Source organism: Toxotes jaculatrix, chromosome 12 (assembly GCF_017976425.1).
Source record: "Toxotes jaculatrix isolate fToxJac2 chromosome 12, fToxJac2.pri, whole genome shotgun sequence".
NCBI classification, from domain to species: Eukaryota; Metazoa; Chordata; class Actinopteri; family Toxotidae; genus Toxotes; species Toxotes jaculatrix.
Window position 1 is genome coordinate 4,825,133 of NC_054405.1, and position 60,948 is coordinate 4,886,080.

Here is a 60,948-nt window from a genome sequence, read left to right on the forward strand (position 1 = left end):
AGTGAAAGCTCAGACTACCTTGAAGCATTGTCTAACCAGTTCAGTTCGCAAAGGGAACAAAGCACTACTAAAGCATTTTGATAAGAAAAGCTGTATGAACCAATATCTGTGAACAAAGAAACTATTGCCTTTACATTAAGGGTACCAAATAGTCAAGAGACATACACTAATGAAAGGGAAGTAGACTGACACTTGAAAAGAAGGTTTGGACTCACTTTTTCTGTGAGCCATCCTTCCCAATTTGCATCATGACAAAAAAACAAAAAAGAAAAAAAAAAAAAGATTCTGTAATTCATCCAGGCAGCCTCTTATTGTTCCCAAAACATGTTAACGCTCACTAACTTCAAGTGGAGCATGTTATAAAACATAAAGAAATGTTTGGGCATCATTGTCTTTTATGGGCAATTGTTTGTCTAATGCAAGGAGGCTAATTGTCTAGAGCATTTACAAGCACTCGAAGATTACCTTGGCTTCCTTCTGTGCTGCTATCCATGGTGTTCATCCTGAGTACACTGGGTCTCTGAAGACTGCACTGTGAGACATTAAGAACACAATGTAAAGTGTGTCTGTCCCTACTTGGGATGTGAGTATATTTTAATGTGCACATCTATGTCACATACACAAGACCGATACAGACAATAGGGATATCTCCACAAGAGCATTTATACTCCAGCGTCTTGTGATGTTTCTGTTTACCAGTACCAGTGCACTGCACTTAAATTAGCGGACGTTTTCCGATCGGCGATCCACAAATTATTCCCACCACATTTCCCTGCATTGTATTCTCCAATCCTATTACGTCCACTTCCCCACTCTAAAGACATCTTTCAATTGTCCCCATCAACCCAAGCTCTATGATCAGCTTCCTGAATACAACGGCTGTGAGGGTTGGTGCTGAGTAGTGTCCAAGAAAATCAGAACCACTCCCATTTTTTGTTTTTGGAAAAAATTTAATGAATAGCCTTTTTTTCAATTTTCATTTTCATACTTCATGTTTGAAAGTAAATGGATTTGAAAGTGTTTGAAACAACTCTTTGTGTCTGAACATTATGCGTGGCAATTGCAACAGTGAGCCTTTCTTCCTAACTGAAATCTTTCCTTTCACTACGTGTCTGGAAGGCTTCACAGTCATCCATAACTACAATCTGGCCACTAGTGAAATCATAGCGTAAGATAACCTTTTACTGCCCAAGATTTTAGCATATAATAAGATACAAGCACAAAACAAGGGGATGTTTTATCAATGCAACTGGACTGCTTGCCTGCAGAGAGCTCTCCCTCAAAGCTCTCTGATCAATACATTGTGCCAAATACTATTTCTCTCTGCCCCTCATTAACTTTCCTCTTTCTCTCAACATTTTATTCCCCTGCATGTTGCCGTTTCTCACCGTTCGTTCTGAAGATTCCTCCTGTGTCCTAATCCCCTGTCTGTGCTTCTTCCTACACTGTGCTCTCCCCCTCTTTCTCCTTCCTCCTGTCTTGTCTTCTCATGGGCGGTGTGTCAGGTGTGCTGCTGGTGGGAGTTATGCACTATAGGTCATAAGGGTATGAAAATATTTTCCCAGGCCGTAGAGTTCACAAGGCTAAAATGCACAGAAAACACCTGCCTCCAAAACTGTGACACCCACAAGACCAACCAGCAACATTAGCTCAAAGTATCAAATTCCCTCTATAAGAAGAACAAGTAGGATTTAGAAAGGTTTAGACTGTGAACTATGGCCTTTTAAGGGAAGAGAAAGTGTTGTTTTTTTTTTCCAAAAGAAGGCAAATCTTGGTTGAATAAATATTCATATGTCAGCTGAACAAACTGAGCTCAAGTTTCAGCCTCTAAACAAAGCATAGTAAGGACAGAATGCAAAAGAGAGTGAGAGTAAGGTGGGAACTTGTTTGTGACCTCAAGCCGAAACAATGACATCCTTTATGCATATCCTCTTATCTGAAAATGACTAGAATTCATTTCTGTGGAATACAATATGTCATGTCATATGATCTATATGTACTTTATTGTAGCTATTCTAGTTTGTAGTCCAAATGCAGTCCAGCGTTGTCGATACAATGTGAACTATGTTATATTTGTGTGGATGATGAGAGTGCCAACTAAGCCTGATTAAGATTAGCTTCGCGATTTGTTTGTGCATTATGATGACTCATCATCAACCGGTGGTGTCCATATTTCTGTCATTGATGATTTAGTTTGACAGTAAGAAAATGTAAAGAATATTGGAAGCAATATAGTAGCATGTTGTCCTGTTTTGTGTTTTATGTCTGTTGTATGAACCTTTGAAATTACTAAGATTTTGAATGAATAGGTTTACATGTACTTTTTGTAAGTTATGAAAATGCTGCTATTTGATAAGTAAACTATACAAAATATTTTAGTTGAAAAGATGTCTGGTCTGTTGATTAGAAACATGCTCTAAAAGGCTGGAGCATAAAACGAGGTGTATAGAATACTATACAGTATTGGTAAGATAGTAAAAGTAATAATAGACTCCATAGTACAACCTGTGCCAAACTAGACCTCTGCAGCTTCTGAAATTGTAGATGTGCGATCAAATGTTAGATATCAATAATTTGTTTAGAAGTGCTGATCAAGTGCCAATCAAACACTGTCTTTTAAGTTAAGAAAAGATAATCAAATACATTACTTAAGAAAACAAAGGACAAAGAACTTTTTGTGCATTGTTTTATCCCATAGGTACATAGAATAAGAGTTAAAGATTGTGATTTTTATGGATCCATGTTGTTTTACACTCCATGCATCCCTTGTGTGTTTGTTTGACCTGTGGCTTAAGTACTGCTGTTTTCTCACAAATGTCTCTATAGGCCAGCATGGACTAAGCATAACATGTTATAAGCATTCATAACATAGCCATTAACAATCAAAAATGTGTTTGTGGAGTTAGGTGTTATCTTTTTGCACGTCTTCTATTGCATGGTATCAAAGTAAATTATGGAGGAAAAAAAAATTACAAAAATTTGCGAGGTGTCTCGCAACATTCAAAGACATAACACTGCATGCAGTCAAATGTAAAGCACTTAAGTTTACTCGCCTCATGTTAAAAAAGTTGTTTTGTTTTTTTTTTTTATGTTGTGAGTTGGGAGGGAGCTCATTATTGTCATGTTGGCCCGAAAAAAAAAAAAAGACACACATATACACACACACACACACAGACACACACACATCCCAGATCAAATTCTCATCAGTCAGATTCATCTCTCTACACATCATCAGAGAAGATATTTTGATTTTTAGGTACAGTGAGGAGTATTAAAAATGTGAAACAAGCAAACGTGAAAATGTTATTCAGTGCATTGGCTCCTTGTGTTTTGCTTTTTTAAAATTTTTATTCTTTAATTAAAAAAAAAAGATTTTTTTTTTAGGATATCAGGCATGCAATTCTTTTACAAACAAGTTAAACCTCATATAACCTGTCCCATAATGTTTTTAGATTTTTTTTATGTCACAGCTTGAAAGCCCAGATCTAATCTATGAATGTACCCATTTACTCTCTCTTTTTTTTTTTTTTTTTTTTTTAATTTCTGTCGAATGTTATTGGTCTTTAATGTAAATTCAGGGCAGGAATGTCAAATACATGTAGAGTTAATATCTATGTCAATAACAGATTTCAGCTATAGTCAGGTAGGCCTCACACGGCCATAGTCATGAACCAGATATGTTTTAACACAACTTCCGATTCGCTGTCAACATTATCTTGTTTGTTTGGTGTTGCATAAATGCACTTTACTGATCAGTGGTCATGTTGGGTGTGAAATGAAGCAAACCATGTTGGCTTTCAACAGTTGATTTTATTATTATTACTCTTTCTTCTTTTTTTTTTTTTTTTTTTGGCCATTTGTCACTGTTACACTGATGTTACTTTAATTTATTTATTCCCTGATCCTGTTGGGTCTCATGAATGATGGAAAGGGCTGGAGTCTCAGACAAAATAGAAAAGTAGCACCTGTTTCCCCACTTGAAGGCTTTTCCTTCACATTCCCTTCAGCAGAGCTTTGTGCCAATCACTGAGTGCTTTGTTTTTAACTAACGTGTGAAACCAGGAGGGATCTCTACACCTTGGTCCTTTTTTTTTTTTCTAACAACATTGTTTGCTTTAAATTACAAATTAGAAAACGGTTTTCATTTCTCCCGTAAATTGGGATTGAAGCACTGGAGTGACGGTACTGAGGGATGCAAGCTCAAGGTCTGGCTGAAATTAACAGTCAGATGTGAGAGACATAATCGGCACCAGCAAAATGAAGATTGCCTCTGCCACCTCAACGTAGTGAAAATCACAGAGGAAACCTATCAGACTTTGAAAGGCCTAGTAACATTAATGATATTTCTGTCTCATTATTTTTTGTTCTAAACCCCTGTCGTTGCATTTACTGCTTCACATCTGAATGCCAAACGAACTACAAAATCATTCCAAAAGTTGTCATGTTTGTTTTTATTTTCACTCCAAAATGTATTCTGGACGTTCATCCGCCCCCACGGAGCCCTTTCACAAGAAGGCTAGGACTGGTTTTAATCACTACAAACTGGCTAAGGCTGCTTGCTCCTCTCTTAAAACCTCTTCTACCTGAGTCTCATTCTCTCAGCCTACACAATATCACAATTTGTGTTTCATTACACTGAGCACCTGCTACTGTGTCCGCCCTTTAAACGGATTAAGGTATTTCAGAGCCCTTTCGTCTGAGAAAATACAGGATTCTTGCCAACCAGACATGAGGCCATTTTTGTCTTTGACCCTCTGAACCTCCCATGAACATAGCTGACCTTCTCCATCCCTGAGAACTCATGTATGTGTTGGATTTTACTCCACTTTTACTGTTAAAGTCTGTGAGACTGTTCTTTTGTTTTCTGGTTATCTGGACAATTCTGCAGGGCTGAACGCTTGCTGAAGTGTAAACTGAGGAAAGCTTGTCAGTACCTTGCAAACATTTTCATGTCATTGTAAATTTTCTTTCGGGATTCGATTTTACTTTGTTGAACCTCTGTTCTTTCCATCTCAGAAAAAAAAATGGACTGACAGCATAAGATCATATATTCCAACCTAAGCAAAGTGATGTTTTGTTGATTGGGTACATCTCTCTTGGATATTAATGACAGTGGTTCTGTCTTTTGTTTGTTTCGAGGAGAATCTGTGAAAGTCCACAGTGTTAACTACCTAAAGGGCTTTCTCGGACAGCATTTATATGTCTTTTAAAATGAAAAAGTCCTCTGAATATGTTCAGAAATTAGAGGAAAATGCCTTCTTGTGACATTTTAGAAAAAGTGTGAAAGCTTTTAATGGCAAATATTTGTCAGCAAGAGTGCCAAATAATTCCATACTGAGCCAAAAGGCAGCCAGCCTACATAACTAAATGTTAGCTCATGGGAATGGTTACGTCCCATTTCCACTCCCCTTGAAAAACATCACCCTAATCGTACGACGTTTGAGCTCATGCACCATCATTGTTATGCTGCCAGTCTGTTTTCTGCTTTTGTCAGAGAAACATCTCAGAAGCAGTATATTTTCTAAATGATACACTGTTGATAAAAAGACAACAGCTACTACGGTGAGGGAATGAGAGGATTTTAAAAGTGTCATTGTTTTTATTATTAGTTGATTTGAACATTATTCATTAATAGATTTAACAGTAATGACTATTTAATGTAACTGTAGTACTGTGTTTGTAAAAGAAATTCAGTGAGTTGTGTTTTATGACTCGTGGACTACCAGTGAAGTCAGCATTTCAGTGTTAATAATTGAATTGTTTTTTAAAGATTATTTTTGCGACGGCAACAAAGAGTCATTATAAATGTTCATTTTAACATCACTTGTCTTCTGTTCCTTTTATTCCTCACCTCGTCCCTCTACTCTGTGAGCGAAAGATCGAGAGTTTATATAATTGCAACCAACACGTTCTATGAATAGATGGATTTCTGGAGTGCTGAATCTGAGCACGGATTAAGTGGGAACAGTATCTATGTTTACATGGACACAATCCTCATATAACGAGGAATCTGACAGAGTTGGAACAATTATGAGGTGAAAAGCAGCATAAAATTCGCAGCTGGTTTACTTGGATTTATTTGGTAGTTGGGTTTGTTTACTGAGGGAGGGGTGTTAGACAGCGGATACTACATTTAGTACCTCATTATGCTGCTCGGCTTAAACACCCTGTTTCGTTGCCTTAGAGTGGCAGCGACTTTGGTCAGAACCCATCTACAAACATGAATATTTTGTTTCATTTCACAAAGCATCCAAGGGTTAGCTTCAAATGTTTGTCCTCTCTGTGGTCACATTATGAACGTAGACGGTTTACAGCAAAATAAACTGTAAGATTATGGGATTTTACAGGCCGTGGCCAACCCACTGTTTTAGGCTATGCAGCTGCAGCTCTGCAAGGAGTTACCTGATCAAACTAAGACTGATAAAGGTGTTGTTTCACCCAGCAAGCCTATAAAAAAAACTAACTAGAGGACGTGTATGTCCACACGCATACACATCCTGAGAGGAGGTAGCATAAATTAAAACAGAAGAACAGAGAAAAAAGGCTTTTGGACTATATACACACGTGCTGTGATCTTAAGGCTAACATACTCACAATGTTCAATATGTACTATGTTCACCAGATAGTTTTAAGTTGTTAGTATGCAAACATTTGATCATTAGCACTAAATAGAAAGTACATTTGAGGCTGTGTGTGGTGTGAATGCCACTGTGAATGTTTTATTGGTATTTGGTCATGAAGTATTGGGTGAGCTGAAAATTTGACCTGATGTTGGCACCAGATGAGAAGTTGATGAGAACATCTGTGCTAAATTTCATGCTAATCCATCTAATAGTTGTTGACATTTTAAACAAAACCCCAAATGTCAGCCTCATAGAAGCAGTGGTAGAAAAATCAGGAGATCACCAAAGTCATTGTCTGGGAACCATGAATGTCTTTTATGAATGTCTCTTACAAAATTTTGTAACAGTTCATCCGGTAGATTTTTTCACTGGATAACAGAAAACTTTGACCTGCTTGTAGCATTAGTTGAAAAGTCGGGGATCATCAAAGCTGGTAGGATTCATCCACTGGGGAGCATGGATATGTTTACTAAATTAAATGGAAACCAATTTCGTAGTCTGGAGAGATAGAATTACACTGCCATCCATGGAGCCAAGCCACTAGCAGGGTTTAAACAAAAAAAACAAAAACAGAACTTCAGTTTGCCCCAACATTTTCTTTGGAGTGAGCATTTAGACCAGGGGTGTCAAACCTGTCCACAAAGGGCCGGTGTGGCTGCAGGTTTTTGTTCCAACCAAGCAGCAGCACACCAGACTTGACTCATTTAATCAACTGATCTCAGTCTTCAGACAGTTGATTGGTCAAACTGTGTGCTCTTCATTGGTTGGAACAAAAACCTGCAGCCACACCGGCCCTTTGTGGACAGGTTTGACACCCCTGATTTAGACCATCACAGCACATTCAGACTCTCCACGGAAGCACTGCAGGGTAGTGAAAACCTTTCAGTGTTAAAACCCCTTAAAGCAGGGTGACGCACCACACTATTCAAAGCACAGCAGCTCTGGGAATGATTGTACTTTTATTGTTTAATTAAGTTGAATAAATTAGATTTAATTTGAGAATTCTCTGCAGCTGTGGTCAGAGAGGGATGAACCTCTGCTGTATCAGAGGTGGATATTATGACTGACCAACATGTGATATTCAATGGGAGCCTGTGTGGATTTATATATATATATATATATATATATATATATATATATATATATATATATATATATATATATATATATATATATGGGTTATATTTATGTGTATATATATATATATATATATATATATATATATATATGGGTTATATTTATGTGTATATATATATATATATATATATATATATATATATATATATATATATATATATACACATAAATATAACCCATGTATAGCTGAGCTGTACATAGTAATTGTCAGTTTAATGTGACTGAGATAATCAAGACAAGCCTTCATCTCAGATGAAATACAACTTGAGCCAAGCTGCCACTGGATCATGTGCGCACGTAAACGTATCCATTGAAAAAGCACTCCTAAATCATACTATATTTGACATCATTGAATGCAAACTCTATATATAAGCTCTGAGCACAGACACAGTCATCTCTATGTAGAACTACAGTTAAGCTACCATCTAAAAATAGAAATAAAAAAAGAATCTTAAGTTAGTGGGTACAATTCAAAGTACTGCAACATGTCAGACTGACAGGACTTGTGTGTAATGACTTCCATGAGCCATCCAGCACGGAGCCGTTCCTTCCACGCTGATTGACCTTGTTCATTATCCAGCAAATACATTTCTTATCTCCTGCAGCTACTCAAGCAAGGAGGGTGGCATCACATATACAGGGCTGTAGCTATACTGAGATCATGTCTGTGGTATTTTTTTTCTGGGTATTTTTGCTTTACTTTAACAACCTGAGATGTGGTTTGTGTTCTGCAATTGAAACAATATGCACTGGTGGGTTCTTTTATTTTATTTTAGGCTTAGTATTTTCAAATTTGACCTATTTAAACCAAGAGGAAAAGATAAACTAAAGGTATTCAGTACTTCCCTAACAAGAATGTATCTCTGGCAGTTTGGCAGCGTGAATAAGGTTCTTGGAAGATGTTGTTTAGACCATCAATCCATGTAGGGAACTGATGCCTTCAAATCACGAAAAAAAAAAAAAAGAAAAAGAACAATAAACATTTATAATTCAACAGCTTGACAAACAGATGTAAAAAGAAATCAAATCAATATACTGTTTTATAGTGTATGGTGAAAATGGACTGGGGGGCGGGGGTTTCAAAGAAAAAGCTTTGACATTTTGCAAGTGCTTACAATCACAGTCTCTGTATTTCTAAAATTCTGGATACCACCCTGTGTTTCTATACGAACATTCAGCCACATCTGAGTATCCACTTCTGAGAATAGAACAGTTACAGTATTTTCCCTCCTTCTCTAACTGCTCTGTTTCCAGGACTCAGAGATAACAGTTCATTGCTAATTTGATTTAGATACCTTAGGAAAATCATCGAATTCCTTCCTGGATGCTTGTGGAATTCAGAGAAAGAGACAGCAGCAGATGGGCTTGCCTTGCGGAAAGCTTGCATGTCGCTTGCATAACAATGATCAGAATGACTAACTAACTTGCAAATATGCCCTGACAATTAGGCATATAACTGCATGAGTAAGTCATTGGAAATAGTAACCACCCTAAGGTCACTGGTATTTGGGGAATTACTTGTTGCCAATCTGAATTAATGAACTCTTCTTTCTAATCCTCTGCAGTTTATCCCCCCTAATGCCACGCCGTAACAAAAATATTTGGAATGCTTCAAATATCTGCCGTATAGTTTGGTGTACCTATGAAAAACAACAGCATTTTCAGTCTCACTGATCTTTTCTTAAAACCATATCTCCCAGTATCTGCCTTAATCACACTGTCCAGTGTGTTTTTTGTCAATCACCTTAGACCAAAAGCACCTTCCTAACATTGTAAAGGCAAAAGAAAAAATGTTCTTACATTGTCCACTGTGCAGCGACAGAGTGAAATCATAACTCAAAATGTTCTGCACATCTCAGCCCATCCCATGTCTCATTTCTACCTTGAATTGAGGTGTAAAACCCTGCAGCAGTATACATTTAAGGCACATTTGATTCCTGCTGTGAGAGAAGGTAGCAATGGGCTTGAATGATAAAATTGCGTTGTCAAGGTAACAGGTTGTTCTGAAGACTGCAAATATGTCGTATTGGGGATGCTGCTATACAATATTTCACCCTGCAGCCTCTGCAACCTCCATGAGCTCTGCGTTTCACTGCCTCAAAGTCGGGCAGGTAACTGCAGATGTAATATGGACTGCATTCATAATTCAGTGATAGTTAATAGCCAGTTTATCTTCATCAATATTATTGAAATCATTCACTGCAAATCTCATTTGCAAAACCAAATCATAGCTGTCGGATACCTTGTGGTGGCACAGTGATTTCTTTCAAATGATGAATGAGGAAAAAGGTGGGGACTGCTACAGAATAGAGATACACTGTGGCACCCTTTAACATGGCTCCTGATGTAACCATGGATACCTCTATTTCATGGATGGAGTAATTTTAGCTGGAGTGGGATCTGAAGGATAGATATCACTGTTTCTGCAGTGCACATCATATATTATCACATCTTAGACATCGGGTTACAGATATATTGAAACATTTACATTCAAAAAGTTTCACTGTTAATGTCATTTTCACATAATGCAGTATGTGCCATGTGATCACAATAAGACATCCCTGACTATAATGCCCTGCACAGTGAACCACTGACATTTTGGATGTTTTATTTTCAGGAACAGTGGTGCATTCACAGAATCCAGGCAGGGGTCAGTGATGCAACACATGACCAGGCGGTATATATAATTTAGCAAACTAGTAAACAGCAGTTATGACTGTCTAGTTTTCAAGATTATATGCCCAGAAATGAAGAACATTCAGTTTGAAGACAATTGCAGAGCTGATTTCAGGGAAAAAAATCCTAATCATAATCGTGACCACTGTCATAAGTTGTAACTTTCCTGAGAAACACTCACATGTAGCAGCAGCCCTGAATTGATATGCTGTTCACTGACATGTTGCCATTGTACTTATGAATCCAATTTCTGTGCAGAGGGTAGTAGTACTGAGACTTTCCTGCTGCAGAGAGAGCAGGCGAACTGTCTGCAGTGTCAAGGCAACCACGATAGTACTGGCCACGGGGGATAAAGAGAAGATGTAGCTATGATAAAAACAGAGCAGCACAGAGACAAACTCAGCCAGTTCCTTAAAGTCAAGAAACAAGAGACTCAATTGTCAGTGTCAGGGCACTACCCTGGATAACTCCATGTTTTTGCCCATTGTTGTTATAAATGTATGAGAAAAATCATTGAAAATAGACAGTGACAAATGTTTCCTGGGTAATTTTTCTCCTTAGTTTTAATGGGAAAAGAATTTAATTAGATTTTAAAGGTTACAAATGATCTGCATGGTCATTTAGGTTGGAGGACTTGTTACTCAGTAGTGTACAACAGATTGTTGCTGACCTGGGTGTGTGTTGAGTATCCTTATGTAAACTGATTTATTCAAAAAAGAATAATTCATTAATCCATTATAAATCTTGTCATGTTTAAAATGCCAGTTTTTGGATCCCATCTTCACATTACTGTATCTAAAAATACAGGCAGAGCTTTATATGTCTGATTGGAACAGCGCAGACAGAGATTAGCATCAGCAAATCAAAACACTCCCATGAAAAGTGATTATATTTAGATAATTGTGGACAGATTGACACTTATGCTAATTACGTGTACCTGGAGAATTTGCATGGTGAATAGGAGGATGCTGCTGTTTGCTATGTCTCAACTCTGCCAATGTTCTCTGACTCCACCTGCTGGATTTATTCAGCACTGACACACACATATACGCTGTCATATCAAAGCCTGCATGTCCAGGGACCGTCAGCTGTTTCGGAAGTAGTATGGTAAACAGGCGCTTTCTGTCCTTCAGCTGTTCAACGCAGGTTCAATCCCATGTTGAGCCAGATGAACCTGAGGGGGGAGCTCTTCCGTGGCTGACTCTCCTGGCCTGTTCAGAGCTGTGACAGGAAAGGCAGATGATTAAAGCCGACATTTGATCTTTCTGCCAATATTCAGATGATTCATATTCAGGCGTTTTCATGCCAGTTGGTCAGGAATTTCAGTAATATGTTCCGCAAAGCTGAAAGATAGAGCACAGCTTGCCAGGGTTGGTTTCTGATATATCATTCTGTAGAGATTGCAAAGTAATAAGCTGTAGCCTATTCACTGATTTATCTTCCTGCAAAGTGAATGAATAGATTGTTGGATTTTGTGGCTTATTTTCAAGATTTTTGGGGGCATTTTTGTCTCTTTATTAGAGAGATGATGGAGAGCAGAGAGATGACAGGAAATGACGGGACAGAGATACGGGGAACAACAGGAAACAAAGGTTTGCCGGGTGGACTGGAACCAGGTTCATGGGCTATACCTTACACTCCAAGGCCTTCAAGGCAGACAATCTGTAACATTAGACTTGGCAGCTGTATCTGTAAATACATCAGGCTCTTCTCCATTTGTTAAAAACAAAAGCAGTTTTCTTGATATTATTCTACATAGTCCTGATCACTGAACAACAAGAAAAAAGTTCCCTTGGCAGTTCGGCACCATCCCTTCTGAGTCTGAGGGGTAATCACTGCTTATATGATCCAATTAGAAGAGAATAGGATTTTGTCAAAATAAATGACAACACAATTTTCTCTCCCTTCTCATTAAGCTGTGTTTAATTATTCAGTGTGGTGTGCTATCATTTTTAAACATGCCCCAAGTCCACTGGCAAATCTTCTGAGGGATTGTTAGGCTTTTTAACAGTGCTCCAGTTTCTCTATGAAATTGTTTAACTGCCATAAAATATGCTTCTCCAAAGAAATCTTTCATTTATAGATATAGCAAAGTAAAACTGAATGATTTATGGCAAGGAAATAGCTATATGCAGGAAATAGTGTCCTGCTGAAGCTCTGGTGGAGCCTTAACAGTCAAATGCAGTGGTTCTCAAACTGGGACCAACCTGAGTCCTTGAAGGCGGCCCATAGGCGTCTCCAGCTGAATGCAGATCAGTGTCATTATGCTGGTGTAGCATTGAGCGATGGTTAGCAAAGTTAAAAAAAAAAAAAGAAAAGACCTTCCTGACCAGAGCACTCTCACACTGTTATACACCAGCAGAAGACACAGGCAATACAATTCAGACTGGGATGACTGAGACAGGCCTGCCTATATAGATCTATATTTACCACACATGTAAAACGTGTATGGTGTTTACAATCAGTAGAATGTCAATATATGAACTTCATTTGTTATATTCTGGTTTTCTTTTGTTAACCAGCTCTTCAGTCCTGTGTTTTATTGATATTTACACCTCTAATAATTTCATCTTAAAGTTATCTGTAACTGTAGCCAGTAAACTTTATGTTTTGTTCATATGCTCATTTAGCTGTTTACACTGAACACAGAATGCTATGTTGACTCACAGCTTCTGTAAACAGGCTGTGAGGACAAACACTTTGAAATTAAACATGTTTTGGCACAATATGATCTGAGGAACTCAAAGCATTTTATTTTCACATGAACACCTAATACATAAAACATGTCAGTACAATACACTATAACAGCTAAAGACTCAGGTTAATTGGACATTTTATAAAACAGGTAACTCGGTCCACACTCCAGACCAGATGGTGGCAGGAACGTGCTCTAAAGGAGTTCACACACCGCAAAAAAAATTAATTAATTAAAAAAAGAGAAATACAGCAAGATGATTGTAAGAATGACCGTTCTGTTGTTACTGTACATCGTCAAGTTATTCATAAAACACAATTAATACCAAACCCATCGTGTACATTGAAGAGGAACTAGATCTCTGCACACTACATGGCATGTTCGTCAAAAATCAGCATTATGATGGACAAATTATTTTTAATTTTCAAGGCTAATAAAATGTACAAATGTAGAACTGTAACGTGATTTATCAGAGTTGCGCGTTATCACACTGCGCCTGCAAAACACATAAAACATCTGCACATGGATGACATCTGTCACTGCAGCCATACACCAGGAAGGAAGGATATAAACAGACTCATTCCAGCGTGTCGCATGCTTACAGTCTATGATCACAACATATCAAACCAAGTCTCTTCTTCGCTGCCTTTCACATTAAAGGCCTGGGTTAACTGACACACCTCTCTCTCTCTCTCTCTCTCTCTCTCTCTCTCTCTCTCTCTCTCTCTCTCTCTCTCTCTCTCTCTCTTTCTCTCTCTCTCTCTCTCTCGTTCCACTTCCTCTGTTCAGCGTCAGTTGGGGCGTGGTGAGTGACGGAGCTGGGTTCCAGCCAGCTGAGTTCAGTGGATGTCACGGAAGCCCAGCGACACATCCTGCCGTCAACTTTACTGAGTGCTCCTGCCTTACGGTAAATATCAATGTTGAGTTTAAGGTGCAATGTATATCATTTACCTTAAACCCAGTGTAGGATTAGATACTTATTAATCGTGGTAATTCCGAGTTTCTCTGAATTTGACAGCTAGCGTACCTAGCTATGTACGTTAGCTGAATGTTAGCTAACGCTGAAGTTAACTGCTGTGACTTACATGCTACCGACAGTTCGTCCGTGCTTGATCCCAAGCTGTTGGGACTTTGCACGGTTTAGACAGCGTTTTAACGGTGTCAGACATCTGCAAGTGATTGGGTCGGTAACAAAATGAGCTAGCCTGGCATAATGTGAATGTCTTGTAGCGTAATGTTAACACTGAAACGTTAGCTTTGTTGTGTCTGAAGTTGGAGTCGCTACGTAACCGCACTTAGCTTACCCTGTCTTAGCAGAAATGTGGGACATTTTACTTACCAGTGGGTTTTTTTTGAGTGCAAATGTGTCATTATAAACATGTCATGCACTGACACAACTTTCTAAATGTTACTTATTTTCCGCAGTCTATTTGCGGCATTAAATGTTTACCATAACAGGAAATATTTTTTAAAGAGGCCAGTGGGTGTGTCAAAATGGCTGTGTAATTGAGGAAAATTCAAGACATGCCATTTCTTGATTTAAGACAAGTCCAACCAGTGCTGCTGTAGTACTAAACTGGTTAACATAGCACAAGGCATGGCTGAGTAGTGAATGCTTGTAATGGTTGACACTCACATTGCACTGTCTATGTATGTTGTGTTTATTTTTTGTATGCCATTTACTCCTGCTTTCTGATTCTTATTGTTCGTTGTTCCTTTATATGTTCATTGTTAACCGGATTATGGTTATGCCTGAGATTTTACGGGGCATTTTCAAGAATCTGCACTCAGCTGGTGATTGTGGTACAAATCTTTTCCCTGACTAATGTTGCATTTTGCTATTTTGCATTTCAGTTGACAGAAGATGTTTTTTGCCCGAAAATTTATTGGCGGCATCATTGATGTTGTAAGGTGAGAATCTGCAAGTATCTGGAAGTACCTGCTCAAGTCAAAAAAAATGTTTGTGGTTAAACTTGTTATTTCATGTTTGATTCTGTCTTTTGCAGCAACATCGACCCAGCCCAGTTTGTGCCTTCTGAACCAGTGAGTGTCAGTCATTACATTACCAGCTCTGCCAGCTCTATGTGCTTGTCACTGTACAGTTTGTAATTTTTGCTGATGCCTCCGTCCCACAGCCTCCACCACGTCGGCCAGTTGCATATGCAGAGCAGCATGAGAGCGATGAGGAGAAACAGTTCCGCAGAGTCTTCCAGCAGCTTGCTGGAGATGTGAGTGTTACGTCTACCTGTACTTTGAATTTCTGGTGCTCTCTGCAGTAACTGCACTATTTATTCCATTTCATTGTCTACAGTTAGTTTTAACTGTTTAAAGAATTTTTCTCTGTCATCCTGTGTGTTTCACCATTCAGTTGTACAGCTGTCTGCAGGCTTTACAATGTTTGAACTCTTGAATATTTGTCATATAGGACATGGAAGTGAGCCCAACTGAGCTGATGAACATCCTAAATAAAATCATTGCAAAGCGTAAGACATGTTTGCATTTATCTTATTTAGAGTCTGACTCTCACACATCTCTGTGTGTAGTTCTCTTTTTTCTCTGTTGTGATTCAGTTCTTTATAGTATTTCCACATTTTTATGTACTGCATGTATGTATTTTATGCGCATTCAAAATGATGAATGACTGTTTTCTCTTATATTTCAGATGGAGATCTGAAGACAGACGGTTTCAGCATTGAGTCCTGCAGGAGCATGGTGGCAGTCATGGATGTATCCTATCTATCATTAGTCAGCTTTGTGTGTTGTGTAATCCAGAAGACAGTAAAAATACACAGGACACAACAAAGACATAGGCAGCCGTCTATAAAAAAACAGGAGGCTTACCACTTTCCATCACTCCCACAGCTCATTAAGGCTGAGGACATACATTGAAACATTGAGGCAAATTCCTGCCACACTTTGGCTTTCAAGACTGATTTTCTCAGCTGGGCAAATCCTGCGTTTGTTTTGGCCTGTGGCACTGGACAGTCAGGTTTGATGACTTTGGAATGTGTGGGGGTTAAACACTGAGCAGACAATAGGTTTCCTCAGCCACAGTGCCTCAAAAGCGAGGGGCCCTGATTATAAGTGTTCAATCAAACTGTCAAAAGAGCCCTGACACTATGCTTGTGGAAACAGGAGGCTCATAGCTCTGTTTTGTAAGTTGGAAGTAAAATCGTTCGCAGCATTAATTGCATATTTAACAACACTGTGAAATTAGCTCAATGGGAATTATGTGATCCTTGTCATATGTAGTATAATTTGAGCTGCAGTGTTACGAATAAGTCAGACAAAAAGTTGAAATTCATTCCCTGCTGTGGGTTCTGTACACATGAATGAGGAAGGCACGTATAAAATACGCCTTGGACAAACACAGCGTGCCCACAAGTAAACACAACTTTTTGTGGAAGCTGGAGTTAAAGAAGAAGACTGCTGTCTGTTGTCCTTAATGCTGTTTCAGAGTGACAGCACTGGAAAACTCGGTTTTCATGAATTCAAGCACCTCTGGAACAATATAAAGAAATGGCAGGCAAGTACAGCAGGCCCACTTCATTTTTCCTGCACATCTGTGTCTTATTACGCAGTTACGTTCCTGTGGTTGGTGTTCATTGTGGACAGAAACAGTAAACACAGAAGAAACTGCAGTATAAAGGATATATAGTATCAGCTGTTGGTCGTTATTACAAAGGACCAAAACTCATCCATAGATAGATCCATAGATAAACTGGCATGTTTTACATCTTCAAGTAAATCTATAAATCATAAAGTAAATCAATATACTGTGTTTACTGTTTACTGACACACATTATTAAACTGGTTGCACTGTGAAACGGATGATATAATTTCCTGTCAATTAAATCTTAGTAATGTCTCATTCTGTCAAAGATGTGATACATGGATTTGGAGCTTGTTGATTTAATTAAATTTATTTACAAAATAAATTTGTAAATTAGATTAAATTAGACAGTTAGCTATAGTCTTTGTTTAATGTTTTTAAGAATATCTCAAATAGATAAATTCAGTTGCAGCAACCATATAGGTAGCTGTTCAGGTTGTTGGAGAGCAACTGTTTTGTTTGTTTGTTTTTTTACATGTACAGTGTTGTTCGTCAGCTTTCCAGGAAATGGCTTCAGATGCCGAAATGTTTTAAATACTTGTGTTGTTATTGTTTAGGGGGTGTACAAGAGTTACGACACAGATGGTTCTGGTGTCATTGGTGCAGATGAGCTGCCCAACGCCTTCAGAGCTGCAGGTCAGTTTTGTGTTTAACTTGTTTAACGGTTTACATATTGAAAAGATGCAGGCGAAACAAACTTTACTCCTAACACTGTTAACATCCACAGGTATCTGCATTATCTGTCAGCAGTGTGGCCGTGTGTGTTTTAAACAGAGTGAAGCTGATGAGTTATCAAATGTGGAATCAGTGAGATTAGATCTGGGTTATCTTCTGCTGCTGTCACTTTGTTTTCTCATTCTGTGAACATTAGTTAAATTGATAGACATGGGCAGCCGGTCAAGTTTTTTTTTAAACTAAAAAGAAAGCTTCACCTTTTAGCTGCTGTATAAAGGGATACTTATTTGAATATCACACCAGTTGTTTGAATATATTTGTGTTTGGCAGTGCAGCCTTACGCCCATTTGCACACCGCCTTTCTGTAAGTGCTAATCAGTAGTAAAATGACAGTGTTTTGGTCTGTTCATCTCTGCGTCAGGCTTCCCCCTCAACGACCATCTGTTCCAGATGATAATTCGCAGATACAGCGATGAAAATGGGAACATGGATTTTGATAACTACATCGGGTGCCTTGTGAGGCTAGATGCCATGTGCCGTAAGTTTCAAAGACCACTCCTAAAATCCATTGATTTCCTTATTAGTTGGTCAGCTTTATCTGTGTGACAAGAATGATTAACTTGGAGTTTAATCTCATAAATTGAAGGTATCTAGGCCTAATGTCTGTTCTCACTCAGGTGCCTTCAAGACCCTGGATAAAGATGACAATGGGACCATCAAAGTCAATATTCAGGAGGTAAAGTCATCTCAGATATTTTAAATATCAGTGGGTTTCAGCTGGAATTCAGATATTCCAAAAGCATTGATTCTCTTTATATGAAAAGTTCACTGTTTTTCAAAACATCACCTTCTCCGTTCTTGTCTCTTTGCAGTGGCTTCAGTTGACCATGTACTCTTGAGTCCCGATGGTGTCTCTCCTGCTTGTTATACGGAACCACTTTGTTTGTCTACACATCACAAAATAATTTTAGCGACCATCCCAACAACTCCCTCTGTTCTCCAGCAAATCCCTTGCGTGTGCAGGTTTATTTGGAATGTTAATGCAAGGCAAGTGCTGTGGGACTCTTCACTGTCCCCCATAATGCTCACAAGACAGAATTGAAACTAGGTTAGAAAACCAAGAAAAGCACAAACCTGTACTCACAATGGTACCTATAGCTGAGGAACACCGATAAATGCCACTCAGTACTCTGAAAAAGTATGTAGCCAACATGATTCATAGGCATAAAGATATTAGTATGCTGAACTGGTTTCTTTTGGTCTGTTTGGCACATGTTTTTGATCTGCCTGTTATCTCAAGTGATATGAGAAGAGGCAGACCAACATCAAGATGCTTAACAGCAGATATGTGAAAACCTAATGTGAAAACAGGAACCTCCCTTTCTTATGTAGCTGAGGCTGGTTTCACAAAGATGTGTCAGAGGGGTCTATGGGGGGCCAGTCTTCTTTTTTTCTCTTCAGCCGGTTAAATGCTTACATGCTGACACTGGATAACTCTACAAAAATAAATGCTGACAGTGTTTGTCACCTTAGCCCCAGGTTTAGTTAGGAACATTCACACTTTCTCTCAACTGTCACCTGCTGGCAGAAACAGGAAAACCTTCTTTGCTCATCACTGTAAAAAAAACCAAAAATCTTCCACAGGGCACACATTTTCTGTTGAAGTCAACAGAAGTCAAAGGTGTAACGCTGTAGCTCGGTTGGCCGTGTTTTAATAGTTCAAATGGTTACCACCCGTTTTTCCTAATTCAGTCCTTCTCAGAACTGTGTGGGTGTGTGCAGACTGCAACACCACCATCTTTGTGCCCTTGTTTACACTTGTTGGGACGGGACAGTGTATACCCTCAGCGTTCATATTATAGTACGTAGAATTTATTGACTTACAACATTCTCAGAAAAGCTCCACCCAACTTCAACCGTAGGACTAACCAGCTTTCACACTAAATGAAATGACGAGGATGTGCAGGGGTTTTCAGACTGTGATAATTTACCAATATGGCAAACAGCAGATCAGTCCTCAAAGCTTTTAAAGCTCTGCACACCCACAGGTGTTTTCAGGTATTATGGCTGAGTAGAGCTCTGCACAGGCTGAAGCTGAGTGAAGCTATTCTGAGAATTGTGTCAGGTCCAAATCCCAAGTACCCATAAGAGTCATGAGGGTGTAAGTTGTCCCATACTAAGAACAGCTGCGACAAAGCTAACAGGAATGTTGGGGATGGTGGCTGTCAGCCAGTCAGTGCAGACCCACGCAGCCCTTAGCAGAGGTCTAATTGGGTGAGATGGGTTAGCAAATGAGTGGGTGGATCATTTTTTCATTATTTGTTACACCACAGTTAAATTCAGAGTCTTTGTGAAACTGGGCCCAATACCACTGATTAGAGATTATTGTTGACTAAAACATGTGAGACAGGAAAGTTAGGAAGACGTATGAATTATGGTTTACTTGCACCACAGCCTACCACAAGCATGGTGGTTATTTGTACACTCTATTATCCTGCATCAGAATTACGCTGTTACTGTATGTGCATAGTAGTCAGGAAGCCCCATGCTTTCTACATCTACCAGAAGATATAAATAAGGAATACATCTCTAAAATCCCAAACTTTCTTTGAAGTGACCTAATAGGTAGTTTGTTAATATATATATTCAATATATCCAGCTTTACATCTTCTGTGTAATCCTAGTGCTCATTAACATCCCAAGAGACAATGTTGTATTTGCAATTGAATGTTGATGCTGGCAGTGCAACTTAGCCATAGCCCTCTCTATCAGCCTCTCAGCTTACTGTTCACTTTGTCACTTATCACTGTGTACTTAACTCAAACAAAACCTGCACCAGATAAGGCCAGCACAATGTGTGGATTGATCATATGTAACAGAAATGTATGCCACTAATGCATGCTGCCAATAGAAGAGATGCATTATTAATGGTTTTTAACCATGCTGTTTTAGCCACAGTCTTTAAACTGTTACTGAAAATGTTTGGTAAATGAAATACCTGTGCCATATTTGGAATAAAAGGGTATCTTAAATGCGTCTGTCTTATTCTTGGTGCTCTGCTTACAAATTGTGGTGTGGTCCTTTGGGTCATTTGTCAGTGACTACAAATTTTTATGTAGGTTGATCTGTCTCTGGACCAGAAAAAAGTTATTTGAAATGGAACAATGACTAAAATAGGGCCCAACTTACAACACGTTTCTTGTTATTATGCTTTAATGCTACGAAATCACACTGTCACCAACTCCAATGGGGAACACTGTGCATTTGTTACAATTTAAAAAAAAAAAAAAGTTTTGAAAATTACAGTTGAAATTATTTGAAAGTAATAAAGCAACCTTCTTATCTGTATTATGTCTAGTTATATCCTACAAAGACTTTAAAATTGATACACAGTTCATTGATACTGATTGACCAACATGCATTTGGCGTCCTATATACAGAGGCAAGCTAAATGCACCTTTCTTTGCACTAAGAAACCCTGATTGCAAAAAAAAGGCAACATGAGACAACAGTGCCCTCTGCTGACAGGAAACCTGACCCACTGAAATAAAATCTGAGTGTTTATTGTGTTTTGCATGACTTGTACATCACCAGCGTACCAACTGTTGCGGTGAAGTTACAAGCACCAACATCCCCTTCATCAAGACGTAAGAGCTTCACTAGTGAGGGAGACTTTAGATCACAGTGATGTTTCTGAGGCAAACACCCATATTTCCTCCGAGTGTGTGTGTGTGTTGGTAGTTGAATAAAGCCAGCAAACGGTACCAGAAGTTGGACGTACTCCTTCAAAATAAAACCACACCGGGAAAAAATGTTAGAAATAAAGCAACCTAATTGGTGAAATCACCCGATTATCGTGTTATTTATATAAGTTACATGTTAAACCAATACTAAAACACCATGCAGTAAATACTGTCATACCAATATCATGTTCGTCAGAAATCCTTTAGCTACCGGCTTTAGTGAAACACGTTGCCTAGCTAACCTTAACCGGACATCTTTTGTGTAGCGTTAGCTTCATACTGGCTAGCTTGACAGTAGCTACCTTGGCGATAAGGAAGTTTATCTTCACGTTTTTGGGCCAAATCTCAACTTCTTTGGCTTGGGGGTATGTTCACTATCTCATTAGCTGCTTTTGCCATTAAAGTCCACCTCGTCTAGTGAGGGTACGTAAAGTAAGGGCTTCACTTGCCATTTCTGACTGTAACGCAGCGTTAGCTAACCTCCTGCTGCAAAGAGAGCTAACCTAGTGTGTGTTGTTGTGTAACATTAGACTAAATATAGCCAACTAAGTGTATGTTGCTTTGTATGAGGAAAATGAAATAACTGTTACTTGTTAAAGATAATTAGGGCAATGTATGCAACGGTATCATTTGACTGTACCTATGAATGGTCTCTAGATATAGCTAGCTAATCAGGCTATCGCATGTGTGAAGTGACTATAGCATCGTCCATTGTTCATTCACTCTTTCAGTGCTAGCGCGCACGCTGTTGTGGTTATTATTACGCTAAACCGCACAGTTTCTCCGCTTAACTGTATGAGAGCAGTTAGACCCATATATGTTACTATCTTACAGATAATGTTTATTTGTTTTCTGTCTAGCTAATCACCTAATTAGACTCGCAGACAAGACCATTGCTCACTGCTTCGGTACTATTTACCTTAGCTGTCATCACGTCAACTTTGTGAATCACCCATTATCTCAGTTTCAGTGACCAGTTGTAAAAGTTTAGTAAATTAAAATCGCATGAGTGTCGCAGGTTTACCATTAACACTTGCAGTCTCTTCTAACTTTGTTGTCAAACAGACTGATAACCCCCTGACAGACAGCTGGAGAGGTTGAAGCAGAACACAGAAGACATACAAAGCAGCTGACAGTGTGTGTGGAGGATGTCTTCACCAATATACTACAACCAAGACAGTGTTACTCGCTTTAAGAAAAGAAAAGCTCGTTTCTCTTTCAGTGAAGTCCACATACTGCTGGATGAAGTGAGGAAGCATCGTATGGTTGTTGTGGGTATGTGTCTTCGACTGCTTATCCCATTCAGAGTGATTTCATTCAGCTTCTAAAAAGAAGAGATGGTGCTTTGAGGTTTTTTGTTTGGATTCTCAGAAAGTGAACGAGTGATTGCAGTGTATCTGTTTAACCCAAAACATAAACACAGCTAAGCAGAGGGCATACAGGAATATACTGGAAATTAAGAGTGTTATCTGTGAGTAATAAAATGCTGAATGTGGTCCGACCACTGACACAGTGACATTTGATTTTTTTATTTCCCCAAAGGGAAATTCAATCGAGGTGTGCCAACAGACATAAAGAAGCGCACATGGGCAGAAATTACTGCACGTGTCAATGAGATTGGGGAGTGCCAACGCGAAGTCATTGAAGTCATCAAGAAATGGTCTGACCTTAAGTGTGACACCAAGAGGAAAGTGGCTGCCATGCGGTCAGGGACAGTACCCAACAGGGGCCTCAACTCACGTCTCTCCCGAGACCTTAATCAGACAGAGAAAATAGTGCTTCAGATCCTGGAGATGGACGAGGAAGACCAGAGCATAGGTGACTTTGGCCCACTGGGAGATGACGATGATGTGCCAGAGGAGGAAGAGGAAATGGAAGAGGAGGATATGATAGGAATGCAGAGTTCTCCTAATGGCGGTTTGGACATGACTTCAATGCCCCCACCAGCCTCTTACACCACGAGTGGACCTGCACAGTCAGGTAGCAAAGAGGATCGATTTCCATCTAACTATAGTGGTTCTTCTAATGAGTACTTAAAGGAATAGTTAAACCAAAACATCACGGAAAGTATACATTGCACATTACTCACAAGATATAAATGAATGGCATGTGGGTGACTGATGTTTTAGAGTAACTGTTCAGAGCTTATTGTGGAGGAATTCATTCAGATTTTTTAATTTGAATTCACTAAATGTTGTAGGTGACTCATCACAACCTGCCTTTGATGTGCAGTATGAAGTACCTGCAGCAGAAGGTGAGTTTTGGATACAAATGAAGAAAGACCCTGAATTTCTGTTACATGTTTTATGTATGATAAAACACTGATGATGAGCCTTTTTCTTTGACTCAAGATGCTGAAGCTGCATTTGGAGACTCAGACGAGGACCAAAGGGACGACGTGCTTCCTTCCTCTCAGGCAACAAAACCAACTGAGGATCATCAAGGAAACAACGGCATCCAGAAACAAGGACAACCTCAGACATCCGCCGGACCGACAACGTCAACAGCCGCGCTTTTGATGCCAGGTCAGTCCTCACAGAACACGAGGGATAGCATGCTACATAATGCATCGCTGAGCCTGCAGGAGCAGCACGCCACTAACATCCTGCTGGAGACAGTTTCACGCTCCCTGGAGCTGCTGTCTGAGTCGGTGCAGCAGCTGGCAGAGACTCAGCAGGAGTTTGTGCGGGAGTCGCTGCATCTCCAGCGGGAGATGGTGCAGGTTCTCAGAGACTTCACAGGTGGAGCCATTGCACTCATGCATGACAAACTGAATGGGCGGCCAGCGTTATAGCAACAAAGAATCAGAGCTGTTAGGTTGTATCACTGACTTCAAACACAGCCTTCAGGCGCAGGAACTTTGAAGTTCCTTTGGACTCCACCGCTGGTTACTGTACTTTTTGATAGTACTCAACAGATTTTCTGTGGCTATATTTTAAAACTGTATTCTTAGAAACGTGTTGATGGAATTTCTGTCTGCGGGGATACGTATAAAGTGTTGAGAAAATAACCAATGTTAGCCATAAAGAAAGAATATGTGGAGGGTGTTTTTTTTTTTGCTACTGAAACTGAGACTCCTACCACTTGCATTGTAAAACATTTTTTAAGCATACACCACTTTTAAAGCCTTTACATTCTTTTTATGCTGACAGTCTGTCATTTTGAAAAGTCAGTCAAATCCATTTGTGTGTCCGTGTATGAGTTGTAGCTTTCTCTTGCATCAGTGTCTGGAGGTTATCACATGTACTGTAATGGTGAGTGGATTTCTGCACCTGACCATTATATGGTCCATATGTCTGAAAGCTAAACAAGGTGTGTTGAATACTTTGAAAATACCTGTAACTGAATAATTTGTGATTGTCTGACTTAGTTTTTTTTACATTACAAACACTTGAAAATGAAAGTTTCAATAATTTCTTTTAGAACATGGAATAAAGCCCTCATGTATTTAAAGCGAGTGAAAGTCATCTTATAATAATTATATCCAATATTTAGAAAGTTTAAATCCATGTGGATTTAGGAGCTGCACTTTTGCATCTGCGGCTTTATTGTTTTCTAAATAAAATCTGTCTTGATATCTTTAGATTGGTTCTAATACAAATGCCCTTATACTGTTGATTAAAAACAATGTGACCTCTGAAAACAAAATAGTTGCATTGGGTGACATGTTCCTTCATAATAACATGTGCTTTGGGATTTTAGTTTAAACTGATCTCCTGCACCATGTCCTGCTTCTGCACCAAATAGGTATTAATCCGCTGCTGAAAATAGTCCACAACAAGCCTCAGTGGCATTTTCTAAAAACTACAGTGCTCAGCTGACTTAAGAGACTACTCAGTCTTTAAAAAAAAAGATAAAACTATATATCTGAGACCCATTTTTAAATATTTACATCTTAAGTCAGAATTAATGGACTTCCTCTGGCTGAGAGCCACAGGAAGGAGGGGAGGTTTTGGTCTCTTTTATGTGATATGTTGACAGCAAGACAAACATAGAGTAAGACCAGATTTGTCCTTTATGAGGTGAGGACATGTAATATTTGATCATCCTTAACTGAAACACTGCTTCACACTGTGGTTAGCTGGAGTTGAAGGTCCATTGGGCATGCTGGTGATGTTCAACCAGTTTTGCAGGTTCACAGAATTTTCAGTAGAGGGCTCTGCTGCACAGCCTGTCTGAGAGGTCAGGCTGTGCTGACTAGCGGCTGATAAACAACATGAAGCAATTCTCTGTTTTTTTTTTTTCAAGGCTGACATGGTAAGTTGTTTTTATTCTTGGACTCTGTAAGTGGCATGAATCATGCATTTATAGTGTTTGAACTTGTGCTGAGCTTCAGTTCAGATCATGGCCAAACAGGACTGGCAAAAGAGAAAGGCGATCATTAGCACTTCTTCAAATGATCTGAAGGCAAATGGTGAAACTAAAGAGACATTTAAATGAGTGTTCAATAAAGTATAAGATAAAAACTAAATAAATAAATGGAAGTATTAAAACAGCTAATTAGAGTTAGCAGTATTTAGGTAGTTTGTGCCATTTACTTTGTAGCTTTACATCTAAACTATTTATACTACCATATATAGGTCACAGTCAATGGTTGTAACAGTTCATTTGCAGTGTTGATATAGTATGTGGTTGGCTTTATTTACTAGGTCAGGTTTAGTTGAAACTGGAGAGTGTGCATGGTGGCCACAACAGTAAAAATCAGTTGTGTTGTGACTGTACTATACTGCATTTTGTTGTGTTATATTTGGCCTTAGCTCTCCACACATTGAAAGTGCTCATCTTGCTGTGATTTTATTTTCAGGTTCTCCTGAAACTGCTGATTTTTGCAGCCCTAAATGAGGAGGACAAGTAAGGACCACTTTACTGTTTGGGGTTTACTGCACTCGCTATCCAGTCTTTAACTTACTGCTTGGACTGGATCAGAACAACTTTCAACCCGTAGTTTGAAAAGACAAGAATTATTGAGGTGGGGATGGTAGCTAAATCTCATGTTACAGCTTTTTAAATTGGAAGACTCATATTGGTATTTTACTTGGACCCTACTCTTAGAAAAAAACACCTTCAGTGAAATGCATCATAGGTATTTAACAGGGTTGTTCATTTCCAGTGTTTATAATTTTAAACATGTAGTTCCATCTTTTACCATAAGTGTGCAGCTAGGGATGTTAGGATATTATGACGTTAGGATGGGGGTTGCAGATTTGTAGAGCTCCTTTCTTAATTACTTCTGCGAGCGCACACACACACACAGGCACAGAAAGAGGGAGAGTTTACTCCAATTGCATTGTTTGCCCACAGCCCCCTCTGCCTCAGTTGGTTAAACAGCTGCTGGGGCTGGCCCGGCATGCTGCAGCAGGGAGGGGTGGAGGGCAGGATGCAGCAGGAGTCTGCTGGGGGCTTCCACCGAGGCTGAAAGGCAGGGGGCAGCATTAATGTCTGGCCGGGGGGGCTGGGGTCCTCAATAGGCAGCTGTATTCACATTGTGGGCCGGTCTTTCACCTTCATTTCTTTACGGAGCCCTTAAACCTGAGACTTAAGCCTTTCTGAAAGGCCATTATTCACTTTGAATGCCTATAAAACTGTATTCTACTCGATTCTAAGTCTTCCGTCTCTTTAGAATAAAATACGACTGTCTATTGTACTTAGAAAGTGAATGTTTACACTAAAAGTATTTCTGATTGAATTCAGTAATAAATGCCTTTATATGCTGCATTTCTCTGTACTGTTCCACATGTGTTATGTTCACGTGGATGAATCTAACCACAGAATTCTGCTACGTCAGGAGAACAAATGTTCAGGATCAGTAACACACAGATAATACACACACTGTTAAAACAGATTGGGTTGAAATAAACGATGTACTTGACTACATACTGTTGCAGATAACAGAGCCACTTGATTGAACAAAACATTTCCCAAAGGTCTGTACAGTCATTTTACTTTTGATCAATTCTTCACCTTCATCTCTCCAAACCTCAACCCACAGAAATATTTCATGTGTCACATCAGTTGGTCGACATCTGGCAAAAAGTGACATGGATTTAAAGAGGCACAATGAAAAGGGAAAAAATCTATCCATCGATCGGCCCCTCTGCAAGTCTATACGTAAGTTTCCTCCCCCTTTCTATTGCCCCAGTTGACCCCTGTGCCCTTTGCTTTTCTTCAGTTTTAACCCCCACCTGTTCTCATTCCCTCGTTCCTCCCAGCTCCCTCTTTCATCTCCCATCTGCCACTGAATCTGCTGCATGAGCCTGGGCTGAAGCAGGAAAGGTAGGATTGAAAGGAGGCAGATCTTTCTCTCAGCTTGGGTGAGATTAAATCATTATCATGCCCGCTTTTGTTCCCCAACAAAAGGGTAATTATAAATCTGCTGCTTAGCCAAACAGTTTGGTTTTATTTACCTCATCATATCTGTTGTCTTGGGGAAGATTTGTGACTCAGAGACAGATTTTTTTGTTCCATATGTTAAGGCAGTAATCAGATTTTGTCTGCAGAGCAACAGTCTACATGTTGTAAGAGTTGTGTGGTTCTTGTGTAGCTTTGGTACCACGTTGACTGCATTTGTGGGGATACACAAGGAAATCCTGAAAACGCATTATCACCTGGCTGAAATGTTGCAGTGTACACACTGATGCAGTCACTGCACCTGTAAGACACATATGGTGTTTTATTTCTACAAGTGAAAATACTTCAGTGCCACTTTTAATGGATATTTGACTACAACCAAAGGATCACGTTCTTATGTAGGATGAGGAAATTCAGCCGTTTGTAATGTATGATGAAACCCATTCAAAACCATCTGCAGAAAATCCAACATGTTTGACCTCTAAGGTTGAGCAAATTCGTTCCTCATTGTTCCTGAGAAGGAGACACTGTTTCTGTTTCCTCCATCTGTACTAAAATCTGAGCATAATTCAAATGATTGTAGTTTTAATTCTGTTTGATTCTATAAAATGAATTTATATGTGTTGCAGTAGTGGAATGGAAATAAAAAGATTTATTCCAGTACTGTACATTTTATGAGGCGTATATTCTACTTTTTACTCATCTATCACCACTTACCTAGCAGAGTAAGATCTCACACAGCTGATAACAGGACTCCCACCCTTTTTTTTTTTTTTTGCACTGCAGACAGTTTTTCTGTTAACAATTTTGAGGCCTCTCAGCTGCTTTCGGTTCAGGTAGTGTCCATATACTGCTGAATGCTGAAAGGTGGTGATAGTCCACTGATTCACCTACTTTAGTTGGTGAGACTAGTACATTGTTGTTTGGGGTGAGACAAGTACTGATGAGAAAACTCACAGCATGACTAGCCTCTTAACCTATGTAAGTCATTAGCTTAAAGCCACAGCTTTAAAATGCAGCTAACACATTGATGCATCAGCAACAACCCATCAAAAGAATCATCTAATGCTCTGAAAGTAGACTTTGAAGACATAAAGCAGCATTATGATGATGATGCTTGTGTACTTTTACTTGAGTAAAGTTTTCAGTGCAGGAATTTAACTTGTAACATAATATTTTTACATTGTGGTCTCACAGTTTTTACTTAAGCAAAGGATATTTACAGGAAGTCAGAACTGTCAGTAACTGAGCAGCCGTCATAGGGAGGGATTTTGTTTTGAAACGTGGCTCCATTAATCTCAAGAACTATAACCACAAAGCTAAAAGGGGAAGGAAAGGTTCTGTTTGTGTTGTGGCAAATAGGAAAAGGGGAGACTTCAGTTTCCCTAAGTCTGGAAGAAAGATGCAGTAACAGTAATTGTATGAGGACAAAAAGAAACAAAAATGAACAGGCCTAAAGTGATTGATTTTACAATCTGAGACAAGGGACATCAAGGCGAAGCAGAGTAGTTCTCCCTGTATTTATTACTGTAAGCCGGCTGTCTCACAGGAGTCTGGAGGAGGGCTAAAGGAAAAGAGCACAGATGGCCTGAGGAAATGAGAAAATGGCCTAAAACGTTTCAAAACATTGACCTGTGACCAGGGACAGTAAAGAAAAGTCAGAAGACACAGTATTTCTGTCTGTATTATTATCAGCCAGTGATTTGCCTGAGACTGCGCCTCATGCCTCCTTTGACTTAACCCATAAATTTGCACAGTGGGGAGGTGGCAGGGCTGTGGGCATTGTTTGGTTCCCAACAGTGCTTCAGCATCCAGCATTTTAATGAGACCAACCAATCAACCAAATGTCATGCATAAATTTGAGGCTGCATGTACACACACACACACACACACACACACACACACACACACAACATCACAATCCGCCAGACACCCATTCCACACCTCCTATTGTCCCACAGTCAGACAGCAGGCTGGGGCTGCAGAAGTGTCCACAACAGACCGACTTCTCCCCCGAGGGCCTGCATGGGTCAGATTTGAGGCAGCTCCCCCTCTCTGTTTCCAAACGTCCTTGGGGAGAAGGATCTCCAAGCTGCTGTGGGCTGGAGATGAGGCAGATGCCGGCCACTCAAACTAATGGGAGGTCTGAGGGGGATGACATGACTCCTCTTTGGTTCCCATGCCCCGTGGCACGCTCATGTCACACTCCTGCAAGTAATACAGATGATAGCCTCAAAGAGGGTGCACTGTCCATCTGCTCTGCTGACACAAAGACACACGCATCCTTCTACACAGACAGATGCAGCAGGTACTGTAGATGGAGGCAGGGCAGTGAGTGTGTCTCTTTCTCCCAAAGGACTAGAAGAGGATGATGATATATGGGCTACGTGTGTGACATGAGGGTTGTAGGAGATATGTAAGAGATATGGTATGATGTACAGAAACATGTGCTACACACATGTGCACACACAAACATACACACAAACAGCTATAGGCCATAGTCACAAGTGGCAAAATGTTGTTTGGCATCTACTATACACATGTTTGATGTGCAAACCGAAGCTGAATTTCTGATATTTTAAATCAGGTCTGATCAGTAGAAGATCGTACTGGGGGGCTCAGAGAAGGTGGATTATTATGTAGTTTGTTAATTAAAATGTTTTGTGAGAGGACCTTTCATCTTTTTCTCATCCCAGATTTATTTCACTGTTTCCTTGTGAGATTTGTCAAAAAAAAAAAAAAAAAAAAAAATCTGCAGCCACAGCTGGTACCTGTGCCTAGTTCAGTTATTTAGTGGCTGTTATAACTATTTATTTAGCAGCTCTAAATTCAGATTATACAGAGGCTGTAGATTCACCATTTTGTCATGGATTGTTCTGTAAATATATTGTTTTGAAATCTTAGAGGGAGGAAATTGCAGTGTTCAAATAATGGCTGATTTTACTAAAAGAAGTCAAAGCAGGGGGGTTTGAACAAGACCTCCCCCACAAGTCTTCTGTATTTGTGTGGAAAAAGCATAAAATTATTATAATCTGAAATGAGAGAATGTATAAAGAATACTGATAATTTACAAAATTAATGACCAAGTCACGTTAACAGACTCCATTTCAAAAGTGAATCTTAAACAATACACATGGATAATTAAAACCTTGATAAAAATGAAAAGGGCCTCCTCTTCATACACGTGTTCTCCTCTGTTACACACAGTAAATTATGGCAGATGCTGTACCGAGCATTTTGCAATTGAAAAGTTAGTTTTCTTTCCAAGTATTTTTGTGATGTGGATCCTAAAAAGGACACAGAGGTCACTAAAACAAATGAGCATTAAACAGATTTTAAGGTTTGGTGTTAATTTACTCTTGACATCTCTACAACTGTTCTCTAATCTGTGGAAAATAATCAAATGAAACCTGTATTTACAGTTGTCCTTCTTTAATTTGCATGACTTCCAGAAACTGTTGTAAAATTAAAATTGTCCTCACTTTTGTCAAAGGCCCTCTGTAATTCAGAGGAATTCCTTGGCTCCAGGACTCAAGCTTTGATTTACAAGTTTTCTGACCACTAACAGCCAGAACTATGAGGTTACTCATAAAGCTGAAAACACTCCTACTTTGCTTACTTTACATACAACTGTGTAAAAAAAGTTTCCTCCCTCCTTCGCATGTTGTTCTGCAAAGAAGCGTGCCAGGATATACAGGGGGCCACTTCAGGCACGCGTCCTTTTTTACTCATTATAATATCAATAGGTGCCCCCACCCCCATCCACCTATTATCACCACCACACATATATATATATATATACACACACACACACACACACACACACACAAACGCTTGTAGAGTGTGAGATTAAAACACAGCAGTTGCTGCTAATAAACAGTTGCCATCTTGAAATCTCTAATTCTGTGTCACTTGGTTCAAATGTTTTGAAAACTCGGCTCCTGGTTAAACTCAGCTCGAGGCGATGATCACAACACAACGCAAATATAGTCACTTCATCATTCCTTTATATTTTGAGGTTATTTAAAAAAATAAATAAATAAATAAATTTAGCATTAATCATGAAGCTCTTAATTATTTTCTTATATTAGGACATAAAGGTTTATATCAGTCTTGATCGGCTGCCCTGTGTAAGTAACAGCTTAGGTGTGTTTACCCTTGACCACATCCGGCTGGCGACAGGTGCTGGAACGGACAGCCGACCAGAGTCCTTTCCAAATCAATAAGGGGTTAATGTGTGTGTGAGTGTGTGGGTGTGTGTGTGTGTGTGTGTGTACTCGGAGTAGACGCTTTGGAGAGACAATAGCTGTGTTTGGAGCCCCACAGGGTCGACCATGTGCCGTTGATTACCATACAGCTGTTCGTATGAGGTCCAGACAAAAGCAACATGATAGTCCAAACCCTGCAGCCCCAACCCCCCCAAACACACACACACACAGGCTCAAGAGTACAACAGAAGAGGCCTCAATAGCCGCTAGACGCACAATGCGGTCTCACCCAGGACCAGCCCACTCACACGCGTCAGAGCAATTATAATGTTGGCTGTAAAGAAAGACAGGCTATGCTATTCTTCCCTGCTTCCTTCTGATCTTTGTTTGGTGTGTAGGCAAACTCCAAAGTGAAAAAAACACCTTCTAAACAATGACCTACAGGAGCTATAAGCACGAAAACGGTGTTAAAGTTAATTGCTCTAGTCCACGTCTGATGAAATGCAGGAGGGTTTGATTAGTTCATGCTGTGGCACGTTCACTGTTTGACAATTTGCCCAAACCACGAATGTATAAATAATTCAATCGTCTCTCCAATGAAATGTGTTCATTTTTCTTGTGGGCCAGAAATCTCACTCCAGCCACATTATTATTGTTCTTTAAAAAGCTCTTCAAACTCACATCACTAAACCCTGGATAGTTTGTTAAGAAACCTTTATTTAATCTGTTTCTCGTTGACCATAGTTTACATCAGGCCTCTGTGATTATTCAGGTCCATCACCCACATCAGTTTACGCTTTTCTGTGCAATTAAGATTCATGCAAATGCTAAACATATCTGCCTTACGCCAGCTTCTTATACATATTCCTATGAAGAACTTGGTCCAGATGTAACGTAGGTTGTCTAAATCCCCAGGCAGGCCTCCTGTGCCAGGCTGCTCCCCTGAGGTCTGCTCCGACTCCGCCTCTTTGCCGGTGACGCGCTGCATCTGAGGGTATAAAACCACCGTGCGCCTTTACGCACCAGAACCCAAACAAGCAGAGCGTCAACGAGGAGCGAGGAGAAAGGATCAGGAGAAGAAGGATTTCAGAGACACTAACAGGACACAGCCCAGAGTGTTGAAACTTTTTTTGAGAGGCTTTCCTTTACATTGGAAGAGTTTTCCTCAGGAGCTTGTGGGAATATTATTGCACACGACGAATGCGGACATTCACTTAGAGCTGGAGAGAAACTCTGAGAGGAAATGGCACACCTGCACCTAAGATACCTCTTGGCTTTGGCCTTAGTGCACACAGTAAGTTGGCTTCTGTTTATCCAAAATTAACCCTCTCAACATGTCTTTATGTACACCGCCTCTGACATAATCTCCCTGTCACTGCAGGTATTGTCCTCTGGTGTGTTTGAGCTGAAGATTCATTCATTCCACACGGCGCAGCGCATCTGCAGAAGACACAGGGACTGTCACATATTTTTCAGAATTTGCCTAAAACACCCGGAGGATGTGATTTCTGCAGAACCGCCGTGCACCTTTGGCACCGGACAAACCAACGTCATCAGGGCCGATCACACCTCCATCTCCAGCAGCGCTCCCATCAGGGTGCCTTTTCACTTCAAGTGGCCGGTAAGTTGATTGTTTTTTATGTAAAAACTTCATACTTATATATTTCTGCAGCCATAGGCGACAGCAGCTTGTCCACCATCGAATTTATTCATGTTAAATAAACGCGTTTTCCCTTTTTTCTGTCTCTTTTTTTACTCTAGGGAACATTTTCTTTGATCATTGAAGCCTGGAACGCTGAATCTCCGACTGAATACACAGGTAGGTTGTTTGCTGCGGCCTGTTCACTCATTCATTGGTCACCTTCTGGCGCACGGGCTCATACGCATCTTCCTTGCGAGATGCCATTGTTAAAAAAAAAGGCCCCTTCTCTCTGTGCAGACAACCAAAACAACCTTGTGAGCCGTCTAGCGACCAGGAGGAGACTTGCCATTGGAGAAGACTGGTCCCAGGACGTGCACTTTGGCGAGCAGAGCGAGCTGCGGTACTCCTACCACGTCTTCTGCGACGAGTACTACTTTGGAGACGGCTGCGCTGACTACTGCAGGCCAAGAGACGATACGCTGGGCCACTACACCTGCGACGAGGAGGGAAACCGCATCTGCCTGGAGGGCTGGAAGGGAAACTACTGCTCTGAGCGTAAGTGTATATTAATGATGACTGAAGTTCCCTTGAGCAAGGCACTTAGATCCTGTACTAGTTCCCAGAGTGCAGTTCAGTGACCTGTGGATCTGTGCCCTTGGAAAACACTAAGAGCACTTCATCCTATGGTCTATAACAGAATACAACCTGATTTCATTTTATAATCCTCTGTATCATCACAAAATGTAAATATCACACTCATTTTAGTAAATAAGTATTATTTCTAATAACAATCACAGACTAATACACTTTGTTTATTTAGCATCTTTCCCAGTTACAGTTTAACTTGGGAAAACACTGTGAAAACAATTCAGCTATAATTATATAAAATCAGGTAAACGAAAGTTCATAATAGGATACAGAATCAAATAGAAAACAATAACAAAGATAAAAACAACAAAATAAACGACTTCCCTCTGAGAACTAAGGGGGGAGGAGGATGGCATCATAATAAGGAGTTTTCAGCTCTTGGCATCTTTCAGTATGAAAATCAGTGTAAAGAAAGCATTTTACAGAAGTTTGAGTAATTTAAGAAACTGAGACAGCCAAAGACACTGGTTCTTGAAGTCAAATCACAAAACATCAACATAAAGAGACACCAGAGTTTCAGGATTAGACAGTTGAAACCTTTCTTCCTCCCACATCTTGAAAGATCAGACTCAGGTTTTGTCAGAGCATGGATAAAAGATTTCTGATCTGCTACAGAGACACTTAGAGCAGCAGAGTCTTTTCAGAGTAAGTCCTTCATCTCAGTAATGTCCTGTAGAGTCGTGTTTTCCTCTTTTGCAAGACAGTCTGTGGTGTCCCATCTGCCTTTTCATCTCTGTTACAATGAGTGAAAAGACTGTGGCCCCCATTAGATACGCACATTCATTTTTCAAGGTGATCTGGGTGTGTTTGTGTGTGTCTGAGTGTGTGTGTGTGTGTGTGTAATGGGAAGGAGATAAAAGAAAGCGTTTTTCTCCGGCAGTGTGCCTACCAGCTGCTTGGATTAATACTTAACCAACAGTGAAGTCTGGGGTCAGACAGGGGGCCCACAACGTGTGTCTGTGTGTGTGTCTATGTGTGAGATGTATGAGAAGGCGTGCCCATTGTAAGCTCACACCCTCCCCTCCCTCCCCTCTTTAGCCATCTGCTCGGCGGACTGCAGCGAGAAGCACGGCTACTGCGAGGCCCCAGGGGGCTGTACGTGTCGCATGGGCTGGCAGGGCCCCTCCTGCAATGAATGCGTCCGCTATCCAGGCTGCCTCCACGGGACGTGCAGCCAGCCGTGGCAGTGTAACTGTCAGGAGGGCTGGGGGGGCCTCTTCTGTGACCAGGACCTCAACTACTGCACGAACCACAAGCCTTGTGCCAACGGTGCAACCTGCACCAACACGGGCCAGGGCAGCTACACCTGCACCTGCCGGCCCGGCTTCGGAGGCACCAACTGCGAGCTGGAAACCAATGAGTGTGACAGCAACCCCTGCAAGAACGGAGGCAGCTGCAATGTGAGTATACTGTGGGATTAGGTGGGATAAGGTGCACTAATACTAAAATAGTTGTTATAAATAAAGAAGAAGATGATAAATAGAACATTGGAAAATATAAGATAAACTTTACTGATCCCATTCAGAAGTACAGTAACAGATAAACAGATAACTACCTTTTTAAAAAAAAACTTCAAATTCAAAAATATCAAATCTAAATAAATAAATGAACATGGTTCATAAACAAAGGGAACAGTTGCTTACAGTAACTTCACAGTTCTTTCAAAACTTAAAAGTGTTTCTAGATTTTCCCTCTGTAACATAAAGATTTTTCTTCCACAGGACCTGGAGAACGACTACTCCTGCACCTGTCCACAGGGGTTCTACGGTAAGAACTGCGAGATCATTGCCATGACGTGCGCAGACGGTCCCTGCTTCAACGGCGGCACATGTGTGGAGACGATGACCGGAGGCTACACCTGCCGCTGCCCTCCGAGCTACACCGGCTCCAACTGTGAGAAGAAGCTGGACCGCTGCAGCAACAGGCCCTGTCTGAATGGTGAGTTGGCAGGAGAGGACTCCCCTCTGGCGACATCTTGTGGCTGAAGTGTAAATCAGCAGTGTTTTTTTTTTTTTCTGGTTGTATATGAAATTGTTTTAGTGAGTATGTATTACTGTCAACACCCAACACGACAAAGACAGTGTTAAATATAATCCCATTAACACACTGTCTTTAAGCGATTGGTTGCCCCTGATCTCTTGGATGCTGAACAGAGTATTTCTCCCTTCTGCAGGTGGCGAGTGTCTGGATCTTGGCCAGAGCATCTTGTGCCGCTGTCAGGCAGGCTTCACTGGTGCCAACTGCCAGATCAACATCGACGACTGCGCCTCAACTCCCTGCCAGAATGCCGGAACCTGCCAAGATGGTGTGAATGACTACACCTGCTCCTGCACCTTGGGGTACACCGGCAAGAACTGCAGCGTGCGCTCTGATGCCTGTGGCGCCCGCCCGTGTCAGAATGGTGGCACTTGCTTCACCCACTTCACCGGGCCAGTATGCCAGTGCCCTAAGGGCTTTATGGGTCCGAGCTGTGAGTTCACGCTTCAGCCCAGTTTCAAGCCAGCTTTGCGCCAAACCTCCCAGCCCTCCTCCGCCACCCTCACCATCTCCTGCATTCTGGCTGTTCTGGTGCTGGTTCTGGTGGCAGGCATCATCTTCCTGAGGAGAAGGAGGAGACTGCAAGGGAGGAAGCAGCTGAGCGACATTGCAGTTTATAATGACTTGGAGACGGTCAACAACCTGGGAGGAAGTGAGAGAGAAGCCTTCCTCGGTCCCAACGGCCTGTTCAAGATCAGCAACAGCACGGCTCGCCTCAGCCTCTCCCTCTGCCCTGACGGCAGATCTGGGTACAGGCACAATCCTGTGGAGAGCGGCCTGGCCAGAGGTGAGCGTCAGGACTTTATGTGGAGGGATGAGGCTGGACTGGGCTCCGGAGCAGGGCTGAGATGAGACAGAGAGCAAACATGGACATTCAAACAGGGGAGGAAGAATATTAGCACTTGTTGCGCCTCTCTGTTCATGCGCAGTGAGGACAGGAGCAGATTCATGAGCTGAAAACTGCTCTGCTTATGCTGGAGGTGAAATACCATTACAAATGTAAAGCATAAGAAACAAAAATATTCGTTAATGAACTATTCTGATGAAGACTATTTACAAAGATTATTGAAAAAGTATATGGGGCAAAGCTCTTCCACGTTTAAGACCCAAAGAGACAAATAATATGATCCACTTTTCATAGGACCTACAACACAAACCAAATACAGGAAGTCACAATACTCCGACCACCTTTGGAAAACCTGCCCAAAATATGTTTTATTGGGTTATTGTCTTTTATTTGTTCACTTTGTTTGATTATTTCTCATTTTTTTAAACACAGAATTTTTGTTTTGCTTTTCAATCTTCCTTTGGCCATTATTTCCTTATTGTGCGTACCATCATTTTTTATTCTTTATATTATTTATTTATTTGAAATCTTATGTTTATAGCCTCACTTTGATTGTCACAGATGTAGATATATATTTATATGATGCTGAATGAAGATCGATGCTTGATGTTGTACCTGGCTGGTGTGAAATATCCCAAAGATATTCAGAGCAGGGATATAAGGAAAATGTGCTTTATCACACAGAGCCAGCCATTACTGTAATTTATATATATATAGTTTATATTCACGTTTGTTCACGTTGCTCTTTCATGTGCCATTTTGATTTCATGCCAAAGTTTGTGTTATGTTACATGTTTTCATTCATGTTATTTAATTTCATCATGTGGTGGTTGTGATGTGGAATAAAAGATTTGCTTTGATGTGATTCTGGGTTGAAGTCTCTGTTTCCACATGCTTGAACCCTGTGCTTTTATTCATAGATTTAAATTAAGGAAATTAAGATATATTTACTTTTTGACATAGTTGGTGTATAAATGACTTAATTGTGAATAAATCATTTCAGCTCTGGGTGAATCAGTGCTGACTTTATCAGGCTGATATACTATGTGAGACGCTTCTTAAACTCCAAACTGAGTGAACACCCAGGAGAACCGAGCAGCTCTGTGCATAAACATTTACTTTAGGAAACTTCCTGATGAGCTGGATTTGACATCAGGCATGAAGTTGGACATAGAAAAAAAAAAGACATTTATCCATGGACAATGTCTGATCAGAGGGACATGGGACATGCTGTGGTACTTCCTCATGCAGCATTTGCCTTGATCAGATACAAACCTTCCTTGAGCAGAGGGTTAAAAGCTTCTGAGGAGCTGAGGTTGTTTACTTGTTGCTGAGAGCACTGACTGTTGACATGTGTTGATGTTCTGTCTGACAAACAGTTTGAGCCTGTGACATTATCAGCCTAAAGGATGCGGCTGATCAGGCGGCAGCTGCCGCAACTATTTAATTAGCTGCTATTTCCTGTCCAGACCTCTAGAAACTGCATTTAGTTATGGAGAAGCTCCTTCCGGTTCATTGTGGACCTAAAGCAAACGATTCCTTCAGGTGTTACAGGTCTGCAGGCCTCTGTTAGGTAGGTAGGTAGGTAAGGTTTACAGAAATAAGGAAGCTGCCATGTAAAAGTTAACAGCAGGACTGAGACATGTACAGCCTGTAGCTCTGTAGGAATCTTGTGGTGCCAGATACAGATACAGATCAACTACGTTAAAACTGGTGTCGCATGGTCGCTTATGCTTCATCGAGCAGCTCGACTCATGTAATCTTCTTTACGAGACCGAGAACGTGATTTAATGTGTAAATAGTTTAGCAGTATTTGTATAGATGCGCTGTAAATAAACAACAGCAGAGAGACGCTCAGCAGTCTGCGCCGCCATCGTCGCCTCCCAGCGCCGCTTTCTCCTCCTGTGCTTGAAAAAGGCAAACAAACCAGTCAGACCACTCCAGTCCAGAACAGACCAGACATGGCACATGATCGGACGCTTGGGGAAAATGACGAAGTTCATTCATCCGATTTTGGGTCGTTTGAAGACCACGGGCGTAATATCCCGAAAAGACACGCGCGGGTCACCGTGAAGTACAACAGGAAGGAGCTGCAGAGGCGTCTGGACGTGGAGAAGTGGATCGACGAGAGCCTGGACCGGCTGTACTCGGGTCAGGTGGGTGTCCAAGAGCAAGAGAAAGAAACTGCTGTGGCTGGTCGGAGTTTTAATATAGCCCACTGTATCTTCTCATCAGATAATAAGCTGTCAGAGCTGTTTGAATAAACTGACGGGCATTTCTAAAGACGCACATTTCCTGTAGTATAATATGAAAAGTGAGGAGGAGAGCTTTAAATCTGAAATCAAAGTTGTATTTTCACAAATACTGTGATATGAAGGCACACTGAGATCGCTGAACTCCAGGTCTCTGATAATGAATGAGGTGTTTGGTGGAGAGGAGAGGTGGGGCAGCCTGGTTCTCCTTACAAGGCCAAGCGTCCTGCAGATGTGCAGTCCACTGCTGTCCCCCTTCTCAGAGACCTGTGACTGTCTTGGGGGTTTCTGCCTTACATGGGCAGCGTGGAACTGAGACAAGGATGAATGATGAGAAAAAGGAAGAGGACAGGGTTATAATGGAGGGAAAGTGCTGTTTTATGTCCCTGGAGGAGCTAAACATTATGCATCTGGCTGCTGAGGCAGCTGAGAGGAGATTAGGATCTCTCAGAGACATCATGGGGGAAGAGGGTATTTTTGGACTTAAAGTGCAGGATTGTGTTGTGAAAGCCAAGTACGCTTATTATAAGAAAATAGAGTTCAGATTATCACAATGATAAGGCTGCTATGTGAAGCACAGGGACCAAACAGGCTTTTGCCCAGAGTCAGTGTCGTGAGTACGACACTGACTCTGGGAAGTTTTATAATCATAAAACTACAACTCACACAACACTCATTTTGTTGCACCATGCCATGTTACAAACCAACACAGCCAAAACCCTCACTACTCTTTCAGTGGAGGACATATCTGTATGAGTATCAGAGAATGAGATGAAGCTGCTGGGTCGTTGAGTTGCAGTCGTGTATGTGCCAAGGGCCCTGCCTGATTACACAGTGCAGTGAGTGCAGTGGTGTGGAGGGGTGGGTGGGACTGTCCCTTCACTCAGCTGGTACAATGGTTGTTTGTTCACACATAGCAGGCCCCTGTTACTGTATTGTGTGAACATTGTTGCTATTCAGCCCCCTGAGCCTAAGATATGGATATGCAGTGTGTGTGTGGGCTGAGTCCAGCGTCTTCAGTTCTTCTTAAAGCTGAAAATATTATTTTGGATACTGGGCATTCTGGTGAACCGGGTTAGAAGAGCATGTTGTCTCTTCTAACCTGGTCATGTTACACATGCAGAACTTCTCCTTGAGCTACATTAAAGTGCCTGAAGAACTTCTTAAGATTTCCTGGAATTCACATTTCACTCTTCCAGGACTGTCGCACACAGAGGGCAGTTTTACCAAAACAATCTGCCTGTATTACCCAAAATGCAACTCCACTACCGACAGTTCAGTTGGAGATTCGGGTGTGTTATGCTAGTATCAGTTAATATAGCGTGGAGCCACAAGCAGAGATGAGGAGCAGGCTGCAGAGCTCTGGTAAGCTCTGATTTTTTTAATTTTCTGACTTGTAGTCTTCAGACTCAGCCTACACTGACTCAAGTGACATCAGTTGAGTACACTTATCGGTTTTCACACAGCTCCCATTTATTTGTTTGAGCCATTCCTTTAAACATGTATGATGCACAAAAAGATCCAGACATTTCCATTTCATGTATTGATGCAGCTACAAAAATAATCCTGTGGGTTTAAATACTTCAGCTAGTGTAAGTGTGATATACTGTAAGCCTCAGTGAGGTTTTGGAATACGTGACACTATATGGGGAAACTGCATGGGAAAGTCTTTGAACACTTAAGAGGGGAATTTATGGGGAAGATCAGGACTGAAGAGGCGGAACTAGATTATAAATGTATGTTCAAAAAGTGTCCATCTTGTATGGTGGCTCAAGATCAAGATTGTGTATCTTTATCATGTGTTTACGTCAGGAGGGTGACATGCCAGAGGAGGTGAACATTGATGACTTGATTGACCTGCCTACCGTTGACGAGAGAGTCAAAAAGTTACAGGTAAAATGAACTGCATCACCCCTTCATTCAGTCTGTATGAGGGTCATGATTATCAATAAGGAAGAGAGATTTTCTAGTAGATTTTCTAAATTATCCAGCATTGTTAAAGCTTTTGTCGCCAGTCACAGACATCTCACATCATGATTCAGCAGCAGGTTGGACAGATTTTGTTCAGGGAGTCACTCAAACATGTTTGTGAGAGAGTTAATATTATTTACCTACCTGTTACTGAGCAAAAGCAACAAGAAGAGATTTTGTTGGTGAAATACTGAAGTGTTATTGGTGGAATATTGATAATAAATATGTGATTATGTGGCTCGTTTGATACAACAGTATCCTCTTTTTTTTGAACAGGAACTTCTGTCTAAGTGCAGGAAGAGCACAGAGGTATGTTTTAACTTGGAAATCACCTTTCCATCCCAAGATTAGTGATGATGGCACACACATTACATAGGCAAATGTACACCTGCGTGCATACTCTACACACACAGCTGAACTGAAGCTGCAGCAACTGACACCTCACCCCACAGTCTCCACAGGCCTCAACAATGGCCCTCTGTGCTCTCTTGTCTTTTTCTTTCCATTTTAATGCTGAAACAATGAGTCTTTCTGGACTCTGTGGTGCAGTCAGAGGTGCAAAGAGCAGGGAGGGCCAGTGTAGCTGCTGCTTCTCCACTCAGAATTACTTTACTGATATAAAGTGTCATTAAAGGATGTTGATTGTTTTTCCAAGTTTGTTTTAGACCAGTAGTCACATGCCTATATGTACACTGAAACGGTTTTTGCTTCCTGTAATCATTCTCCTCCTGGAATAAGGAGGTGCAAATAAGCCAGTCACAGACATGAAGGAGAAATCTTAAATCCCATCAGGCATAGTGATGTTAAGGCTGCCCTCGTTCATCTTGTTTAGGTAGTGTGAGCAATGTGGGTCTCGATGACCCGAGGCCTCTGAAGCCTGGCTTGACTGCTTTCTGTGCTCCTAAACTCTTTCTGCCTCTGGCCCAAACAGCTGTCCTGGCACAAGAGGAAGCTTTCACAGTGTCTGTCAATCAGACATAAATGCCACACATGATGTCATTTCACAACAAGGGTGGACATTAAGTGCCTGTGTGTCATCCAGTCCAGCACGCAGCTCTGCTCACAATGGGCAGGGTCCCTCCCTTAGCTCAGTGCTCCCAGAGCTCCTGAGAGAGGTCTCTGAGCCACCTTCCACTTCCACACTTACAGACTGAGCCCCCTGAAGCGACAGTTCAGGGGAGGGATCACAGACACTCACAGACTTGATACTGACAGCTTGTTGGCCACAGCCTTAGAGGGCAACAGGTTACAGTTTGACAACAGAGTCACAGGCAGGACGACAAACACCAAACAACAGAGGTTGTGTTTACCTCCCTTAGACATGCAGAATACAGAGCCAAAACACAGACCTGTGGAGCAATTAAATGGCAAAGAAGGCCAGGCTAACAGATCATAGAGGTCGGACGTAGGCTACCATGTGGTATTTATAGCTGAAAAGAGCAGGTAGCCAGGTAGTTGCACGTATGACTTTGTTTTTCTGAGGTCTCAGCCTGTGCAGAGCGTGAGGAGACATATCCACTTTGTTTACTGCCACTGCCAGTCAGGAATGAATGAAGCAGAACTCCTGTTCATAGTGTCCATTAAGAGATCCTTTCTTAACATGCATCCAGTGCTAATAATGGTTACAAAATCCACAGCCCTTGTTTCGTGCAAAAAAGTCTGTCTGAAGTTAATATGAGGCTTCAGTAATCTGAGTTAATCAAATTCATTGGGCTCCTTCCAACGCTGAAATCTGTTTAAAACAGTTTCCATGCTGAGCTTCAAACTGCTGCAGCCTTATTTTAACTTCAGATGGAATGTGTTTTTTCCAGATCAAGGACCGTAGATTCTACACTTCTACTGGAAGCACATTAGAGGTCTCTGAATAGCCCGTATGAACAGGCGCAATAATTACAGCAAGCAAATCCCGTTTCAGTGTTCAAATGGTCATATGAATAATGCCACATTAGGCTTCTTAGGTTTGCAAAGACATGGACAGACAGTAAAACAGCCTCAATATAAACAGCAACAAGACTCATCTTTACTACTGCTGATTAAAGGCTATAAAAGGAAAACAAAAACACATGAATCCAGGGAGAGACAGATGCTTACAGTCAGTATTTATTAGACTGAGACTAGTTGTTTTGCCCACCTCTTCTTTTACTGTTGCCATAACACACCACATGTGGGTGCTGTGTGTCAGGCTATAAAATGTCACCATTGTACAAAGTAGTGGTAGTGTGGTACAGCTAAACCAAATGTGATGTTTACACACTAGTGACACTATTTTTCTTTTCTTTTCTTCTATTATATTTTATATATATATATATATATATACACACACACACACGCACACATATATACACACACTTATATATACTTATATATACCTTTTTTTTTTGCATTTTTAGTGACTTTTTTTTTACAGTGGTCTTGAGTGATTCTGAGCAACACATTTACAGTAATAGAGTAAACAGAGTGGGAACTTCCTCCACTGGGGCCTTGAGGTCATTGTCCTGGGACCCAGCTGCTTTTCGAGGCCTTCTTCCATCTATGGACATGAAAACGCTCAAACACAAAAGGGTGGAAAATAACTAAACACTACCTTTATTTGGCAAGTTACTGTAGCTTCTGGTTAACTGATAGTCGTTGTTTGTTTTTCAGTGCTCTGATAACGGCTCCATGGCACTTTTTGTTAAAACAGACTGTCTAGAGGAGACTTTGCAGATGTGTTTAGTTGTGATTGTTGGTGTAGCAGAGGAAAGAGAACAAAAAAGGCATCGTTAGTCATAACAACTGGAAGGATGAGTTAAATGATAAGGCTGGAAACATCCTGTATTTTTTCTTATTGTCAACAAATACTGTTTAAAAAGAAAAAAATCACTAATCTATGTGGATTAATCCACATTTGGCGCTTTAGTGAAGAGCAGGATGGCGTATACAAGATCAACTAAAAATAAAGTATGCGTTCATGGTATTGAAGGAACCTGTTACCCAGTGCAACAGTGTAGTTTTCTGATGTGTTTTTGGACAATGATGGAGCTCTGTGGCCCAGAGGAATAAGGTGTTTCAGGGTTCAGACACACATACAATACTTAGAAGGGTGCATTTATTGTTAGTTTTGTTTTTTTGAATATGAAACATAGAGAGGTAAATGGTAAATGTTCAACATGGATATTTGCTGAGAAATTTGGAATCATGAAATGGATTGAAAATATACATGGGTGGCATAAAAAAATGCTTTATCTTTTTCAAGTAACGAGTGTGGTTGTATGGACAAATGTGAAAGGCTTATTGGAAATCTGTTACCCTGTAAAATTCTGTTTAATTTCTGCTCCGTGTGACACCGGCTCTGGCTGCTGTGCTCCTCTGCAGACCTTCATCAGAGAGCTGGTGGGGAAGCTGGAGGGAGTTCACAAGCAGGAAGAGCTGCAGAGCGAAGGCATCGAGCATCCTGTCATCTGTCACAGCCACCACCGCCACGAGCCCTACCACTTCAACAACCCACACCAACACCACCACACTCAAGGCCAAAACCAGACCCTTTGACAGCCTCCCAACACACACACAGACACAGACACACGAGAAGATCAATACCACTCTCATATCTGTCTCTTAAAGGTTCCCTGTGAAGTTTTTCACCACTAGTAGCTCTATGAAGCCATGTTTTTACGTGTGGGTCCCTGTTGTTGTGCACATGCACCATGGAAGCACACGCATGTGCATGCAGGTAATGTGTGATATATTCATGTCTTGCTGAGTCTCTCTTGCTAGTCATTTTCTGTGATAACAAGACTTGAGGAAGTTAGTGCTCCCAGCCAAACAATAGTCCAGCACATTACCCCCTGTAAAACCACAGCTTGTTGTTTAACAAGATATCACATGTTTGTTAGTGAGCTTAGAGGTGCTGGTAGGTGAATTTTGCTTCCCGTGGACAGAGCCAGGTTCACTATTTCCCAGTGCTTGCACATGTTATGCTAAGCCAACTGTAGCCTTATATTTAAGGGACAGATATTTGAATGGTGTCAGTCTCCTCATCTAAGTCTTAGCAATAAGGCAATGTTTAATAAGCCTGTTTACCAAATTTTCAAACTCCCTTTAAGCATTTATTAAAAAATAGACACTGACATTTCTTATCTGTGGATAATTGGCCAATGATAAGACATTAATCATTAATGTAAGAGCAAGGTCTTGACTCTTAACGTGCCTTTTAGCACCGGCAGTAATCACACAGGAAGAAATACATCATATTTTTCCACTGACAGTTTTCCCAGAAGACCCAGGATTTATTTACAGCATCAAAACATGAGACTCTCACTTTTACTTGACTGGAAAAATTTGTCACTATGTTGCTCCTACTGCTATTATCACACATAGTTGGATGCATCAGTTTGTGGCACTAGCTAAGTATCTGATGAAAGTAAAGAGTAGCAATAAACAGAATATAGGGCTCTTCATTCTCAAATAACATCCTGGTACATATTCAGCATCAGGCACTGATCATCCATGGGTGGATTTTACATCACTGTCTGAATTTAACACTGAACTGAACTGTGACACAGCACGTTCCACCTTCCTCTGAACACACACTGAAACATGTTAGATGCACCACTTTTTATTTTAGATAACACTGCTAAATTAGATGCACGTGACTTATTCTGCCTCTGTTAAATTGTGATAATTATTTATTGTCATGATTACAGGAAACGGACACAGATCCAACACACCGGTAAATTTTAACACTGGGAATAATGTTGCAAAGCTCACACTGTAGTTTTAATGCAATTTCACTGTCAGTCCTGCAAACAGATGTCTGTCCTTTGCAGGAACTGCTAATAAAACAGTTTCTTTCACTGTGGGTGCACTGTTTTATGTACTGTATGTGGGTTATGGAAAAATGTGGGTTATCACTTGCGGTGAACACTTAAGTAGTCAATATACCAGAACTACCAGTTCATTAGGTACGCCTGTATAATAATATAGTCCTTTGAAAGGTGTTTGTTTGGATTCTTAACAATTAGTTGACCCTGTCAACTCATATATACAATTATCTACCCACAATACCCTTCTTTAAGGTATTCAAATGCTATTTGGGCTATTGTTCATATACACTTATTGAATTAATGAATAAAAGACATAAATGTGAATATATAAAGTGATACTCATCCTAAAAATGTTAGAATGTGAATTAAATACTAAATGAATATTTCTTTTTTTTCTTACTCCTTATTGACTCAGAAAACCTCTGTAATTTGGGAGTTGCAATCAGAAAATTTAAGTGTTTATTCTCTTCTGTAAAGTATGAGAAGAGAAAACGTGTATTATCTTTAGTATTTTGACACATTTAAATCCAAAATGTTAGTCTGACTGGCTGAGATTGGATCGGCCTGTAAAGGTGTACCTGATAAACTGGTGATTACATATATCCACTTAGCACACATGCATAAAAATGCAGCTTAAAAGAAGCATAACACACTGATGAAGGTGATGTTTGACTACAGATTTGAATGCATGACATTCAGGGCTGAAGCTGTGAGCGGAGGACCACACAGAGGCCCAGAGACTGAATGAGACACACAACACACGAAGACATGTACGGGTAAGATGATTGATCCTTAAGAAGAAACTCTTCTACCTCATGTCCTACCCCTGATTATACACTGGGTGGCAGGAGGGAGCCACAGTGAGAGCAGCAGTGTTTGGGAAAGTGTGGGATGTCTTACCTTGTTGACATTTTGCTTTGTTTGGTTATTAAGTTAAGTTATTAAGTTCAACAATACAAATATGAGCCATTTGCACATACATGCACACGCTTCTCAGATATCCTTCAACTGTTTCACTTACTGCTCTGTTCTTCGTGTGACATTAAATCCGTGTCACGGCTGCAGTGACCTTGAAGTACTGCATTTAACGAAAGACAATGTGGTAGCAGCAAAGTGTTGAATGTCATTTTAGTTCAGATTTGTGCACTTAAAGTTTTCCGCTGAGGAAAAATACACTGCAGATGGTGTATGAATGGAATTTAGACTCAAGGCCACCGACACTGAATCATCCTCATACTTCATTATCTGCTTCTAATAGGAATCAGTCAGGGCACGAAGCACACGCACACACAAGCACATGTGCACGCAAACACACAGTATGAGGAGCTGAAGAAAACATAAAACACTGCAGGGGAATGCTCTGTCCAACTCCCATCTTCCTTCGTTGTACAGTTAATGCAATTAGTGTAATTAGAAGGGTCCCTAGGGTGCGGGTGTGGGGGTGTTGGGGACGGAGGGACGGGGGGGACAGAGGGTCAGTGGCGTAGGAGGGGGAGAAAGGACGGGACGGGCCTTTCCTCAGGAAAACATATCACCTTCCACCACAATAGAGTCCGTCAGGAAACCACAGGCAGCCACATTGCTCTCTTGAGTCACCGAGTACTTTCAGACACACTCTCACACTCATCAGTCTCACACACACACATACACACACATATGCACACACTGCACAGCCTGGCAGCCCACACAGTCAGCACACTCCAGGATGACATTGTACTAAAACACTGCAAGGCAATCTCATCAGGTAAGTCTCATCCTCTGCACTCGCAGACACTGTTTGAGTTTGGACTCTGATGCTCTAATTCTCACCTGTTTCCAGTGAGGGAACTGTCTTTGTTCCTTCACGCCTTCTGTGGTTACCCTGACTGATATCACTGTTCATATTATTATGTTTCTCTGTTCAGGTTTTTGTATTTGAATGCAGTTTTCCTAGTTGTCATCCAGTCAGTAGTTGGTGCCTGTCCATTTGCTGTGTAGTTGCAAGGTCTGAATTAGTAAAACCTGTTTGTGTTGTTCAGTGACACTCACTTACTGTTTTTAATTTTAGTCATGTTACAATGAGAAAACTCACATTTGGGGGAGACTCTACTGAGGGCTGAATTGTTAGAACTGTTGTATATTGATGAAGACCCTTCAGAGATGTCTGCTGTCTTCATATCACCTATTGTTCTCGCACGAAAGTGTTTTGCTTTGGAGGGAGTCGCAAACTCCTTTACGGCCATTTGCAGCAAAGTGTTTTCCTGTCCTCCACTCTCGTGAGAGGCTGATAAACAGTAAAAAGCATTTGCTTTTCAAAGGTTATCAAGTTGCTTTAGCAACTCTGAAGACCACGTTCAGACATCGAAAAACAAAATTAAATTACACATGATACAAAACCTAAAAGCCGACAAAATGGAGATCATGTATACAGAGTTTACACAGTCTTCAGCCATGTACAGCTCTGTATGATGTAGCACATCTCATGGTTATATTCATTGATCATTTTAAACCTGAATAGTAGTCTGTCTGATCATTGTCATTTTAAATCAACTAAAAAATTCCACGAAAGCTTCCAGGTGTGAAGAAGAGCGCCTTGGATAGAGAACATGGATGTGGGTTTTGCAAAAAGAAGAAGAAATTCAAATTCACTGAATCCATATCTGACTTTGTAAATGATAAGATTAACAATTTGCACTTTAAAGGTGCCAGGACATGTACAACAAGGCGCTCACGTTATTTGAATCTAAAGTTATACACTTAGGGCACATTTACGTTCCAGGGCCCTTAATCTTTTGCAAGATTAATATTATTCAGATTATTTCAAAACTAAATTTACTGAGGCCATTTTTTATGAATATTGTGTATGAAAAAACTAAAAACTGTAGTTGTACTGAAACAGGGGTTTGAAACTGATTTTTAAAAATACACTTGCTTTTATTGATGACTCTGACCACAAATGTCAAACAGTGATGTTAAAGGATTCACATTTTCTTCTTCCATTCTTAAAACAAGACACGTGTACAACACTGAAACATTTTTTTCATTACTTTAACTGTGCCCTTTGTCCATATGGGCTGTGAAAAGATCCTTTCCTGAGATTTCATTCTAAGAGTTAGTGGACAAAATCCAGTTAAAGCTAATGAGGCTTCAGCACTTTCATCAAAAGTTAGTGGTTTTATTTTAAAAATCCCTCTCTGTATTTCCCCAGATAACATTTCCTTACTGAGCTGAAGAGGAAGATTAGTGACACTGTCTTTCATAGAAAGACTAATGTTGGAAAATCATCACTTAATTTGTTTAACTCTGCTGAAACTTCTGTCTGCTTCACCTGAACTTTAAAATCATCACCCATCTCCTATATTGAAATCACATGAGGAAAGAACGTCCTCAGGGTCATTGTGGACAGATGAAACAGTTACAGCAAATAAAGTGGTTTCAGTGAACATGAGCATGTGAGTATTACTATTTTAAGACTGAAAAAAAGGTGAACCTGTCATTGAAGTTATTTGTCAGACTCAACCACAGAACAGAGAACTAGGTCCTAGAGGACAATATGAATCAACTCTGTGTTACAGGTCAGTAGTGTAAGTTAGAGCTGTTAACAGCATAACATCCTTTCTATGTAACTCGTGACGTTAGTGGTATGACAGGTTAAGATGCATGAGTCAACATCCCAATATTTTGGCACCTTGGATCAACTGCTTGTATTTTTTAACCTTCATTTAAACAGGAAATCTCTTTAGAAAAAACAATAAGAACACTGAGCTCAGTAAGACAAATGATATGTCAGAGAAATTCTGACAAAAAAAATTAGATTCTCCAAATTTGCAGGAGAAAAAAAAATCTCTGATCCTGAACTTTAGAGAATCAGGAGAATAAATATGTTTCAGCCAAGGAACTAGGTTAGCTTGCCTCCATCTGATAAATGAAATGTCTAGGTCATGTTACTACTCAAAGAAAAAGATAAGATGGGAAAACTGTGTGAAAGAGTCCCTTCACTGTCGGTCTGTTGCTTTATATACCTCTGCTGTCACCCACGTTTTGGTTATTCCCTACAAGCTGAAGGTCAAACTTTCCCGTCCCGGTCGACATAATTGTTTGTTTCCGAGTGGTATAATATTTATATAAGGTTGCAGTGCAGCACATGTAAATGCAGCAATATTTTGAATTCATATTTCCTATTTGCTTTGTGAAGTGCATTACATAACCAGTATGTGAAAGGATGTTTTTGATTCTGGTTATATAAACTGTCTGGTGGCTGACATACCACCAGAAAAACAGTTTACCACATGTCATAAGCTCAATTTTCAGTCACACATTGTTTTCTGTGCCCCGAAAGGATCAAGGACATTCATGTCTTGTAAAGGAATTTAAAAGGTATTTTGCAAGATGTCCTGGTCTTTCTCTGTTATCAGATTCCTACAGGTGGTGCTTAACCCCTCAACTTTTCTCAATTATTTTACTCAACATTTGAGTAAATGTCAAAAAGAGTAATTCATACTAAGGTTGATCTTATAATCAGATGCTTATGTATTTGACCTTTTTACTGTTTAACTGTTGTTTTCTTGAACATTTTGACAAAATCTTACACATTGTTCTTGTTTTGTAGTTTTTTAAAATCTCAATTTGCAACCATGCCCATTCTGAAGAAGCTGCCAGGAAGGTCCAAGAGCTGCCACGAGTTCCCCAGAGTGAACGGTGAACTGATCCTGCCCCGGCTGGACTTGGACCTCAGGGAGTTGAATGATCTCAATGACCTGAAGGAGCTGAATGACCTGAAGGATCTGAACAAGAACCTGAACCCCTTTGAGGATGTGGACCTGGATGAGGATGACAGGAACGGAGGTGACATGGGCCTGATCATGGGGAATGTCAGGGGTAACCTCCAGCTCAGGTCTTCCCGTGATGGAGAAGAAGAGGAAAACGAGGTGAATGCAGAAAGACACGGGGCAGGGAACCCTAAGGGGAAACCTCTCAGAGGGACCCTGGAGCGGATCTGTGGAGTGTCACCCCTCAAAACCCTTGGCAAACTGGGGAAGGGGCTGCGCATATCAGGACGCAATGTATGGGGGAGCAACTCTCCCCACTACATCCCTGGAGAATCGAATACACTCCCCCCAGAGAGGGAGAAAAGGAAAGGACTACGCAGAAGTTCGGAGGGAATTATGACCCTGCTCCGGTGAGGAGGGGTGGGGAGGAGGGAATGTGTTACACTCTGACTTTAGCTGTCTTTTGGATTCCCAACATAAAGAGTAAACTGAGTAAAAGGTTGTGGATGGTATTCTTGTGGAGTGTGTGCAGAAAGGGAAAAAGTATGAAAAGTAAGATCTTGGATTGAGGTAGTTATAAGCATAAACCCAAAGAACCACATGAATTTTGAGATCTTGGTCTGTTCAGTAAAGGGAAAAAATAAATGCATTTTTACATTTTTATAGAACAATGGTGCTGTAGAGAACCTTTCTTAAAGGCTCTGCAACAGTGCATCCATCAATTTCCTTTCATAACATTAACAGAAATCAAATCGAATTGAGAGGATTCCCTATAAAAATAAACACTACAGTAATATCACTCACATTAAACTGTTACAAATCAGGGAGTCAAGACCTTTCTGAGCAGCTGGAGTGTGATGAATTAGTCTCTGAGAACAGGGTGGAAAAATGGAAAATGTATGCTTATTTCCTGAGGAGTTATGTAACATGCCACAGCAACCTGTTGATCTACGGAACCTCCTCTTTTGTTTTTCAGTGACATGTTGTGTACTCACTGTGCTCATTGAATGGAACTATTTTTAACAGAGGCAGTCATGCTCAGCAGCAGCACAGTTTTAGCAGATGTGTAAATATGTGGCATTCCAAGTATAGCTGCTACTGGGCACACAGTACAGTACAACACAAACCTGAAGACTGCTTAATGTCATTTCCATTCATATGTTCCTATAAATGCAAGTTATATAGTCATGCAGTCTATGCATTCTTACTCAGACTCTTTGCAGCAGCAGTGATTCATGTACTTTGTTGCCGCTGTGGATGTTGTGCAGCTTTACAGGTCGACGTAAGGAGGAGCGCAGAGAAAGCCTGCCCTGCGGGGACCTGAGCGCAGACACTGAGGCCGAGGCTTCCAGGCGGCCCTCCTTCCTCAGGATGGTCAGTCTGGGGAAGCTGAAGAGAGAATCCATGTCAGACAAGGCCTCCCAAGAGGCTGAGGAGGAGCCAGTGGAGGAGGAGCCAGTGGTCAAAACCAGAGAACCCCTCTCAGGTAACAATCCAGGTGTAAAAATGCCCACATGCTGATCACAAACTTATATTTACATATCAAGAGACCTGGAGGAGAATTGTCTTTTATGAGTAGCTTCCCTCATGTTTGAGAACTTAAGGGTCAAGTCTGAGCAGTACTTCCTCACAATCCGAGTCAACTATACACTGCTGAGGTCGAGAGGTCCCCAGATCCCTGAGTCACTGGGTTCAATCACCAGCGGACTGTGAAATCAGGAAATGACCACACTTCCTCCTACCCCAGGTTCCTCTAGATAGATGTTCAACCAAGCTACTGTTCACAGACTCCACAGGGAGCCTCGCTCGGAATAGAAGAGAGTGAAGAATGAGCAACAAATAACCCAATTTGTCAGTCAGGCACACGCACAACTACTCAATATAAAAACAGATATCCGCTTGGTCAGCCTTTCATTTTGTGAATGTTGCACAAATAAACAGCTTTCTTTGGCTCTTCTTGCTCCTCACAGTACTGGAGATCCTACAGTTGGTCAACCACAGGGACCTTCTCCTGGCTGACACGCACATTCAGGAGTTGGAGCGAGAGTGTGAGCTGCTATCTCTACTGCCGACCCCAACTACTCCAACTCTTACCCCTACGCTGTGTCCCAGCACCCCTCCTGGCATGATCCCCTATTCATCCTCATCCATTGAGGACTCCCTCAGCTCCAATGCGACACTAGACTCCAGCCGGCGGAAGGCTAAGGATGTGGAGCTCCTGTATGAGGCCCTGCAGAAGGAAATGTGGGACGTAGTGCGTGAGTCCCTCCGTCAGCCCAGCGCTGGTCCCAACCTTGGGCTGGTGGTGCTGGTGATCCAGCAGGAGGAGCATGCTGATGCTGCCTGGGCCCTGAGACAGGAGACCAAGCCAGAGCGAGAGGGCCCCTTGATCCAGCCCAGCCACCGTCCCCGGCAACTGAAGATGAAGTGGAGGCAGGCCGTGGCTGAGGCCGCAGACTGGAGCCTGCCGCATCAGGTGGATACCCAGGCAGGCCAGTTGGCCTCATACTTGGAGCGCCTGAGGAGCCGGATGGCGGATGACCTTGATGCAGCACGGAGGAATGCTGTATCCATTTACCCAGAGGAGTTTGCTGCCTTCCAGGTGTATGTGGAAAGTTACCATCGAGCCGTGGCCAAACGTCTTCGGACTATTACCAGTGGCCCGCTGCAGATTACAGATGTCTACTCACTACTGGACTGGTTCTACAACATCTACAACAGGTACAGTGAACCTTCATGGGTGTTGCCATGCAATGATGACATGTCAAACTTCTACTACAAACCTGAGATCTCAACTGGTTTACTAAAGATTAATCACTTTCCACCAGGGATGTCCTAGGAACCATTGGCACAACCACACCTATCAACTATGCTCCTCTGGAACCCATTCTGCCTCAAGGCACAGTGGACAGGCTGGAACAAGACTGCATCAGTATTGTCAGGGTAAGAAATTGTATTTTTTCACGTGTTTCTTCGAAAATCTGGAAGGCAGGCACATTTAAAATGTTTTTGTTGTGATTTTCAGGAGAAGGTGACAACAGAGCTTATTCAGGTTCTGGATGAAGAGGAGAGGCGATGGGCCCAGACTCTGCACATAGAGGAGTATCAGTCGCACCTAGCACGTTCGGTCATCCAGGTACCTTATCACAAAAAAAAAAAAAATGGAAATTGACTTTTGAGAAGTTTCATTATTGTTTTCTCATCACTCTTCATGTCTTTCACAATTCCAGAGGCTAAAGGTGGATTTGGACAGATCCACATCTGTGAATCAGTTTCTAGGGGCAAGAGTAGCTCGTTGTAGTCTGACTGGATTGGCTGACTTTCTCTACAAGTGAGTACATGAGGGGAATGAAGTCAGGGCAACATTCTGCATGAAAAACTGAAAGTTGGGTCAGTAACAAATCTGATGCATTTGACAAAGACACGTCAGCAGGTATAAAGCAGAGTAATGCAGATGTTAATCTCTAGTTTCAAAATACACTTTATTGAATGTGCTGGTGATTTGAAAACATGAGAGATTCATTTCAGACAAGCCCGGTGCTTTTAGAGGCCTGGATAATTTTATAGGTTATATTAGCATTTAGTAGGTTCTCACAAAACCTCCATGTGTTCAGTTTCCAGAGGAAGGTGGAGATGTTTCACGAGACTCAGGCAGAATTCGGAGACCGAGGGGACGGATATGTTTCCAGGACCATAGCTCTGGTCAACTGCTGCCCTCCTCTCAGGTAGACAAGCAATTATGGCAACATTATTCAAACTGAACATTGTCATTCTTACTTTTTTATGCAGTAATTTGCTGAAAGTGCAGCTTCATATCTGCTGCGTGTCCTTTAGATCCTTTGTGGAGCGCTGCAGGCAGTGTGATCCACAGGGCAGTGAGGAGTCAGCACAGAGAGCCAACTCCTCCCTGGACAGGGTCATCAACCAGTCAGTGAGGGTGCTGACTGACAGGCTGTTTGAGCACATCAGGGTGAGTCTCATCTACTTAGAGCTTCTTTCCCCTAAAACTGTTTTTTTTTTTTTTTTGTTATTGATCCATAAACATGTAAGCAGGATCTTAATGTTTCAGTTTGAAATTACTTTGCAAAATGTTTCATCCAAAAATTTCATCCTGTTTGATTTTTTTGTATGTAGAATTTTAGATAGCTACAGCTGAGAGAAAAATGTGCAGTAAAAAGTACAGTATTTCCCTCTGAAATATGGTGGAGCAATAACAAAATATAGAAATACACAAGTAAAGTTACAACTACCACAAAATTGCGCTTATGTACCGCACTTGAGGAAATGTACTTTGTGTAGTCTGATCAGATCTTGGCCTGTTGTTCCAGCCTTTCTTTGACAAACTGATAAAGAGAAAATGGCTGAATAACACAGAGGCCTTTGAGGCCATTGAAGCCAGCATTAAACAGCACTTCAAGAAGTTCAGAAGGATGGACTGTCCACCGTATCAGGTAACACCTGTGTGATTGAATAAAATACAGTATTTGCTTGAAGATCACAAGCAGCCAGTCAGTGATTAATGTTACAAATGACCGACAGACGCTGGTGGGTGAGGTGCACCGGCGGGTCCTGGTAGAGTATGTCCGAGCCATTATGCGGGGACGCGTAATCTGCACGTCCTCCAAGATGAGGAAGAGGATGGCTTTCCGCCTGCAAGATGAGGCCAAACAGCTGAAAGGACTCTTTAAAGATCTGGTGAGTCTGGTCTTCACACAAAATGTTATGTTTATTTCAATGAATCGGGCAGTGTCACTGAAGAGGATGCATGCACTGCACCCAAAACACAGCTGATCATTACTTTTCAGGAGACCCTAGCTATTATAAATAATTCCAAAACGCTGATTGTTCAAAAAAGAAAAAAAAACTGAGCAGTGCTGGTGAGGGGAATGCAGAGCCTGGTGGCTGTGAAGCGAGTCTGACCCTCGAACTTCCTAGGTCAGGAATAACTCAGACAGTGTTGATACAGGAGTGAGCCCTGAAAAATGTCTGCCGTCAGTGAGATGGAGATGGATGAACCAGGCTTACGTTAGCACTTGCCATGGAGGGAAGAGGGTGTAAAACAACTAGGCCTGTCGGTGTGGCATTTGCCCCCTTTGTGTGTGTGAGTTCAAACAAGTGTCCGTCACCTCGGCTGACAACAGGAAGCCGCTGTGTTCAGAAGGAACTTCCTGTTCCTGTCAGCTGGCTGGCTTTGATGTGGCTCTGGGATGGCCTTGATGGCCTTTTTCACCGAGTAAGATGAAGTGTCTGTGGAAACTGGGAACTTGGGGGTGGGGGCGTAGGGGGAGATTAGTTTTTAATGGCTGTCTAAAACAGATGCCTTTATTTTTAGTGAATGCCAAGCCAAAGAATTCTACTTGTTTTTCCTGAGGGTTTGAAGGAAAAACAGGACCTAGAAAAACAGAGGCGGAGTTTTGTTATTCGCTTAGTAAATCACCTAAATGTTTGGCCTCTGGCCTTTAGAGGGATTAATCTGTGTTTCCTCTGAACATTTGGTCGTTGTTGCTCTGGGCTGCTACTCGTGCCTCTTGGAACTGGAAGAAGAAGCCATTTAGATAAACAGTGATAACATATGACAGGAGCAGTGAATCTTACAATGAGATGAAGACATTTTGGAAAAGAATCCCAATATAAATATCAGTTCCATGTTTTTAATGGTAATACATACTTATACTTTTTGTTTGATGACTAAATTGCTTCTGTGCTCTTCGTCTTCTCTCTGCTTCAGGAATCGAGCTCATCCTGGTTGGACAGCATCGTCTGCCACCTGGCTGACATCATTCTCCTGGAGGACACTCCCTCCATCCAGATGGAGGTCGCTGTCCTGGTGAAAGAGTTTCCAGACATACGGTGAGGGTTTCAACAAGTTAACAGTTGAATCATTTCTATAGCAACCAGGAAACTTCGATAAAAACAGATATATATGCACTGTACCCCCGAAGGTCTTATATTCTTTTATGCTTACTGCTACACATTCAGAGTGCTGTTCTTGGCACTTAGCCAAAGCAGAGAAAATGTAGACTATGTATGTTTTTTTTTTTTTTTTTGTCACAATGGATCAAAACAAGGAAAAGGAGTGCGGAAACATATCTACATTAACTTTGCTATTTTTGGAGGGGAGCACGGGTCTGTTTTGAGAATGGATGAGGTTGAGAGGCCTCAGGGGGAGGGAGAACCAACCGCCCAGGCTGTTTGTGCACAGATTAAGACTCAGGTGACAGTTGGCAACATACGACGGCATGTGACGCATAACCCTCCGCGGAGCAGACAGGAAGCTGCTGCCGAGTACTTCCTGTTCCTGCCACCCTGCAGGAGACAGACTGGTGCCACACTCTGAATCAAAGAGGGAGAGGTGTGGAAGAGGAGAGCAAAACACAGCAGTTCAGACCTGGAGACATGCTAACTCACTGCTTGACTCACCCCCTTTTGTTTACCGCATGGCATCCCCTGCTGGTATTTTAGGAGATCAAAGGCTGCCGGCCTTCCTTGAGTTTTCTGGGTGCTTCACTCAACAGCATTCATAGACAGATGACTGTGTTCACATGCGGGAATACATGCCAGTCCTTCCAGCCTCCTTCCAGTCTTTCCTCTTTATTCATGACTTATGTATCATTCATTAATACTTTGTAGATTAGTTATAAATCTCAAATAAGAACAACTTTTGGTTTCCCAGGCTGAGAAACATTCTTCTGTGTGACATTTGCTTCATATTCTTGTGTAGCACTTTATTGCTTCAGCGCTAATTCACCAAACAACAGAGATTTCATTACCTATTATAAAAAAAACGTATAAATGTTATACTGTATTTACAGTATAACATTTATACCTGCAGACCAGGTGGCTTATTAACAGGTGGGAAATCCAGTATCACCAACATTTAAAGACACATCATCACCAAAGTATAAACACCAGTCAAAGGGATTTTTCACAAGCTGGCCAAACAAGGATTCAGGGGTTACTTCAAGAATAAGGATTAGAAAAAAAGAAACGCAAAAGATAAAAATTAAAGATTCAAAATTCTAAATATATTTAAAAAAATAAATTGTGTGTACATTTTCAAACACAAGTTGTTCTTATCACTGGCTTATAGCCAATCTGTAAAGCATTAGTGAATGATTTACTGAACAGTCTTATGGCATGTGCCTTTTTTAGACCCATATACCAAATCTGAAGCTCTTTCCCAGAAACAGATGATATGACTCAGAGAGATGTGACTGTTAGTCAGCATTTACGCTACAACCTTTGACAACTGATATCTTTCCTATCCGCAGGAAGAAGCACGTCTCCACCCTGCTGAACATACGGGGGATGATGCGGCAGGCGGAGCGCCAGGAGATCCTCAACATTGTCAAAGACTTCGAATGCAGCAGTGCCCTCATGTGCCGGGACCACGCCCTCTTTTCTGACATCCCCATCACCTCAGAGGTGCACTGCATCAGCCTGGGTCTGCTTCGCCTTGCCATGACCGTCTCTAACTGGCTCTCCGAGCACTGCCCGAGGAGAAACCGCAGGACAAGCGCCAGAAACGCAACACCTCAACCTGCCGAGAATATGGAAGAGATAAATAAACTTCACAGAGAAGACTAGCTGTTGGTGTTTGTGTTAGGAGAGCAGTCACAGACATGCTGTGAAGACACTGATGAGATGTACATGCACCTTGACCAGAAACTGTACCAAACATTGTTACCAGCCATTTAAAGAAACTTGACCTCAGGTACTGCTCGTACTGTACACGCTCACTTACTGACATTTCTCCATCTCCACATGTGCATTTTTAATGGAAATGTGAAACAGACTGTGTGTTGTGATAGCTCATTATGATTTGAAGTTCAGAATACAGAAATAAATAAGTGGTTTAAAATATCCTCAAAATGTAACTTCAGTTTTGTTTTTTGTTTTTGTTTTAGCCTTTTATTCCTCGACATCATTGCAGAAGCAACTGCTAGCAGATGATATGCAATATGATCTAGGATGTTTGTTGTTTAACATGTATTTACCCAACCATATATATACCCATTCTCTGGTATATAGTTCATATATATATATATATATATATATATGAGGAAATAGTGTATGGAAATGTAAATGTGTTGAACTCTCACTGTGAATGAAATGGATCTGTTGCTGGAACTGTAATAAAAACCCATTGACTGGGTAGATTAAACAGATTCAGCATCTCTGTTATTTATTATGGTATAAATACTGTGTTCTGTACGTCAGTCGAACAACAAAAGGAGGATGATGTTTGTCTGCATACTGTCACAGTTATGGCAGCTCTTAGAATGGATATGCTATTGTACAATTGTCTTATTCTACCTACTTTCTAACTTTAGGTGTGGTGGTCCCTGAACATGGACATGTCAGACTCTAAGTCTAGAGATATGTTAAACAATACATACCAACCAACACTTTGACAAACGGTCTGACGCAGAACTGATGCTGGTAGTACCTTTGTTGCTTATCTTAAGGATATGGGAGCTTTGTTCAGTAAACTGAGATCTTGAAATATGGGGCTCCACCACGGCTACTATTTGACTCTTTGCTGCAGTACAAGAGGGGTCACACACCCCGAGGCCAACAACGGGATGTTTTTCAATAAACAAAGATTTCCTGTTGTCCACTGAGGTGCCAACGGATGCTTTTATTGGAGCCAAGTTTACGTTATGCACTAGGAGGGAACTTCCCCTCTGCTGCACAGAGTGAAGGTGCAGCAGCCACAGAGCTTTTTCATGTCTGAGCTGCTCGTGGGCTTCTCAAAACAAATTCAGTCAGGTTCAGCAGGGGTCATTCTGCACGCTGACCTCTCCGAGGCGGCAGGTCTATATTTGAATCTGGATGACCAGCTGGTTGCTTTCAAATGTTCGTCATCAGCTCGTGGGAATTTACAGCTGGTGGTTGGATGCACTGACATATACAGTGGAGTCCAAAAGTCTGAGACCCCACTGTATTTCTCTGAAAGCCATAGAGCCCGGTCAGGTGTGTGGGCATCATCATGACACAGCAGTGTCTCTGGACTCTGGTAGAGTCTGGTCCCTAAATGGATGTAATCTTGGTGATCCACAATAAATTTATATTTCAGATTTAGATGATGTGTTGTAAGTTTAATTTTAAATTCCAGCCACAACCTGATCTTTTAAAGAAATAAAAACAGTTGTCCGAGCCATTTACTATATGTTTGACCCATTACATTGTACCATCTAATGGTAGAAGCAGAAAGCAACAAAGGAATAGAAGACATGTTCTAACAAATTAAATGCTGCTTTGTGTGATTATTTCTGATACTATTTTTTTCTGGAAAAAGTTAAATTACTTATTTAACATTTTAATTCTTAAAATTAAATATTCATCTTCTCCCTCATTCAAAAATCCAGAATCTATGAATATATGCAAATATTGATTGTTTCAGGAGTTTAACTACTAGACATAAGATCTCCCTGTGTTCAGTGTTTCTTAACAAGAGGTTTCAAGTTTTGAACTCACACTTCTTATTAGGTGAGCTTGGAGAAATGTTCCCTATTAGGTAAATTAATGTGACAGGACCCTTCTATTGTCAAACTCTGCACACACATCATTCTGCACAGTGAAAACAACCACGTGAGGTAGCAACAAACTGGGGTGGGGGGGTTTTAGGACAATGTTAAGAATGTCATCAGCAAACGATCCCACAATCCTTCCTGTAGCCCTGGTTGTGGGAGTTGGCTCATACAGTCTACATTTGTTTTGTGGACAAGGGGTGTGAGCATGAGCAGCTATTATGGGGTATCCATCCTTCGAGGCCTGCACCAGGGTTGTCCCTTGTCACTGATCCCGTTTATAATTATTTTCATGGATAGGGGTGAGAAGTCCAGTTTGGGGACCTCAGAATCGCCTCACTGCTGTTTGCAGATGATGTGGTTCTGTTGGCTTGATCAGAACCTCCAACATACACAGGGATGGTTTGCCAAAAGGGTGGTTGTTAGATAAGAGATTCCATTACACACATGTATAAGTGAACTGTCTGTTTTTCTTTCTTGTGTCAGATTTATTGATAGTCATGACAGCCATATGAGTTGTGTGTTTGGACTGTGATTGAAAGAAGAATGCTGCTAATTGCTTTATTCCATTCACAGGTTAAACGTCCACCTGAAACACAGCATGTTCAGTGCTGCAGAGCTTTCCTGTTATGGACGTGTTAGATTTATGACTAAAAAAAAGATCAGCATGCAAACTTGTGAATGTACGACAAGGGAAGGAAACATATGTTTCTAAAAAAAAAAGTTTCAAACATTCTTCAACATTTCTTC

The 60,948-nt window shown here is 41.0% G+C and overlaps 5 protein-coding genes across 9 annotated transcripts; all 5 read left to right on the forward strand.

Moving 5' to 3' along the window:
• Positions 1–13,914: 13,914 nt before the first annotated feature.
• capns1a (calpain, small subunit 1 a) lies at positions 13,915–20,453 on the forward strand. The gene is made up of 11 exons (XM_041051616.1): positions 13,915–14,038; positions 14,986–15,042; positions 15,138–15,174; positions 15,267–15,359; positions 15,557–15,614; positions 15,794–15,858; positions 16,589–16,657; positions 17,302–17,380; positions 17,841–17,957; positions 18,097–18,155; positions 18,292–20,453. The coding sequence occupies exons 2-11, from the start codon at positions 14,996–14,998 to the stop codon at positions 18,316–18,318; spliced, it is 651 nt and encodes a 216-aa protein (XP_040907550.1). The 5' UTR covers positions 13,915–14,038; positions 14,986–14,995; the 3' UTR covers positions 18,319–20,453.
• Positions 20,454–21,417: 964 nt separating this feature from the next.
• zgc:153990 (uncharacterized protein LOC768125 homolog) lies at positions 21,418–24,774 on the forward strand. 2 transcript variants are annotated; one of them, XM_041050797.1, is made up of 5 exons: positions 21,418–21,527; positions 22,228–22,437; positions 22,705–23,142; positions 23,363–23,416; positions 23,514–24,774. In XM_041050797.1, the coding sequence occupies exons 2-5, from the start codon at positions 22,311–22,313 to the stop codon at positions 23,954–23,956; spliced, it is 1,062 nt and encodes a 353-aa protein (XP_040906731.1). In that variant the 5' UTR covers positions 21,418–21,527; positions 22,228–22,310; the 3' UTR covers positions 23,957–24,774. The 2 variants fall into 2 exon arrangements, with proteins under 2 accessions (XP_040906731.1, XP_040906732.1); XM_041050798.1 differs by having other exon boundaries at positions 21,478–21,585.
• A 7,988-nt stretch (positions 24,775–32,762) lies between these two features.
• Positions 32,763–37,707, forward strand: dlb (deltaB). Of its 2 annotated transcripts, XM_041051578.1 has the most exons (8): positions 32,763–33,012; positions 33,100–33,339; positions 33,480–33,537; positions 33,658–33,915; positions 35,047–35,408; positions 35,730–35,946; positions 36,182–36,478; positions 36,596–37,707. In XM_041051578.1, exons 1-8 carry the CDS (start codon positions 32,962–32,964, stop codon positions 36,895–36,897), a joined length of 1,785 nt encoding a protein of 594 aa, XP_040907512.1. In that variant the 5' UTR covers positions 32,763–32,961; the 3' UTR covers positions 36,898–37,707. The 2 variants fall into 2 exon arrangements, with proteins under 2 accessions (XP_040907512.1, XP_040907511.1); XM_041051577.1 differs by having other exon boundaries at positions 36,182–37,707.
• Positions 37,708–38,415: 708 nt separating this feature from the next.
• Positions 38,416–45,944, forward strand: ppp1r14aa (protein phosphatase 1, regulatory (inhibitor) subunit 14Aa). Its single transcript, XM_041052469.1, has 4 exons — positions 38,416–39,048; positions 40,957–41,037; positions 41,392–41,424; positions 44,470–45,944. The coding sequence occupies exons 1-4, from the start codon at positions 38,854–38,856 to the stop codon at positions 44,641–44,643; spliced, it is 483 nt and encodes a 160-aa protein (XP_040908403.1). The 5' UTR covers positions 38,416–38,853; the 3' UTR covers positions 44,644–45,944.
• Positions 45,945–47,515: 1,571 nt separating this feature from the next.
• On the forward strand, positions 47,516–58,824 carry exoc3l2a (exocyst complex component 3-like 2a). Of its 3 annotated transcripts, none has more exons than XM_041052433.1 (13): positions 47,516–47,661; positions 50,506–51,075; positions 51,934–52,151; positions 52,636–53,386; positions 53,494–53,608; positions 53,691–53,801; positions 53,896–53,996; positions 54,280–54,390; positions 54,500–54,635; positions 54,994–55,116; positions 55,205–55,360; positions 56,394–56,515; positions 57,937–58,824. In XM_041052433.1, exons 2-13 carry the CDS (start codon positions 50,531–50,533, stop codon positions 58,250–58,252), a joined length of 2,805 nt encoding a protein of 934 aa, XP_040908367.1. In that variant the 5' UTR covers positions 47,516–47,661; positions 50,506–50,530; the 3' UTR covers positions 58,253–58,824. The 3 variants fall into 3 exon arrangements, with proteins under 3 accessions (XP_040908367.1, XP_040908366.1, XP_040908368.1); XM_041052432.1 differs by lacking the exon at positions 47,516–47,661 and adding an exon at positions 49,331–49,348; XM_041052434.1 differs by lacking the exon at positions 47,516–47,661 and adding an exon at positions 49,392–50,273.
• Positions 58,825–60,948: the final 2,124 nt, after the last annotated feature.

Bases quoted from the DNA above. Each gene is read 5' to 3' on its own strand.
- zgc:153990 (XM_041050797.1), top strand. From the start codon at position 22,311: ATGTCTTCACCAATATACTACAACCAAGACAGTGTTACTCGCTTTAAG. The intron at 22,438-22,704 runs GTATGTGTCTTC...ATTTCCCCAAAG, and splicing joins GCATCGTATGGTTGTTGTGG to GGAAATTCAATCGAGGTGTG. The intron at 23,143-23,362 runs GTAGCAAAGAGG...TAAATGTTGTAG, and splicing joins GAGTGGACCTGCACAGTCAG to GTGACTCATCACAACCTGCC.
- ppp1r14aa (XM_041052469.1), top strand. From the start codon at position 38,854: ATGGCACATGATCGGACGCTTGGGGAAAATGACGAAGTTCATTCATCC. The intron at 39,049-40,956 runs GTGGGTGTCCAA...TGTTTACGTCAG, and splicing joins ACCGGCTGTACTCGGGTCAG to GAGGGTGACATGCCAGAGGA. The intron at 41,038-41,391 runs GTAAAATGAACT...TTTTTTGAACAG, and splicing joins AGAGAGTCAAAAAGTTACAG to GAACTTCTGTCTAAGTGCAG.
- capns1a (XM_041051616.1), top strand. From the start codon at position 14,996: ATGTTTTTTGCCCGAAAATTTATTGGCGGCATCATTGATGTTGTAAG. The intron at 15,360-15,556 runs GTGAGTGTTACG...TTTGTCATATAG, and splicing joins TCCAGCAGCTTGCTGGAGAT to GACATGGAAGTGAGCCCAAC. The intron at 16,658-17,301 runs GCAAGTACAGCA...GTTATTGTTTAG, and splicing joins ACAATATAAAGAAATGGCAG to GGGGTGTACAAGAGTTACGA.
- dlb (XM_041051577.1), top strand. From the start codon at position 32,962: ATGGCACACCTGCACCTAAGATACCTCTTGGCTTTGGCCTTAGTGCAC. The intron at 35,409-35,729 runs GTGAGTATACTG...TTTCTTCCACAG, and splicing joins AGAACGGAGGCAGCTGCAAT to GACCTGGAGAACGACTACTC. The intron at 35,947-36,181 runs GTGAGTTGGCAG...TCCCTTCTGCAG, and splicing joins CAACAGGCCCTGTCTGAATG to GTGGCGAGTGTCTGGATCTT.
- exoc3l2a (XM_041052432.1), top strand. The intron at 55,361-56,393 runs GTGAGTCTGGTC...TCTCTGCTTCAG, and splicing joins AAGGACTCTTTAAAGATCTG to GAATCGAGCTCATCCTGGTT. The intron at 56,516-57,936 runs GTGAGGGTTTCA...TCCTATCCGCAG, and splicing joins AAAGAGTTTCCAGACATACG to GAAGAAGCACGTCTCCACCC.